The 57011-nt window shown below is 36.7% G+C and overlaps 2 protein-coding genes across 4 annotated transcripts; one reads left to right on the forward strand and one right to left on the reverse strand.

Annotated features, from left to right (window-relative positions):
- Positions 1–14181: 14181 nt before the first annotated feature.
- Positions 14182–17191, forward strand: LOC126698389 (1-aminocyclopropane-1-carboxylate oxidase homolog 1-like). The gene is made up of 3 exons (XM_050395571.1): positions 14182–14923; positions 15013–15334; positions 16827–17191. The coding sequence occupies exons 1-3, from the start codon at positions 14376–14378 to the stop codon at positions 17100–17102; spliced, it is 1146 nt and encodes a 381-aa protein (XP_050251528.1). The 5' UTR covers positions 14182–14375; the 3' UTR covers positions 17103–17191.
- A 122-nt stretch (positions 17192–17313) lies between these two features.
- LOC126698387 (transcription factor bHLH155) lies at positions 17314–24789 on the reverse strand. 3 transcript variants are annotated; one of them, XR_007646447.1, is made up of 11 exons: positions 23857–24789; positions 23114–23287; positions 22703–22787; positions 22509–22550; positions 21696–21755; positions 20259–20378; positions 18950–20179; positions 18748–18849; positions 18202–18342; positions 17847–17952; positions 17314–17756 (listed from the first exon to the last, which is right to left on the reverse strand). XR_007646447.1 is itself a non-coding variant. In XM_050395564.1 (11 exons), exons 1-11 carry the CDS (start codon positions 23946–23948, stop codon positions 17670–17672), a joined length of 2259 nt encoding a protein of 752 aa, XP_050251521.1. In that variant the 5' UTR covers positions 23949–24789; the 3' UTR covers positions 17314–17669. The 3 variants fall into 3 exon arrangements, 2 of the variants coding, with proteins under 2 accessions (XP_050251521.1, XP_050251522.1); XM_050395564.1 differs by having other exon boundaries at positions 17847–17972; XM_050395565.1 differs by lacking the exon at positions 21696–21755 and having other exon boundaries at positions 17847–17972.
- Positions 24790–57011: the final 32222 nt, after the last annotated feature.

Consider the following 57011-nt stretch of genomic DNA (forward strand, 5'->3'; position numbering starts at 1 on the left):
TTCCCAGCCTCTTTTCCAGATTGCTTGCTTCTCCTTTTATATTAGCTTGCATCCCTTATCCTACGTCCACGTGTAGGTTCGACTTTCCAGGACTGATACTTGTCCCATCAGCCCATACCCAAAGTGGTTGAGGGTGGTTGTAAAAACTGAAGAGCATGGCTCTGTTAGGTGCAGAGTATTCAATGGCAGTAATGGCAGCTTTCCCTTTGTCTTTGGTCGTTATACTATCCAGTGTCCCTTTCTCTACTAACATAGATATTTTAGGTTTTTCCCAAAACTGTTCCTATACCATTCTTGCCCTTTCTTTCAGGGGGGCCTCGGATATGCCGAGGACAGAATTATCCTCGGCTATGTCTCAAGACTACTTGGACTTTTATTGCACGTCTTCGGCTATACCCCTCCTCGGCTCGGGCCTTGGGCCCCAATGTAAAAATGGGCCAGGGCCACAAATTCTTGGACCCCACAATAGCCCCTCAAAATCCTGCTGTCCGACCTCTTAATCGGAGAGGAAGGTTTTGGTGATGCCAAACCTTTATTACCGCTCATTTAGCTCTGACCTTCATTAATGTTGGTGTCCCTTCATCTATTTAGGAAATGCGCCGGGTTACGAGACATTCGTCTAGATTTTCACATGGGGCACTCCTGCCATTTCAATGTACGAGGCGCATCTTTAATAGATTTATATTACGAGGCCGATCAAATCTGTCGGTTATAAATGATATTGGGGAGTTGAACAGACGCTACCTCATTTGCAGATCTTCTTGGGAATCTGTACGGATTAAATGCCACTGAACTTACCTTCCATATAAGAAGCCAGACGAGAGGGTATTCCCTTCGCGTAAAGACCCTTTATCCTTTCTAAAGCCTTAAACCTCAACCTATGTTTAAAGTTTTCCTTATCAGCACAGTCAAAGTTTATAGTGTGACACGTTTGAGGTAGAAGCGGGGATGAAAAGATCACATCCTTCTTCGAAGCGTTATGTCCCTCCGAAACTTAAAATGGCTCGGTCAGGACAGGGTTGACAGAGACTCAAGATACTTCCCACCCTCCTTCAACCAAAATCCGAAGCAGGTGCTAGTCGCATCAAGCTCTTGGTGCGATTAAGTTGGGGTTATCCATTATCAGTACCAGATGCTCTCCTATGAGCATAGCTAATATGGCACCCGCGTGTTAGGAGTCAGGGCTGTCGCAAGGATTAAGTATCCCTGCTTCTTCCTCTGTTCCTTCACTGGTGCTTCTTTTTGCCTCCCCTTCTTCTTCTTTCCCATCATCAGATCCATCCTGGTGCTTTTACTTCTTCCTCTTCTTCTCCTCATCCATCAAAAGGGGTCATCCTCTCAATATGGTGGCTACTAGAGCAGAATTTAAAAAGACTTTTTATTGTTGTTTGTTTTGTTGTTTTTTTTTTTTTTTATATTCTTGTTTTTGTAATTTGTTTCCTATATAGGCTTGTTTAAGCCCTTCATTGTACGTTGTACTACTTCTTTACATTAATAAAAGTTGCCATTGTTTTATTCTATGTATTCTTTCTTTCCTGCAATGGTTATGCCGTGAATGGACGTACTACCGTATGAACTTTTTTCATTTTTATACTCTGAACAATGCTTAGGGCCGAAATCCCTGTTAATAAAAAGACCTTACTCTGCGCTTATTGAAACTATCCAGCACAATAATGCCGACTTGAACAAATGATACTTAGGGCAAAAACCCTTACAAAGAAAAAAAAATGTTATTATGAACTTATTAGAGCTGTCCGGCATAATAATGCCGACCTGAGAAAGTGATACTTAGGGCCGAAACCCTTATAAAAGATGTTATTATGAATTTATTAGAGCTGTATGGCATAATAAGGCCGACCTGAAAGGCGATACTTAGGGTCGAAACCCTTATAAAAGATGTTATTATGAATTTATTAAAGTTGTATGGCATAATAAGGCCGACCTAAAAAAGGGTTGTATACCCCAAACTGAACGAGATGGTGGCTAAATGCTCGGTACTGTGCAGGAGGTAATCATTCGAGAATATGTAACCCAAAATGAACAGCCCATGTGGATCGTCGAGTACTAAGGTGTTTCGCCATCTTCCTAATGACCTTCATAGCCTTAGTCTTTTCTGGTATTTGGTCTAAGGACTGAGCGACTTAGAATTCTCCTTAAATGGCTAATTTTTCTATAGGTTTGAGTTGGAGGACCATGCAATACCTTGGTTCTGCCCAAAACTTAGCTTTTTTAAGTAGTTGGTTTCCTCATAGGTTTAAGTCCGAGAACCATGCAATACCTTGGTTCTGTCCAAAACTTGATTTTTAAGTAGTTGGTTTCCCCATAGATTTGAGTCCGAGGACCATGCAATACCTTGGTTCTGTGCAAAACTTAGCTTTTTTAAGTAGTTGGTTTCTCCATCGATTTGAATCTGAGGACCATGCAATACCTTGATTCTGTCCAAAACTTAATTTTTAAGTAGTTGGTTTCCCCATAGGTTTAAGTCCGAGGACCATGCAATACCTTGATTCTGTCCAAAACTTGATTTTTAAGTAGTTGGTTTCCCCATAGGTTTGAGTCCGAGGACCATACAATACATTGGTTCTGTCCAAAACTTGATTTTTAAGTAGTTGGTTTCCCCATAGATTTAAGTCCGAGGACCATGCAATACATTGGCTCTGTCCAAAACTTGATTTTTAAGTAGTTGGTTTCCCCATAGGTTTGAGTCCGAGGACCATGCAATACCTTAGTTTTGTCCAAAACTTGATTTTTAAGTAGTTGGTTTCCCCATAGGTTTAAGTCCGAGGACCATGCAATACCTTAGTTTTGTCCAAAACTTGATTTTTAAGTAGTTGGGGGAATTAACCCCTCGGCTATGGCGTGGGACATTGGTTTAGGGGGATTAGCTCCTCGGCCAAGCCCCTAGAACCATCCGCGCTACTGACGCTTCGAAGCATAGCCCCTATTGAAGAAACGTAGCCCCTAGTGGAACTTTACGCTAGAACACTACAACCGGCTGTTGGAAATGATGGAGGGACTCTCTCAACCCACCGCCTGTGCCAACACACAAGCCTTTCCCACAGACGGCGCCAATTGTAAGGACTCAATTTGTAATGACCCAAAATGATATTGGGTTCGCACGTAAAAAGGCCCAAACAACATCATTTGTAGAGCGTGGATTTGAAAGGTTAGGTCTTAGTCATCGGACGGTGATTAGTTGTGGTATTCATACAGAGTTAAACCGTGTTCGCTCGAGGAGTCTTTCTCCTTGAGGCGGTCTGAGAGGCTCTGGTTCTTGGCCTTTTTTCCCAGCCTCTTTTCCGGATTGCTTGCTTCTCCTTTTATATTAGCCTGTATCCCTTATCCTACGTCCACGTGTAGGTTCGACATTCCAGGACTGATACTTGTCCCATCAGCCCATACCCAAAGTGGTTGGGGATGGTTGTAAAAGCTGAAGAGCATGGCTCTGTCAGGTGCAGAGTATTCAATGGTAGTAATGGCAGCTTTCCCTTTGTTTTTGGTCGTTATACTATCCAGTGTCCCTTTCTCTACTAACATAGATATTTTAGGTTTTTCCCAAAACTGTTCCTATACCGTTCTTGCCCTTTCTTTCAGGGGGACCTCGGATATGCCGAGGACAGAATTATCCTCAGCTATGTCACAAGACTACTTGGACTTTTATTGCACGTCTTCGGCTATACCCCTCCTCGGCTCGGGCCTTGGGCCCCAATGTAAAAATGGGCCAGGGCCACAAATTCTTGGGCCCCACAGATAACAAATTAAAATACAACCAAATCACATCAACCCAAAGTAGATTTCAACACAAAAATTTATCAACCTAAATTAGATGCGCAATAAAGAATTAAAAAACCACCAAAAGAAAGAAGATATATATACATATATATATATATATATATAGAGAGAGAGAGAGAGAGAGAGAGAGAGAGAGAGAGAGAGAGAGAGAGAGAGAGAATTCACATTTTTGGGTGGTCAAAATATGAATTGAATGGAATGGAGAATATCAAATTTTTATAGTAAATCTTTTTCAAATTTTTGTTTTCATAGTAAATGAAATGGGGAGAAGAAGAGACAAAATAAAAGGAAGATGAAGGGATGAAAGAATTGTAAGGTTAAGGTATAGAGTAGTAGGGAGATTAAAAATTAAAAAAAAAAAAAAAAAAAGTGTGGGAAATAGGGGAGGAATTTTAATTGTAAGGTAAGAAATCAATAAGAGAAAAATAATTAAAAATGAGAGAGAAAATGTTATCAATAAGTGGATGATGTGACCCCTAATATAACTCAACAGGAATATAATAACAATAAATAAATAAATATTTTATATATACACACAACCTTTAATTAAAAATAAATAAATAAATAAAACGTCAATATTGGTATCGAAGAGTGGACCTCATAATTCAACTATTCAAGTACTACCTTCCATCAAACAAAAACAACTATGGTATGACAATCTTTGATTCTGTGTTTGACAAATGAGATGTGAAAGCTCAGTTGACCTCCAAAAGATTTGAAGAATCAAAATCAATAAATGTTTACAATATTATGCGTTTCTCATACTCAATACCAGATGTTGGGTATCCACTCTCTTACCCGTCCTAATGTATATATGCTGACTAATTGAGATATGATTCTTTTCACAATAAGACTATTTTATTCACCCCAAAGCAAATGGTCTTATAAAAATAAGACCAAACGAACAATCACATTCCAAAACTTACAAAACAACTATGCCAGCTTTTAGATGCTATATATTAAGCATCCTTTTGATTGCAGAGCTATCAGTATCACAAGTGGGTTGGGATTGTATGTAGTTGGTGAACTAATTGTGTTGCACTTTGAAGTTGGAACCATCCAATCTAAATATATAATCATCGTAATTAGAGAGAAACTAATGTGTTAATGTAACATAATCATAAATAAAGTATTTGTGCTAGTGCATGAGTCTCTAAAAGTCTATCGTTATATTTAGTTCCTTAATGTTCTCTTTCTGTCATCTCACTTGCGTTTGGTTGCTGAAATTGCTAGTTTATTGTTTGCTTTAGTAGGTTCTTGGTATCTCAATAAAGTACCCCCCTGTGAATATAATTGCATAAATGCGTAATTTTTACAGCATCTTGTTAGTCACACTCCACTGAGATTTGAGACTAATTATTTTGTTTGACTTCGTAGGTTAAAAAATAAAAAGGGAAAAGTTAACGGGTTAGACGTAGGAAATATTTTTTAAATATTTTTATAAAAAATTAAAAAAAAAAAAAAAGTAACTTATTTTTTTGATACTTTTTTATATTTCTTATAAAAATAGTATCAAAACTTGTCAAAAATGGTCTATTAAGAAAAACATGAATCTCTGAACTACTTCAACTTGCAGTGGCATGTGTTATATACTCGTATGCATTACATATACATTTTCCGCCCACCAATATAGGGTTAAAATAGATAAAAATTGGGCTGCGGTACTTGAACCACATGTTCTAGCTAAGCATTGAACGGAAAGGATGACCAAAAACAATATAAGGTAGTATGAGCAGATTTTTTCAACAACCAACCAGCAATTTGATTAACGTTTTTGGTAGTTATGAGAAAATTTGACTTTGATGAAAACTGAATTGATTATTTAATTTATTGAATCAATAGCTATACAAATAAATATAAGAAAAGAACCCAACTCTGTTCTATAACTAACTTAACAGATAGATGCACATGTGCACGTGCTTGACTAAACTAACCATATTAACATACAAAGCTACACACTGTTCTTGTACATATATCAGTTAAGCTACATTGTCGTTTAGGTGAATTTATACAATTCTTCAATTTCTTCAACTCTGTAGCATAAGATAAGATCTTTGGATTACTACTTAAAGTTTCAATCTGAGTTTCATTTGCATGCTCCTACATTAGCTAGTAACTGATGTGCTTGTCTTGCTTGATCAAGTGCTTGTCTGGGCAGCTCTGATGCACGAACTACTGCACTGTGTGGCATGCCGGGCTACACTAGTGTAGCAACTGATGCTACATCATGTGGTGCACTAGCTGCTGCATTATGTGGCAAGCTGAGCTGCACTGGTGCAGCAGCTAATGATGCATGATCTTGCCTTTGACACTCCCCCTCAAGATGGACTGAGGAAGAGTAGATATTAAGCAATCCCATCTTGGACACCAATTCAGAAAATTGCTTATAACCCAAAGCCTTAGTTAACAAATCTACTAATTGACAATATGTTCTCAAATGATTCAATTTAATCACCTTAGTCAACACCTTATCCCTTACAGTATGACAATCAATTTCTATGTGCTTGGTCCTTTCATGAAAAACTGGATTGGACCCTATGTGCAAGGTTGATTGGCTGTCACAAAGCAATAATGCCTCTCTATCATGCCTAATCTGCAAGTCTCTTAGCAAATAAAGAATCCACACAATTTCACTAGTTGCCATAACCATGGCCCTATACTCGGCCTCAGCTGAAGACCTTGACTCAATAGCCTGCTTCTTTGATTTCCAAGAAATCAACAAGTCTCCAAGGAAAATGCAACACCTTGTAACAGATCTCCTTGTATCTAGACATGATGCCCAGTCTACATCACTAAATCCTTTGACATCGAGTTCTGATTTTGCAAAAAAGAAGACTCATTTCCCTGGTTCATCTCAAGATAATGAAGTACCTTAAGTGCAGCTACATAATGAGGCTTTCTTGGCTTTCTTGGCTTTGCCATAAACTGACTGAGCTTGTGGACAGCAGATGTAATAGTTAAGTACAACAATCCCCCTACCAACCTTCTATACTAACTTGGGCCATTTAACATTTCCACTTCATGTCTGCTAAGTTTTAATGTAGGATCCATAGGAACTTTAGATGGTTTGCATCCTAGTAGACCAACATCCTCCAAAATCTCTAGAGCATATTTCCTTTGACATAAGGAAATGCCCTTTTCTGTTCTAGCTACCTCCAAACCAAGAAAATATTTCAAGTCCCCTAAATCTTTCAACTTAAAATTTCTGCTCTAATAAGACTTTAAACTCCTCAACTCCCTTTTGATCATTGCTTGCAATCAGAACATCATCAACATAAACCAGCAACACAATAAAGGACTCACCTTGCTGTCTAGTGAATAATGAGTAATCTGCCTTAGACTGAACAAAACCAAGATCAATTAAGACAATTAAGAACTTAGAAAACCACATTCTAGATGCCTATTTAAGGCCATAGAGTGATTTATTTAGCTTGCAAACCACTTGAGGTTGCTCCCCCTTGCTGTGAACCACCTAAGACTACTTCCATTTGCTGTGAAAGCCTAGTGGAAGTGACATATAGACCTCGTTATGCAAATCTCCATGGATAAAGGCATTATTGACATCAAGCTAACTAAGAAACCAGCCTTTCACAGTAGCAATAGCAAGCACAGTTTTAACAGACACCATCTTAGAACAGGTGAAAAAGTATCAATGTAGTCCAGCCCCTCCTTCTAGGTGAAAACCCTTAGCAACCAATCTGTCCTTATACCTTTCAATAGAACTATCTGATTTGTACTTCACTCTATACACCCATTTACAACCTATAGGATTCTTACCAAGTGGCAAGGAAGTAATAGTCAATGTATTATTAGCTTCCAAAGCTAAAAACTAAATTGATTATTTCATTCATTGAATCAATAGCTATACAAATATATATAAGAAAAGAACCCAACTTTGTTCTATAACTACCTTAACAAATAGATGCACATGTGAACAGGACTCAGCAAACTTAACAAACTCTTACACGTGCCTGACTAAACTAACCATACTAACATACAAAGCTACACACCATTCTTGTACATATATCAGTTAAGCTACATTGTCGTTTAAATGAATTTATAAAATTCTTCAATTTCTTCAACTTTATAGCACAAGATAAGATCTCTGGATTACTACTTAAAGCTTCAATCTGAGTTTCACCTGCATGCTCCTACATCAGCTAGTAACTAATGTGCTTGTCTTGCTTGACCAAGTGCTTGTTTAGGCAGCTCTGATGCACGAACTGCTGCACTGTGTAGCATGCTAGGCTGCACTGGTGTGGTAGCTAATGCTCCATCATCTGGTGCACTAACTGCTGCACTATGTGGCAAGCTGAGCTGCACTAGTGTGGCAGCTGATGATGCACAATCTTGCCTTTGACAGTAGTAGAATAACTGACCTTTTACAAAGTCGTTGTTAGAATTATGATTATATGATTAAGCTCATCATTTTCTAATAGTTGTAGAATTTAAGAAGTTTCAATTAATTAGGACTAAAACAGAGTATATAGAATGTAAATCTAGTAAAAGTATAAACATAAATGAAAAGGTGGTAAAACTTGATGGTCAAGAGATATAAATGAGCGACAACTTTCGATATCTTGGATTAATAATCCATAAAGATGGAGAAATTAAAGATGATGTGAATCATAGGATAAAAATAGAGTGGATAAAGTGGAGAAACGCATTAGAAGTGTTATGCGATCGTAAAAGTGAAAATTGTATAAGGCTACTATACAAACAACTATATTATATGGCACCAAAAGTTGGGCTCTTAAGAAATAGCATATTCATGAAATAAGTGTAACTGAGATAAGAATGTTTAGATAAATAAGTGGAAATACACAGAAAGATAGAATTCGAAAGGAGAAAATTTGCTTAAAGATAGGGGTAGCTCCTTCTAATAAAAACTAGTAAGTTACCCGTGCGATGTACAAATAATATTGTAATGTTTTATGTAAGATGGTTTTAGAGAATGTTGTATATGTATTATAGCAAAATTATTATAGAACTTTATTATTAATGAGTTCATCATAAAAAGTAACAATTATAAATTGCACGCACGTATCCATTATAATTATTCAATTGAAGTAATGAGAAACAATAAATAAACAACTTTGGAGGAATATTGTAGAATAAAAGTTGATATAGAATCTGCCTTTGTTTTTGTCTTTCTCCTTAATTCTAAAATAAAATACACATTCCAAACACTCACAGTCAATCATATCATTTACAATACTCACAATTTCACAGCATCTAATCTTAACATCAAAATCCTAATTGCCATTGTCAATATAAAATGCAAACCCCCATTCCTTGGTTGTAGCCAACTCATTCGGGTTAGGACTAGATGAAACAAAAATGTTAAAACTAGATAGGTGTCATTAAAAAATTGAAGGTAAATGACATAATTTTTTGTCTATATGTATTTGACATGGGATGACATGAAGGGCTATGAGTAAGTATATATAAAGGTATAGAAATGCAAGAGGTGAAAATTGTGAATTAAAATGCAAATAGTTTTGTGTGTATGTATGAAGGATGAAAAGTCTTGAAATGCATTGAACCAAAGGATACAAAGAATATCTATTTTTTAATTTAAAAAGTTTTGAAATATTGAACCAAATGAAATAAAAAGTCAATATTTAATTTGTTCTTATTTTTGATGTAGCACTTGAGAATATTTCAATTTTCTTTACATAGAATAGAATCCACCACTTGGCAAAACTTCATGCTTTCCTACTTAAGGTCTCTGCTTATATATATATATATATATATATATGAGGAAAATCTCTTAAGATAGTTTGACTATTTGCAAAGGAGAGCAACTAATGTACCAATAAAAAAGAATGAGTTTATCAAGTTATATAAGGGAACAAAAAAATGTAGATGAAGACCAAAACTAATTAAGAAAGTAACAGAGAATATGACTTTAAATACAGTATACTGAAGATTGGAGACAAATAATACATACAGTCAACCCTAAGTAACATGTTAAAGATCCGTAGCCGACTCCAAAATTTTGGAACTAAGGCTTTGTTTGTTGTTATTGTATTTCCTAACAACTTAAGTTTTTAGGATATTCAGTAATTTATCACATAGTTCGGGCCACCGACAAAAAGATGGAAGCTAGAGAGGACCAACTATCCAAAATATAAGATATGTAACAAATAAGGTGTGGGAAGACTAATTTTGACTAATAATTTCAAGACCAAGTCGTGTTCATTTTGATAAACATACAATTAAAACCACTAGAATCATCATTATAGAGTAGATCCCATTAACGATATATTAGCCCAATAGGGTAGGCCTAGACCCAATCTTATCTTGTGTGCAAGCAAAGTCTCTTGTACTAAAGTCTATTAGCCATAGTTAGTATATGGTTAGTCTAAAAGTTTAGTCTATTATATATACCTATGTTGGGCTCATTGTAACAAAAAATTTATATTATACTCTCGTATAATAAAGAAATAACTTTTAAGGGTTTCCGTCGAAGACGTAAGCCTTCAACCCTCATGTTCTTGAGTTACTCTATTTGATGCATTCACTTTTGTATCTATTTTAGCGTACTTAACGTGTTATTAGTGCTAATATTCAGCAAAAGCCTTGAATTAGTATCTTAACGTGTTCTTGTCTCAACTTATTTGTCTTGTGCATTTTGTAATCAGAAGCATCTTGATCTAGTCTACCATTTACTTGCAATATAAGCATCTAATTGTGATCTTTTTTGCTTGAATGGAAACAAACCAACTACTCAAATTAGACCAGAGTCACTCTCAATAATCACGGACCACCAAAACGACAAACAATAGAAAAGTTATTTCAAAGCTAAGAAGTGGAGTTTGATGATACGAAATTTCTGGAGTTGTACTCAAATTTCTGGAGTTGTAGACTCCGGGGTGGTCAAAATTCTCGGGTTCTTCATCAGTTCTTCTAGAACTTGCAAATGTGTCATCTACTTTTACTCATCTACAGATTCCAGTGACAGATCTTAGAGGCTATGAAAGTTATTTTTGAGTGGACATAGTGAAACCCTTAAGGCATCTGAAACATGGGGTTTCTTTCAAATGCTTAACCATGGAGTTCCAGTTAGTGGCAAGGAAGAAGAAATAATAGCAAGAGATTTGTTTGTGTTAGTTTGCAACTGGCTTAAACATGAGCTAGGAACAATTACCTTAAATATGCAGGTATTGTGCTAGATATATTAGTTTATGTTAACTTGATATAAATGGTTTGTTTCTAAACAAGCCTGTAATTTTTGAAATAATCTGGTAAATTAAAACCATGGTATTAGAGTCTGTCTGTCAGAAATTTTTAGGATTATATTTGTTTCACCCACATGGAAATTGAACCAACACGTGTCTGCAGTGAGCAAACACAGGAAGAGTATTCGACTGAACCAAAGAAATTAACTGTACTATCTTATGAAGATCTAGGTCTTTGCAAGCACCGAATGAATGGAAACCGAAGCTTGGTTGTTCCACAAGTGTTCTGCCTGTCCCCAGCCAGAACTGACTCTAGAAACAACCAGGGATTCAGTCAGATCCATCTTTTTTCACTGTAATCGACAAGACAATATGGGAAGCCTGCAAATTCTGCACAAATCTTGGGTCATGTGCCCCATAAGCAGGGGCCACCAGTGGCAAATGTTGCCGACATCATGCAGGTAAAAATACTTCCTAAAAAATTGTTAAAATTATTTTAAATTTTGCTTATATAATAATGGAAAAATGTTAACAAGTGTTCTTAGACCATTAATTTAAAAACTATTTTTAAAAATATTTTATAGAAAAATTATAAAGTAATTATTTTTTTAACAGCTTTTTATATTTATCATAAAAATAGTGTTAAAATTTTTCTAATATAGTTTATTAACAATTATCTTAATTAAGAGTCCTCGTTAACATGACTTTATAATAAAGTTTATAATATTTTTCAATTTTTCGAATCCCTTCATCACTCTATTCTTTAATTTGTTCAAGTATGTACATGTTAAATCAATTAAATTGGGCCAAGACGTATATAAAAATATAATATTGGTAATAAATGAAATTATTAGGAGCCTTCTAAATCCGAAGAAACCGTGTGCGTGCTGCGTGCATAGGTTGATCGACTAGCATTCACAAATCACAACATAGCTACCTAGCTTTTTTGAATCTTGATGTATGTAGCTTATCACAAATGACAAATTCAAGTCTTAGGGCATAATTGTCAAAAAAAAAAAGTCTTAGGGCATAGGCTACTAGCTCGACAGGTTGGACCCAGCGTATCAGCTACGTGATTCTTCTATACCAAACAATAACACATCTTAAACTAGTTTCTTTACCATTTTAGGTGCACAAAACCAGATGATTATAAGTTATAACCTGAAGTCTAAACCATAATGATGCATGCTAATCAAATTTGAATGACTTGTTGATGATGTCTAGCTAGGCTATCCAACTTGTGATTGTGGTCACATGCAAGATCAACCCCCAACCCCAAGTTTCTCATCTTTCATGCCCTAAAAAACAGGACACAAAAAAGCTAGCTGCATAGGGTAGTGTGCCACTCATTTATTATTATTATTATTATTATTATGGATATTATTGACGTGTGTCCCTTAAAGACACACAATAATATGTTATTTTTAGAAAAAAAAATTTATTAAAAATTGAAAAAAATTTGATAATTTTTTATAAAACTTTTTCTAAAAGGGATTTGTTAAATATGTATGCTCTAAGGGGCATACATTAATTGGACTATTTATTATTATTATTATTATTATTGTCATGAATAGAAATTCTTAAATCTATCCCACATCCTTGCTGACTCAAGTCTCGCACCGAAAACCTTGCTCACCCCTAGGTACTTAGTACCGAGGGAGATGCCATCAGCCATTAAGGTCATTGGTAGTATGCCACTCATTTTACTGAATACAGCACCCTTCTTTTTCTTTTTCCTTTTTTACAATTATTGATATTATCTTTATAAGTTATGCTAATAAGTATTCTTAGAGTATTAGTTAATAATTCAGTTAAAATAAAGTTTTTATGGGAAAAAAAAGTAATTAATGTTTTGATAACTTTTTTCATTTCCTATAAAAGTGATGTCAAAATTTTCATAAAATGAATTGTTAACCAATGCTCTAAAGGCACTCTTTAGCATTTCCTTATCTTTGTTATATTTGATGCATAATGAAAATAGTATAACTAATATATATCGAAACGAAAATTATATATATTACTTTAATCACATCATGCAATATTAATAGTTGTATTTCTAACGATACTCTTATTCCCTAGTAATTATCAGGCTACTAAATTAACTTTGATTTTTGTTACCATTATATTAAGATAAGGAGAGTAATGAATAACCGCAGCATATCCCTATAATACGGAAGTTATTTCCTAAGGCTAATAATGATGAACAATGAGGAAATCCTATATAAAATAGTATCGCATCGCTTCCTACCAAACGTGACCAACATTAATTTCAGCTGGCATGCACCGTGCAATAAGCAGACTTTGACATCATTTTTATTTTTTTATTTTGACTCAAAGGATAGACTATGGTGTCTTTCACATCATTGGGATACTATTTTATTCAACAATTAAGTAAAATGTATCTCTTGCATGCCCCCAATTAACATGCCCAAATTGTGTCCACGTTTACTGTTGGGGATGTGCATTGCTGGAGTTCACGTTTTATTATTATTATTAATGTTTTAAAAACCATCAGATAATATCTATAAAATTTTAAGTTTGAAAATTTTTCCTAGCATTGTAGGGATATTTTTAAGAAACTTCTCCCTATAATGTATAACCCAGTGTGTGATATAAGAGAACTATATATACTTGAGGAAATAGTCACATACTTGAAAAGGTTTAGTAACCCCTCATTTATAAAATAAATAAAAACAATAAAAAAAAAAAAAAAAAAAAAAAAAAAAAAAAACCTATCAATCAGAAAGTTTTACGATTCTGCTCAATTATTGGATAGTTCCGTGATGCAAAAGTCAAGTTAGAAAAATATTTACAAAAGAAAAAGGTTTGGTTAGAAAAGCAGCTAGAAAGTAAAATTTTACAGCTAGAATTGAATACTGCATATTTTATGCCGAAAATCATTTATTTGTTGTTGTAAAAAATATTAAGTTTTCTGGTTTATGGTACTGTTAATTTGAAAAGCTAGACTGATCCAGGTTTTAAGCAATGAACTTACACTACTTGCACAACCGTCCCCTCATTTTGGCAAGTAGTGACTAAATATCACTACAACCTTCTTTTTTTGGTTATTGGTGATATGTGAAGGGCCAAACAATCCAAGGAAAAGACATTTTCAACATATATTATTGTATTGTAAGGTCCAAAGATTGTCCCTTCAAAAAAAAATGGTCCAAAGATTGTGATTGTTAGGCAAAGGTTAAAAGTGGGTATCTCATTATCTCTTGGCCTTTTTGTCTAATATAGGTAGCTTTCACATTTTTATAATCATAGGCATCTGATCTACCAGTTTATTCAACATAGGCATCTTGTACCCTTCTTTAATTTGCTTATATAGCCATTTCCAACCCCTCAAATTGTAAGCAATCTGATATCCATAATCCAAAATTCACCACCTCTAGGATGGATCTCACTTCTAGTGTAGGAAATAAACTTGTTCCAGGAGATGAATTGGGCTATGACAGAGCCCAGGAAGTGAAGGAGTTTGATGAAACAAAAGCTGGAGTTAAAGGACTAGTAGACTCTGGAGTGACCAAGGTCCCAAGGTTCCTCATCCATCCACCAGAGAGCCTTCCAAATCCAATGCTATCTCCAGCCACTACCCACTTCCAAGTTCCAGTGATTGATCTCCAAGGCTTTGAACAAAGTTTCCAGAGGATGGAAATTGCTGATCAAATACGTAAAGCATCAGAAACATGGGGCTTCTTTCAGATGATTAATCATGGAATTCCAGTTTGTGTTATAGACAACATGTTAGAAGCTGTGCGACAATTCCATGAGCAACCAAAGGAAAAGAAGATGGAGTGGTACTCGCGTGATCAAAAGCAACGAGTTAAGTATTACTGCAATGGTGATCTCTTAGTGTCCAGAGCAGCAAATTGGAGGGATTCAATTGCATTTGATTTCCGAGATGGTCCCTTAAACCCTGCAGCACTTCCCCTAGTATGCAGGTACTGTACATGCAATACATATATAAATATACTGTGTCTGTATATGCAAAATTAGCTAACACTTTATTTATTTGTGTCTTATTTTTCAGGGAGGTTGTAAGTGAATATATGAAACACGTGATTGAACTAAGAAAAGCACTATCAGAATTACTATCAGAGGCTTTGGGGCTTAACACTGACCACCTAGAAAACATAGAATGCATGAAAACTGAAACATTGGTATGCCACTATTACCCAGCTTGTCCTGAACCAGACTTGACCCTTGGCACAACAAAGCATTCGGACCCAGCCTCTCTAACTATACTCTTACAAGACAGTATTGGTGGCCTCCAAGTCCTCCATCAAAATCACTGGATTGACGTCCCACCAGTGCACGGAGCACTAGTAGCCAACATTGGTGACTTTATGCAGGTAAAAGTACTAGCTCTTTCCACACTCCACATACTTCTTGTTCAATCATTTATTCAGCTAAGCAAATGGGATGCGTTTGAACTTTGAAAACTGAAAAAGTGATAAGCCTAAAAGCTGTTCTTGTTTTTTATTATCGTTTGATAGCTATAATAATAGTAGATGGGGATTCAAACCTTGTTCAAGTAAGTAGTATTCACTTAACTATAAGGCTTTTGACACTAAATACTATTGAGCTATAAGGTTTTTAACAGTAAATACTAACTTCTATTAAATTCAAAAAAAATTTGTTAACAGATGCCCTAAAGGCCATTTGTTTATAAAATAATTTTAGAAACTTTTTATGGGAGAGGAAAAAAAATGATTATTTTTTTTACAATTTTTTATATTTCACATAAAATGGATAAAAAAAAATTTCTTAGATAGTTCATTAACAAATGTACTAAAGATACTCATTAGCTAGAACCATTGAAAAATACTATATATTGGTAAACCTCAAAACAATTATATCTACTAAATAAACTAATGAATTCTTTTGTTGACATAAAGAAATAAATTAGAATTTGGTTAACAAGTGTAAAACACTATTTTTAGTTTTTTACCTTTATAAGTATAATAAATTTATGTTTTGTAATAATTGTACCAACCCTTAGGGTTTAAATTTTATAAAAAATAAAAAACCTTGATCCGAAGACTATTTTCATTTTTTTTTTTTTTTTTCATTCCTCACTTAGTTTTAGATTTTGGTTTTTTTTTTTTTTATGTTATTAAAATTAAATTTTTAAAAGATAATGAGATATATGTATCATCCTTCTTACAACGTGTGGATTATATTGTCTAATATATGCATCCTTACTTTCATAACATGTGGAATGTGGATTCCATGATTGCAAAGTCCACACGCTATAAGAGAAAATGCGCACACCCTATGTATAAGATGCTCTGCTAGCTTGACTATGACATAATGTAGAACTACTCAACAAACAAACAAAAAATAAAGCGATATAATGTGGAATCTACATGTTGTGGAAGAAATGGTGCATGCATCTGAAGAGATAATTATTACCCCAACCCCCCTCTCCTCTCCCCCTTTCACCTTAAAATGTAAAATGTATCGTGGGGATTTATCACCCCCCTCTCACAAGTATGTGAGCCCCACACTTGTAGAACCTACATGCTTATGAGAGGTACACTCTATATGTTAGACACACAAGATACCAACTCCTCTCACAAAGAGTGATAGGTCCACCCCAAATCCTCCTCCCCCAGAAGGTATTATGTAAGTTGGGGATACATATCTCTCTCTCTCTCTCTCTCTCTCTCTCTCTCTCTCTCTCTCTAACCACCACCAACACAACCACCCCCAAAAAAATTAAAATATAAAGACAATAAAGAGGGCAAATACTCTGCTTGACTACCGCTTTTTTTTCTTTTTTCTTTTTTCTTTTTTTATTAGTATATCTTGCGTCACAATCCGGCCCTCTTTTTTTTGTAGCTAATCACCAACGACAAGTTCAAAAGCGTGGAGCATAGGGTCCTGGCTAGACGTATTGGGCCCAGGGTTTCAGTTGCATGCTTTTTATATCCAAGTGCTACACAAAAATTAAAAGCATATGGGCCAATAAAGGAGTTTCTATCTGACAACAACCCACCCATATACAGGGAAACCCATATTAGTGAATACCTTGCTTACTACAGATCAAAGGGACTTGATGGCAACTCAGCCCTTCCTCATTTTAAACTCACATATAGCAATAAAATGCAAGTTTAAGTAACCGCAACATTTTCAATTTTACTTTGAGGAATTCTCTAAACCAATCTGTATTGAAGTTAATAAATCTTTGCATTATTGTTAACTTCTATCTTTGTTTCATTTTATTATTTTACATTTTGTTTCTTGAAGATGAAGGGAACTTAACTGGAAATCTTTTATTGATAAAGATTTTCAACAATTTAAAGTACTAAAGAATTGGCAACAAACGTAGACATTAAAATACTGCACTTTTTTTATTTGAAGAATCAAGCTTCCAAACAAATCACAACAAAAATTGAAACAAGAAACAGTGGTAAAACAATAAATGGCATCTTTACACACTTTAAAGTAGAGAAACAATAATTATCTTCACATAATCGTTGGGTTTTTTCCCATCTTCCTTCCATTTCATTTTTCCCCTCTCTCTTTGGTTTTTTTTTTTTCTTTTTGGCCCGGGGGGCCCCGGTGGTGGTTTTGGGTTTGCAAACAAAAGCCACAGACTCAAGAAGCCTATTAAAGATCACATATGACTCACAATATTTTACAGAGAAGCCCTCATGAAAATCTCCCAAGTGTCACCAGACATCACTGTTGCATTGCTTGCTTGGGTTGCAATATTTGAACAAGGGACCACAATATATCCATTCTGTGTATGTTTCTGTTGTTCTGGCCCTGTATAATTAACAAGTTTCAAATAGCCGAACATTTGAAATACACATGATCAATAAGAACCAAATATCTCATCCAGAATTCTGAACCTACCTCAACTACAAAACATATCCATGTCTTCTCACCATGGGCTTCTGTTACACCTTTTAAGATTGTCAGACCCAAGCTTCTGATGGCTTCTGCTATCTCAAGAAAATGGCTGCATTCCTCACACAACATCTGCACATATCAGCCATAGTGTAATACTGGAAACATATAGAAAGCAACAAGGATAAGGAAACAAAAAATAGGAAGATGATAAAATAGAGGTGCATCTTCTTTGGAGAAGCAAATTGGACTGGCATACATAACCTATTCAGTGGTTTCTTCTTGTTTTTTTTCTTCTTTGCCTTGTGTTATTCCCAAAATAAAATTAAACCTTTCACAAAATTTTATGAACCATGCATACCTCTACAAGCATCTGTCCATTCTTGTTAAGATTCTCTACTATTATTGAACAAACTTTCAGATGACCTCCCACCTCCACTGCCCAGCTTGAACCATGTTCAGAACTAGAGCATGATACCATACCTGGTTCCTTGTTATGCAACTGCAAATTCAGCAGTAATATGTAAGAAGAAAAGAGAGTAACCTATTAAGTCATCAAACATGCAAGTTCTTTCTGATAGGCAGTAGATGGTTAAAATTTTAAATTGGATAATATCACTTTGAAGTCTGGCAGTTTGCTACATAGCAGAGGGTAGGGAAATGTATATGTAACACTCAAAGATTCCATGTACAACAGTGATTATTTTACCGGCACTTGATTATAATTCCACAAGAGTGCTAGGAGGGAGTCCACTCCAATCATAAGTAATTATCTAAAAGCACTGCCTCATAATTGAAAATTAAAAATTCAATTTTTGCTTTTAATTTATGATGAGAGCCTGGTTAAGTTCTTTATCCACCAAGCCCAGGTTAAAAGATACGTGACACATGAAGGCCAAAGCCTTACCTTCAAATTGGCACATTTATTTAGCTTGTCAGCATGCTTAGTTATGCTTTGCAGAAAGAGCATGTGCTTGATTGTGCGTTCCAGCAGTGAATCAATACTGCACTGTGCAACAATCATGAAAATTTCAGCATATTATACATAAAGAACTGCAAATATCGCCAGACCAAAGCCCAGCAGGCAGAATGGATTGCAAGAAAGTTACCTTTGATCCGTTGGGCACCAAATCCCGCAGCTCCTTAATACGATCTTGGATCAATTGTCTGTCCCTGGGCCTAGGCCTACAATTTTCACCAGGCCTGGCTCTTTTTTTGTTGTTCTTAGCTGGTTCTGATGATCTCTCCAGCTGCTCGCTACATGAACTTGGACAATTTGATGAAAAACCTGTTGGAGATATCGCACCACAAACCCCCGATGAGCTCAAGCAGTGCTGTTTGTCATCCCCTACAAGAGAGGACTTCTCAAATGAATAAGCTGCTGACGTGATAGTATGCACAGTATGGCTAGAAGGCTCTGGACTGACTTCAGTTGTCAACAGAGATTGCACTGGTTTACAGAATGGTTTCTCACTTTTAATATCACTACCACTTTGGCAAACATTGGCCACTACAGCTTCTAGAAGATGATCAGGGTGAGAGTCAGATGTCAACTGGCTACTGCTCATCCCCTCTGGCATCGCAAGAGCTGTTCTGTCTTCAGTCTTCTCAGCTTGCCAATCAAAATAATCACTCTTTTTCAGAAAAGCTGGTCCAAGCACTTCTTGGAGCTCACATCCAGCAGGGAAATTCAAAGATGTGTTCAATATATCCATATGGCTTGACTCAGTTTGAAAGTCCAATTTGTCCAAATCTTTATGGACTTTCATGTCTAAGGATTCAGGTTTCTGCAACAGACCATTTTCATAAAAACCTATACCATCCAACTTAAATCTGTCACAAACAGCTGAGTCAAGGAGGTCTGAAGATAAGTACGTGAAATCAACTCCAACCTTATCAGCTGGAACTATAACATCATATAAGTTAACACTATCAGTAGCAGAATTGTGTGAGAATGAATTGGCATTGGATTCTGAACACACCCCCACATCTTTGCAGCCACTATTCTCCCCTGCACATTTCCTGTCATCAACCACTCTCACCCCTACTAGTTTCTGATGCCCCAAATTGACAATTTTAGACTTTGACGAATGAAATTTTGCACTTTCATCACCTCCTGAAGTGGATAACTCAAGCCCCCCATGATTATTGATCACTTCAACTGCTTTTTCCTGATAAAAATCATGTGGTGGAAAAGCATAGGAACTATCACTGTCTTTCCCAAAATATGGAAACATGGAAACCCAAACATCTGGCCTTTCTCTGTCTATGGCTTTATCTAAATTCTGTAAGCCATCAGGAATCATCTCTGAAGCCAAACTATTTGTTGACATATGTTGCTGAGAAAAACAAGAATATTAATGTGTCGCACAGTGACAAATTATGATGTTGCTTCATTTATGTGCATGAGAGAGTTACCAGACGTAATAAATTCTTCATACTACATTGTATTGGACTAGGAATAGGCTCTATAGAAGAATCTTGAAGGGTCAAAAAGACATCTCTAATATGATTCACCAGCTTCATATCTTCATTGACCTGCTTTTCGCAAAGAGGAAATAAATATAAAAGAAAATCCAGCTTTAAATGACATGTAGGTCATGAGTTTAAAAAATTCAGCATGCATTAATTTTGCAGATCCTTATAACCAAGCTAATACATTACTCCCATGATGGTCAAAATAGAATTGAAAGTTCATTACTGAGAGATATTGCATACATTAGTACAGAATGTATCCTAAAACAACAAGAAACTAACAGTAAAAAGATGCAGGATAATAAGAATTGTGGGGAGCATACTGTGAAGAATCCAAGCATGTGAATCATAAATTAGGGGACAAACAAACTGGATAAACTGTGACATGTTAATAGCAATTCACATGACGCTTTAACAGATCAACTTGGGGCAGAATACATTATAAATTTGTTAACTAGAAGCAGACACAAGAAAATCATTGCCCCAGTGGTTTAGTGGCATCAACACTGCCCCTTATTGGCAATAACTGCTCCACTCCAAATAGCTTTTTCATCCACTATAATGACCTGGTCTTAAGGTAGACATCAGCTAGGGTTTTGTATCTTACCACTTATATTAAAAGGAGGAAGAGAAGATATATAAGTTCACTGTAGCAAAATAATAAAATTAATTACACCAATTGCCTTACAGCCTAATGGCATGCAGCTCCCTAATTGTCTGGTGTTCAATCCCTCTTACTTACATTTAGCATAAAAGACAACACTAATAAAGATAAGTACTCAACCCAATGCTTAAATGTTGTAAATTTTGACTCTCAAATCCTCAAATAGTCAAATCCATAAACTTAGTATGGTAAAATGTGGACTTGACCAAGCATTGAGCTTGACATTATTAAGATATCCTGAGGTGCTCCATTGAATCTATGTTATGGTGTGAATGACTTAGCAGAATTTTCACCCAATTATTATAAAATCCACGTTTTATATTATTGATCCTGCCAAAACAGGGCCCTGAGAGAGGTGACTAGGTGATATCTCAGTCCTCTCAACATTACAATGGTCACTATTTTTTTTAGTGTAAAAGCACCAATAATCATCAATAAAGCATACAAACATGAGAAATTTGATCAGTTCATCGATCACTATTCACTGCAGAAGCAAGTATGGCAACAGAAGTGAATTAACATCTGAATAGCTATAATACCAAACACAGCAATGTTGAAAATTAAAAATAAATAAATAAATAAACAAAGAAAAAGCTAAGTTCAATATCTATCCTGTAGCCCCATAGGAAACTGCACAAACATCAACTTGGAGTAAAAGTTTCAGTAATCATGCATGATTGTGACAATGCACCAAAAAAATTTTGAACTTATCGTACTTTATTTAAAGAGCCAAGCTGTACAACTCCATGTGGGGCAACAGAAACAACAACGATAGTCTACAGGACAAAACAAGAAAAATATTGTTAAAAGGATATCAAAGTGGATTAGTGAAAACCAGAAACCATTAAAACAGAGAAAAACAAGATACATAAATGGAAATGTTGGACCACCTAAAACCATATCTCCTACCATGTAGCCATCAACTTATCACAATACAACTAGTAATAAGTTATCTGTTTATTCATCTCTGTTGTCCAAATGTTAATAAATTGCACCTCAGGTTATGATAAGTCAGTAACACACGTAGCAAATTAGGAGTTGAATGAATACCTTACTCTAATTGATATTCTACAAGGTAAGGTTAGTTTAATCTGAATAGCCTATCAGAGTGGCATGCACCACTACTGTTAGTCCCAGCAGAATAAAAGCATGCATTGGTCCAATGGTTGGAACACATTCAGACACTTAGGTGTGGCACATGGACAAACAAATAGTATCTTGTGATTCACAGTAATATATAAATATATATATATATATATCAACATGCTTTAAGTAAACAAACTTCAGTAAATTAACTGGTTGTTCCATTATCAATCTCACAAGCCAATTAAATACTAACACAACAAATGAACATCAGGTCCATTGTATTTCTCATAGATATTATTATGACCTATAACCATAAAAAGATAAAAATACAATGGGGAAAAAAATCAATGGCATTTAATTGTATCACAGAAACAAAGTCCTTTGCTATCCCTAGCAATCATCAGTCATCACAAAGTTAAAACATCAAAAGAAAGTAGGCATACCCTGATCCCTGCTGAAAATTGTGTTTGCCACCCATCGCAGTACTGAACATAACAAGAGAGGGAAAAACAGATTAACAACAATAAGAATGAATGGTGAATCAATTGGATAGGTGCTGAGCTATTCTTAAAACAGAATTAAACATCATACATGCAAATAAGCATGTTATTTAGTTTCATTGAAGGAAGTTCGGCACCTCGTAAGATAAGCAGGAATTTGTAACATGCTTATCTGCAAAGATCCACTGATGCTTTCCAGTAACTGCCACCTGTCCAACAATCCTGGGAAAAGAAAGGATTAAAACGTAAAGTTAACCGGTGATACTCTAGAATCTAGATTAGTCATCAAGTTCCTATTCTTCATATGCAATTTTTTACAGTTATGTTGCAAACCGAAAAGATTGACCAGGAGCATAAGCTTATTTTAAAGTGATAAACTAACGTTTTCTCAACTTAAAATCGCCTGTTTTATGAAATCGTATATGGGATTTGAAAAGGAAAAATATAAAATATGCAAGATGTTCAGAAAAATGTCCTTGTATCACAGTAGCAAGACAAGAGCACCCCATATAGCATATCAAATTGTGAATAAGTGAGAAGAGTCCTACCCTTCTCCCAGAGAATATACATGATACGACATCTTTGCCACAGCTAACCCTAGGGGATCATGCGAATAATGGCCATCAGGCAACTTCTCCTGTGTCTTACTGCTGTAATTATTCGCCAAAGAGTCATGTTGCTCATGATGGCTGTCATAGTAAGCATCCTCCCACGTCAACACCCTGCGTAAAACAAAAAATAAAATAAAATAAAACACCATACCCCAGGCCAGAATGAAAATCACCCTAACATACCATGATGTTCATAAATTCAGAAGAATTGACCAAATCCCACTTAACACAATATCAATAATTTTGATAGAAACAATAGGATTTGAACCCACAACACATCCGCTCCATAATGATTACACTCTCTTAATCGTCAAACCAACACACCAATCGATTTTTGTCTTATTTGATGACAAAGACAAGAGACTTTCCAATTTGAGATAACTGAACAACCCACAACCCAATATTATTATTATTATTAATATTTTCACACCTTCTTACATACATATATCCAAAGAAAAATTGTTCATATTTAGATGCATAATAAGTTCCATTTCCCTTAATATAAGTTCAAAACAACCATGACAAACTCCTGTCAACTTAGAAAACATTAAAAGCAAGTAATTAAGCATACAGAAATTTTAGCTTAAACTCATCCAAACAAACAACATATACTTATTATATATGAAGGAAAAAAAAAAAAAAAAAAAAAGAAGAGTAAGAAAAAGAAAGAAAGAACTGACATCCTGGCGCGATATTTGAACTTCCAAAAGACTGCATATTTCCAGCCAGTATTCAAACAGAGGGTCCTCAACTTCTCACTATAACTACCCATCTTTCTCTCTCTCTCTAAAACACTACCCCTCCAAAAATCAAAACAACTAAAAACTCACTCACAAAACTCTCTCTTTTTTTCTCTCTCTCTCTCTCTCTAAGCGTGCTTGTTTTTCAGAGTTTCTCTCTTTCTCTCTCTCTCTCTCTCTAACTCCCTCTATAAGAGCCTCTACCAGCCTGCTTTCTCCGCAACCCAGCTCGCCGCTTTATCGGCGGTCCTACTGTCGGCAATAGCAGACTATCCCTTCTCATTCCTCTCCTTTCCATCAACTCCAAACACTTCCGATCCAGATTTCTCTAACCCTTCTTCAACTTCCACAAACTCTCCCTTTAGCTTATATCAGACGACATCGTTTCGTTTCGTTTAGCTTCACTTTTTGCTTCCACAATCAACAAACAACAAGCTATACGTTTTCGTTGAATTCAATTGAATTCAATTTCAACCTTCAAGCTTTCGCTTTCACTTTCAGCAGGTTTTTCTTTCTTTCTTTTTTGGGGAGGGGGGATTTGGTTTTCTAGAGAGAGAAACAAAGAGTGGATTTGATTTTCCTTTTCTTTTGTTTTGTGTGTTTGGTGCAAAGAATAGAAAAATAGTTTCTCTTTGATTTTTTTTTTTTTTTTTTTTTGGTGTATGCGCTGTGCGCACACGGCTCAGTTTAGCTTTTAATGACAAGATGTGAAGTCACTAATACTCCTACACATTTTATATGGTGCGCATGATGCGCAGTACGCACCACTTCTTCATTTTTCTCACTTTCTTTAATAATGCGCACTTTAGCTGTTGTTGTTGTTGTTGTTTGAGGTGTGAAAATGTGTAGTAAAGGAAATTTAGGCATAGATTGAGAGAGAGAGAACAAGAAAAGAAGACAAGACAAGGGGCTATTGAGAAAGAGGAGAGGCTATATCTATATTTAAGGAAAATTGGGTTATTGAGTACACTTTCTAGGTAGTGTTTTTAGATGGCCAACAACATCATGCCTAAGTGAGGAAAATGCTCCTTATCTTCCCCAACATTTTTCAATCCCTTTTTTGAAACCTTAATGAAAACTTACCCTCCTATCTCTCTCTCTCTCTCTCTCTCTCTCTCCATAAGTCCTTTTCAACAATCATTTTATTGCCCAAAAGTTGTGACACCCACACCCTCATTTTCCTTTGTCCCCATTCTTCCCCCCTTATAAGATTTAATCAAAACTAAAATCGAAATCGAAATTGAAAATTTTAAGAAAGATGTTACAGTTGTTATATAAACTATTTGCAAACTTATATGATAACAAATGTAATTAGTGGACTTCAATAACATAATAAATGATTTTTAGAATTATTTCTAAAAAAATCGGTGACATATCAATTAGTAAAGCTTATATGACAAAAATTGAGTCTTGTTAATACATGCCCTAATGGACAACTTTTGAAAAGTTTTGATATCACTTTTATGTGAAATATAAAAAATTGTTAAAATAATCAATTGTTTTTTTCTTTTCCCATAAAAATTTCTAAATTAATACCTTTAAGACATCTATTAACTTTTCTCTTAAAAATTTGTAGTATCCTCTACATCAGTGATTGATATTTTAATCCTCGGTACAGTTGGACCAATCGATGCTCATCAAGTGGCATTTGAGCACAATGATCGTGCATTGGTTTTATCTGAATGGCTAAGTGTTTATCTTGATCTTTATTTTGCAATTATGTCTTGCTACATTGTCTAGGAGCTGTTTGTATGTGGTCATGACATATTCATGAAGTAATGTTTCATGCACCACACCAACTCAACATCATTTTTCGAATCCCATGATTTTTGTTTTAACAGTGGGATCTTCAGTGATTATTGTCATTGATTTCTAATCATTTTTTCACTATTTTTATTCAATTTGCTACAATTAATTGTGGAACTGTGGTAAATTTACTGGTCATGAAGGACAAAATTACAAAAATAAGCGAAATGATCACATTATATTCATCATCAAAAACAATCACCTACCAAACGTTGCTTTTGTTTTAAAGATTCAATTTGTCGGAAAATAATTTAAGAGATAGTTTACCTTGTTCACTGGTAATATTTAGGCATAATCATGATTTATTTCTTATTGTATGTTGTATCTTTATTTTAGTGTTAGATCTCTTAATTATTTTGTTTGAGCTAGGAATTAAAAAATAACAAAAGAACTATAGGTTTCCTTTATTATTCATCATAATAATAGTCTATGAACAACTAGGCTTAAAAATTGACTGCAAGAGAGAGAGAGAGAGAGAGAGAGGCCTGCTGTCCCATGGGTCTACTAGTTATCATCTTTACAAATTTTATAGGTCAAAACTTTTCGACTTATTTAAATCGTACAATTATTATACAAATGCAATTTTTACCATTGGCTTTTTTTCATTTTTTTTTTTTTTTTTTTACTTTTTTATGGTCCTCTCTAATGATGAAAAGATTGAAATGCTCTGGACGGCTGTTAATTTTTTTCCGATAAATTAATACCCAGAAAAGGAAATAAATGTACCTATTGAGTATTGACCCCTTGTTGAATGTCATTAAAATAAAGTCAACCGGCTTGTACAATGTGCATGAATAAGCTGAGTTAGTGAACCAAATGATAGGTCATTTTCTCATGTATAAAGAAAACAGTGAGGGAAATGAGTAGGATCATGAATGCAAAGAGACAAAGCACAATGATATCTTTCTCTTTCAAAGTTTCTCTCCCATAATTTTTTTTTTTTTAATTTGGTTTCTAATAAAATGATAAACCTCAATTTCTTATTAAGTAAATCAATTACATGGGCTCCTTCACATATGAGGTAAGAAATATACAATGCTGCAAAATCATAAAGAAAGAAAAGAGATGGGTTTGACAATTTTTTTCAATTTGCAACCAGATTCCAAAGGCCACACCTATTATCATTTCCATCACCTTCTACTTTTTCCAAGCTTTCTCTTTCTCTCTATATAAAAAATAGAGTTTTGGAACCAAAATCATCCTAAGTAGATTTTGTTCTTAGCTTTTTACAAACATGCGATCTAGAGAGGTGACTTGGTCTATAGGGTCATGAGTAAATGTTTGATCTCTCTCTCTCTCTCTCTGTCGCTCTCTAAGTCAATATTGTCCTGCTTGAAAATGGAAGATCCATTTTGAAAATCCAATGTTTACATATGATATCTAAGTGACACTAGTGGCCATTACCTGAATAAAATTTTCGTACTTAGTGATTTGGGATTGGCACTTTTTATATTATTTTCTTCGGGAACTTTTTCCTAGAATCTAACTGAAAATAAAAGCAAGAGCAGCAATTAATGAAACTTATTCAAAATTTTATTTTCTTTCTGGCTAGTCATCTTACCAAATCGGACAAATCTGGTGATAGGGAATCCAATGGAGATTATAGTTTAAACTATTTAGCGATTAGATAACTTTCCATATTACCATAGTTTAAGTTATGGAAGATTCATGATTACGTTGATTGAAGTGATCTTCACAAGCAAACTCACCCAGTAATCTACAAATTTTCAAATTAAATTAATAGTATCAATTATGAAGACATAGCTGGACAAAATTTTTTTTTTTTTTTTTTAAGAAATGAGTGGATGAAACTTATTATAATTAAGAATTAAATCAATCATAGAATGTTTTTCTAAAAGTAAGTAAACTTTAAAAACAGATTTTTTTTTTTTTTTAGCTTTCCCAAAAATATAAATGGTCTTATGCTATTTCTTTATTTCTTCTTCTTTCTTTTTTCTTCTTTTCAAATGGTCTTATTCTATTTCTTTATTTCTTCTTCTTTCTTTCTTTTCTTTTTTTTTTCTTTTTTTTTGGGTGGGGGGGTGGTGTGGTCTAAACTTTGTTCCAACGAAACTACATTAAGAGCTACCTCTGGAATCAGCATCCATAAAACCTTTCCAAATCCATGCAAAGGATGGGTATGACAGAAGTAGATGACTAATTGTTACTAATATTAAGTCAATGTCTATTTGTATTAGTGATCGGTGAACTTACAAAATTGATTCAAGAGATAGACCCTTGGATTTTTTTTTCAAATAATATAGTTTTAAAGGATAAAATTAAAAGTAGAATTAATGTCAAGTAAAAAATTTGATGATATGCTCTAAAATCTAAATGATTTCAATTAAGACAGACTAAAATAGAGTATATATAATGTAAGTTTAGTAAAAGTAGAAATAAAAATAAAGGGATTGTAAGACTTGACGGTCAAGAAACACTAAAGGGCGAGATCTTTTAATATCTTGGATCAATAATTTATAAATATTGTGATACTGTGGAGGATGTAGATCATAAAATAAGAGTAGAGTGGATGAAGTAGAAAAAGCGCATCAAGAGTTTTTGTGGTCGTAGAATATCTATTAAGTTAAATGGAAAATTTTACGACAACTATAAGACTAGATATACTCTATAGCATTGAATGTTGGGATTTTAAAAAGTAACATATTTATAAAATGAGAATAGGTTAATTAAGAATGTTAAAATGAATAAGTGGAAATACAAATAGAGATAGGATTTAAAATGAGTAAAGCCACTTAAAGATAGGGATGATCTCTAATGATGAAAAGGTGAGGGAAAGTTGCCTTAAATGGTTTGGTCATATATTCAGAGGAAACTGATTAATTCATAGGTAAGAAGTAGTGAGTTCATTCAAGTTGAGGGAACAAACAAAGGTAGAGTAAGACCAAAAATAACATTAGCAAAAGTAGTAAAAAAAAGACATGTCAATTAAAGAAGTAACAAAGACTATAACTTAATAAATAATAGAATTGAGGAAAAGATGGATGTGGCCAACTCTAACTAATCTTTTAAGGATTCATAGCAGATCCCAAAATTTTAGGACTAAAACTTCATTGTTAGTATTCTTGTAAGAATTTTTATTGTTTCCCTCATCTAGGCTTTTTAAAATCCACCACTTCTAATTATAATATATATTTTTTAAATAAAAATATATAAAATTTAACTAAAAGCCCTTTTTCAAGATAAAAATAAATAAATTTGTACTACACATGTAAATAAGTAATGCATTTTTTTTTTTTTCTCTTATTACAATTATAAAATAAATATTCCATTAAACCAAAATCTGTTCACGGTATATATTTCTAAAGATAGGTAAGTTTATGTAAATGAGTAATACAATAATTTTTGGATAAAGTTTAGTTACAAAATTGGTTATAACTTTAGACTACAACCTTACTTAATATCTTTTTATTGGAGATGAATTTTGACAAATACACCATTAGATTATATCTTCTTCTTATATTCTTCATACTTATAAAATTTCTAGGAAATTAAAGATCAATAGCTATATCATCAATAAATTATTTAAATTGCAAACTTTTGTAGTTTAAAATTATGCATAAAATATAAGTTTATAGATCATAGAGTAAATAATATCTGATTGATACAAAATTTGACATGTGCATTAAGAATGTAAAGAATATGCAATTCAACGATTAGATTTTCAAAACATGTAGTAATTTTTATTTTATTGAGTAAGATTGTAATCTTAAGCTACAACCAATTTTGTAATTAAATTTTGTCCATAATTCTTCCTCTAATTACTATTTTTTTAGACTCTTATTACTCTTGTGCCATATGTAACTCATTAAGCTAAATCATATTCAAATATAGAGTCCAAATTTGGTAAGGACAGGGGTGTGAAACCCACGTATTACACCATCTAATAAGAGATTGTCACATTAGCATTTTACTTGAAATTCAATACATCCTACCACATCTAAGGACAAAGTTTAGTTACAAAATTGATTGTAGTCTAAGGTTATAACCTTACTCAATATCATTCACATTACTATATATTTTGAAAATCTAATTGTTGAATTGCATGTTTTTTATGTTCTTAATACATGTATCAAATTTTGTACCAATTAGATATTAATTATTTGCTATATGATCTACAATCTTATATTTTATGCACAATTTTAAACTACAAAAACTTACAATTTAAACAATTTATTGATGACATAGTTATTGATATTTAATTTTATAGAAATTTTGCAAGTATAAAAGATATAAGAAGAAAATGTAATCCAATGGTGGATTTGTCAAAATTCACCTCTAATAAAAAAGATATTAAGTAAAGTTGTAACCTTAGGTTACAACCAATTTTGTAGCTAAACTTTATCCCACACCTATTAAGATCTCAATAAACTCTCAATTTGGTTGGATTTATATATAAATAATAGAATTGATTGGGTGTGGTTGTACTTATTCTTAAATATGTGATAAGATTATGTGACATATTGAGATTGGAGGGGTAAAACATAGGTTTTACACCACATCCTTATCTCTCAAATATATGCTCCTAAAAATAGATAAATAAATCTTTTTTTATCTTGCACTTGAAAAATTAGAGATAGAGACACTATATTTTCATTTTTCATTTTTAGAAGAAATGAAAATTATAGTTTTTGTGGGTAGAAGTTAGAGATCCTTATTGCATTTGTCATATATGTAAAATAACTAAATGAGTATCCCATTTATTTCTTTTTTATATATTTATTATAATGACTTGTATATGTTTAAGCATGTAAAGTGATATTTATTATTTTATTATGATTCATATGATTTAAAATGTACTTCACAGTTTGCAAATTGACTTGATAAAAATTTCTTTTTTTGAATTTTGTAAAAGCTAACTTGGTATAAATATTTTTCTTACATATATATATGTATTTATAATAGGTTATTCTATGAATTTAAATTTCTTTATTTTTATAACTTGAGTCCTCTAAAAACAAAAATTCTAACTCTGTCATTGCCCTCTCTCTCCCCTCCCAAAGAGACAAAGAGACAAAGGATACTAAATTTCTTTGCTAAAATAGAGTAATTACTGCTTACAAACCCCACATAATCCTATATTTTATGAATTTTTATTCAAGTAATGGCACATTTGAATTTATTAGTTTGACAAAGACTTTGTTTAAGCAGATAATCATAAACGTGTAAGATCTTGTGGTCTTTTCCTCAACCATTAATCATATTGATACTATAATTACAACGGTTAATATGGTGCAAACCCCAAGGCGTTATCTTCACAAAAGCAACTTTCGGAGATTACAATGAAATTACTATTGTCAATTTCTATTAAGTTCAATTCAAAAAAGGCATTGACCATATCAACATCGTGCAAATCCTAAACGATACAGTTTGTAGGAAAAGTCAGGCATGATGGGTTTAAAAAATAAATTTGTACTGAGAAAGTGATCCCTACCCACCATGTAAAGGCACAAAATGCTTTCTAACCTCATGTAATTAATTTTGTTAAGATTAGGTGCTTAATCTAATTTGAGCACTTGGAAGATAAGGTGGGTTTAGTGCTATTTCTCATTCAATAGACTACTCAAAGTTGACGATCCACTATAATTCAATGAATTTTCTTCTTTCTAATAATTCTTATGTTGATTTTAATACTCAACTTGACTTAGTTCGTTTATTATCCTAATTTCATTCCACGCTTTATAAAAACCAGTATTAATAAGTTTTTTTCCCCAGATCGATGCTTCATAGTACATAGTAGTGTGTTATACCATATAGGTTGTCGGCACTATAGCACTATCTTTGTACTTATTTTTATTCTATTTTCCATTTTTTCTCCATACTCAAAGTGGTAAGATGGTTAATATTCACAAATCAAAGTCATGCTACGGATTCAACAGGTACGTTAGAGGACAATGCACTATCCTTTTGAAGTTGTCATTGGATTTGATCACAACTCTTCATTCTATACTATTGTTTAATGGTTGGTGACTGCTGACTACACATGAGATTTATTACCAAACATTTGGAGCAACCCAGTATGTTAGAGTATTATTATTATTATTTTCCATTGGAAATTTGGACTCTTAAGTTTTGTGTTAAAATATTATAATATGAGTGATTTGATTGGTCAAGAGATAGATCATCCTGCATTGGATATTAGTAAAAAAGTAAGTGGATAATAAACATTAATATACCTAAACTGATTGATTTAAACTTTTGAGTTAAGAGGGTCTACTCATAAGCTTCAAAAAAAGGAAAATGGCCCATATATTGTATTAAGCCCTTATTATAAAAATAATAGGTGTTATGGTTTGTTTTTGCTTTCTGATGGAAGACAATTCGAACGTAATAGTACTGTGAAGTGTGAACATACTAAACTGAGAATTTGATTCTGAGGGGCAATATATATATATATATATATATATATATATATTGATAAGTCGATAATTATAAGAGGGAAGGAAGATTTGAACTTTGAATGTTATTTTTTTGAGAAATAATTATAACATGTTACTAACCCCACAGTTCAAACTCTTTCCCCCCTAGACCCCCAAGCACTTTGTGCATAGGAATGTGCCAATTCAGCTACAAGGCATTTGGCGAACTGTGAATGTTATAGACATATTAGAGCATTCTCATCAACTCTCTTATAAAAAATGTCATTTTAACACATCAAAAACCTATTTTATCATTTTAGCACATCATTTTACAACATCTCATTTATCAGATGTTTTATTCTTCCCTTCTATACATTAAAATAATATTTACACAACATTAAAATAATATATTAAACTCCAACAACAACAACAACTCCTCCACCATTGCCACAACAACAGCAACCAACAACCACTGCCACAACAACACCGACAGCCACCACCGGCACAAACCCACATCCACCAACGGCACCTTAAAAAAAAATCCACAACAACCCAAAAAATAACCACCACAACTACCCAATAATCACCACCACAACCACCAAATTGCCGCCACAACCACAATACCACTGCCACAACTAACCCACAACCCACCACATTCACAAACCTCAAAACCCATACCAAATCAAACAAACCCACAGCTCAGGCAACGAGATCGGTTTCAGCAGCTTGAGGTGGCTTTAGGCGAGATTGGCTTCAGGTGGCTTAAGTATGAGAGAGGAAGAGAATGAGAGTGAAGGGGGGAGCTATGGAGGACGAAAATGGCTCTGGCGAGATCGGGGGCTTCGGCGAGATCAGTGGCGAGATTGGCGGTGAGATTGGCAGCTTCGGCGAGATTGGCAAGAGAGAAGAACTCGGATGTAGAGAGAAAAGATGAGATAAAAGAGAGAGAGAGAGAGAGTCGGACTGAATATATGAGAGAGAGTCGGACTAAATATGAGAGAAAGATGGCACCGTGAAGCAGAAAAGAGAAAAAGGGAGAAGAAAGAGTATGGGAAAGTGGAGAATCTAGAGATGGTGAAGCATAAAAGGAGTGGCTGAACGTGAAGATGAAGTAATATTTTAATCAGATGAGAGAGAAAGGTGAATAAAATAATAATAAACGTAAATGGCATTCTGCTCAGTACGCTCTCATATTTGAGAGTGTACTGTAGCATGTCTCAAAATTTTGAGACATTTAGCGCACCTCAAGAGGGGCTGTTTTTGGTGTTTAGTGTGCCAAATGCCAAATATTTGGCATTTGGCATACCTGATGAGAATGCTCTTAAGAGATGTCAACTAATTGAATTACAAATTCTTCACTTAAAGGGAAAAAATTTATATGCACGTGTAATTAAACACACACGTATAAAGTACTTGAGGTCAATATGAAACATATAAGTCTATTAAGTAATGTTTTAATCCTTTAACCTAAGAAAAGTCAGGAAATGATAACATATTTATTATATTTTGTTTATTTGTTAATAATTTCTTTGTAAGAATAAGCCAATTTTTTAAAAATAAAAATTCAAAGTCAAAATTTGACTTATGAATGAAAAGATTTTTAATAGTTAGATAAACATCAAATGCAACTTGCAAAAATTTATATTAATTAAATAATTATCTCAAAATTTATTGAATTATACAAATAATTTGAGATCCTATTAGCTCTCTCTCAGTCTTTCTCTCTATTATTTTTTTTTTAATTTTTTTTTTTTTGGAGAAGATCTCATTACTTTTTAAAGATAACAATAATTTTCTTATCTTGTCCTTACTTTCCTTTTCTATTAAAGGTTTTGAACCTTAGAAACATACATAAAATAATGTAAGATCCTCTTTCTTTTTTAAAATAAATTTTGACATATTTAATAGTATATAGAAGTGTACTGATTATTTATCTTGCCCTTACTTTCCTTTTCTATTAAAGGTTTTGAACCTTAGAAACATAGATAAAATAATGTAAGATTCTCTTTCTTTTTTAAAATAAATTTTGACATATTTAATAGTATATAGAAGTGTATTGATTATAAGTCTCTCTCTCTCTCTCTCTCTCTCTCTCTCTCTCTCTCTCTCTCTCTCTCTCTCTCTCTCTCTCTCTATATATATATATATATATATAAAATTCACACCAAAAAAAATCAATATAGGTGTGGAAAAGTTGTGAACTACCTGTCAACTTTTCTTTTGGGGGTGGGGAGGGAGGATTTGGCCCCCTTTGACCCTCTAGCTCCGCCTTGCTCACAACCTACAATTATTTCTGTGCGCGCCAAGGATGAAGCTAGTTGGGCTCACAACTTATTTGTGAAGTGGGCTTAGGATTTCCTATTTTGGGTCATTCACAGAAACACAGCTTAATTGCCTCTCCCTCTGAACTATTTTACTCTCTCTATCCTATTGCTATACTAACTTAACGCTTTCCCTCTCTCTATATTCTCAGTTTTTTTTGTACCCTTTCAACGACCCTTCTTCTTCCCTAGCTTCTCTTATTTATAGCATTATAATTAGTGGAGAGTTATGATTACTCTTATGGTTAGTAGTATAGGAGGTCCAATGTTATTAATGCTAAGTGGATGTTTAGTTAGGAGTGGGGGTGTGGTGAGAGTGGCATTGAAACCGGTTCCTTACTTCAGGAAATATTCCCAACAGCGTTAATTCCCAAGGCAATACCGAGCATCTACAAGCCCACCTTCCCGGGAGATTTGTGCTTCCCGGCCGGGTTAGAGTTAACCGGCAAGGAATTACACTTGCAGCTCGTGTCACGATGGTATCATTGTGGTCTTTGAGTTTTAGAAGGGTATCAAGGTTAATTTGGACTAAGGCTGCAAGCCCAATAGAACACACAAGTGCACTCAAGGTCCTGAGGTCCAAGGCTCAATGCCCAACAAGGTTGAAGCCTCGTATACGTGGCACCAATACATTGGATCATACAAATGTAGGAGCCCTAGGGGGAACCATACCTCGTACATTAGCCCACTTTTGATTCATGCCTGGTAACCGAGAACGAATCAAGGATACCAAATGCCAGACGCTCCCAATGAGGGTCAGTGGTCAGTCATTGAGTGGACAAGCTAACCATTAATACGCCCTAGAAAGAGGCATTACGCCAGACTGTTAGGATGGAACCGTCATCATGATTTGATGGTTCGTGTCCTGATGCCATGCGTGTGGGGGTTACAAAAGGGTTTCCCGCATCTCATCCATTAACTCCACCCCATTAAATGCATTGGCTCTATAAATACCTCCCCCTTCTTTCTCAGATTACTCTTTGTGAGGGTCCTTTTTGGACAGTACCCAGGCCCAAGTAGAAGCAAGGATCCTAGATCCTTTACTTGTTGTTTTAGTGGACTGGGCTTGGTTCACTGTAGCTTAATGGGGCTGATTACAAACCAAGTTGTGCGCAAGTCACATAAAGCTCCTCAAGACTAAAATGTGATTCCTCCTAAGTAATAAAAAATACCATTATAAGTGTTTTAGTGTCATAAAATGACCCTTTACTCTTATAAAGTAAGTAAAATAAATATTCATAATATTCACAATGAGAAAGAGATTGAAATAGAATATTTAAAACTTATCTTTTATTGTATAAACATTTAAAAGAGTTCTTTCACTTGGTACCCCAGTCATATTGTCGTGGGATCCCGAGGCATACTAGGCCTGTAAGAATCCAAAATTCTGGACTATATGATCTTTCTCCATGCTTATTATGCAATAGAGTTTTGTCATTTTCCTTTACCTCTATAGGTCCTGCATAAAAAACACACTATGCAATACACATGTCTTTAAATAATTGTTAGTTTCTTAGATTAGGATATAGATTTTAATACATATACAAATAAATTTCATGAGAATGATTCAGCCCCAAGGATCTTGACCCCAATTCTCACAGACTTAGTGCCTTTGCACAAGACTTGTGGGATTTGGAACTCAAGTCCAAGTGTCTTTTCTTAGGCATTGCCTTCCAAGATAGTTAGGTGAGAAGGATTTTTGTGGGAGAGAGTGATATCTGACGTGTGCATGTTTTAGCATATGTTTCTTTCGAGGCTAAGTGTGTCCAAGGCCCAAGTTGAAGTGAGTTCCCCGGTAAAAAGACTCAGCTTTTGGCTGAGTAAAAGGAAAACTAGCAAGTTAGAATATATGTATTGAATAGTAAGAAAGCAGCAAAAGAAAACAATGTAATAAAGAAACACACAAAATAACTCTTAAGGATCCTCCAATCACTATGAAATATTTCATTATTTTTCTTAATTGTGGATTACAATGTGCTCACTAAGACGTGTTACAAAGTCCAAATAAGTTAAAAAAATTACAGACTTCGATGGCTATCTAAGCCTTTAAGACTTGTAAAGTTTGAATCCCTTTGAATTCAAGTATGTTCTATAGTGGCTGTTTCTGGGATACCGAGCGCTATTTTCTACTTTCTTTTAGTTTTTGACAGAGTTTTCTCAACAATTCTTGTTCTGATTCCCTATTACTGAATCCCCTTTCAATGTTGGCTGTCTTCCCCTTTTATAATGTCATTTTAGGGTTCATGGTACCACTGATTCTCCCCCCTTAGCTCCCTAGGTACTTGAGCCCCTGTTATGTCAGCCACTTTAATAGCTAGGTCTTTCCCTGTTTCTCATAGTTTTCATCTTTTAGTGCTGTTTTCCTAAAAGCCACTTGCTGACTTTCCATTCCAAGGTGTCCTTGGAGAGCTAAACTTCACCCTCTCTTCTTTCAAGGCTTTTGACCTTTTAGACTCAGCTTTTTAGCTATCCTTCCTGCTGTCATTTTTCCCAAGTGAGTAGAATCCATTCCTGTTGGGTTGAAGGTTTTCCCAGCCACTTCCCCTTATAGTTCTTCATTCTGAGTTTCCCGAGGTACCAGCCTTTTGTTCATGAATTGTCACTCTCCAAGCTTTCTAGTTCTTTGTTGCACCACTGGGTGCTTGAGAAGGACATATCTGTTCTTCGTTTCTTGTATTTCGTGGTACCCTTTTTGAGCTGTCTCAATCCCACGTTAGCTATGTTGCACATCCCGAGGATCCCAAGCCTCTAGTAGCCTCTGGATATCCCGGCCTAGTTCTTTCAGTGGATTTTGCTGGATTTTTTAATGGCCTTTTTGCTAGAAATCTAAACATACATAGGGCCTTGATGTTGATTCTTCTTGCAGCACTAATTAGGCCTTCTTTACTTTTCATGGAATGGGCTTTCTTATAAAATTTTGGACCTCAACACTATTTTGCTTTCCTTTGCTTTGAAATTTTTCTCTTTGCCGTGCATTCTTCTGTGTGCTCATCCTTCAGCCCATAATTCCCCTTTTTTCCTAGAGCCCAAAGTAAGTTCTCTACCTCTTTCTTTTGTTTAAGTTTCTTCCTTCAAGTTTCTAGAGTTTAGAATGGGTTATGCTCACCTTCTAAATATTGAGGCATCCTTAGCCATCTTTAGGTGAACATTCAACATCCTTGAGGATGTAAATGTGGCGTACTGCCACAAGAGCGAAATTGCTCTCCATAGAGGGTCTAATACTATTTTTTTTCCCTTTGATGGCAATCTTGGAGGGTAGGGTTAGGTTTCCTGTGGATTCCCTCTTACTCAACACCCTTAGGTTTTACGGTTTGTGTCCAGACCAACTTCCTCCCAATTTTTACCGGGTAGTTAGTTGTGTCAGTAGGTTGAGTCAGATATACGGTTTGTAATTGAACCATCACAATATAAACTACATGTACAGTCTGTGTGGGAATAAGAAAACCAATTATTACTTGAAAGTCAGAGATATGTGGGTACGGCTAATTTCATGCCTACATGACTCTAATAGGTATTCCACTGAGGAGTTCGTCCAGGTGCGTGGCAACTGGTTTGCCAATGAAACCCCTTGCCCCATCTCGTGGCACGAAGTTGGTTCATACCGATAACTAACTTGTTTTTCTTTTCCCTTATGATTATTTTGGTTATCTAAATGCTAGCTCATTGTATTCCATGGTTGCAGACGGTAGAGTATTTACCCCGGATCTTAGAGTAATGCATGTGAGGGACCTGAATTTTTTGCTCAAGTCCAAAATATTTGTTCATACGAACGGGCAGCTCCGAGCATCGTACCTCATATTGGGCTGCACCCCTGTGTATAAGACTCGATAACCCTTCAGCCAGGCTCTTTCAGTAGACAACCCGCTGCTGTCCTATATTGACGTCCGGCACGCCAACTTCCTCCCCCCCCCCCCCTCATTGACTACCAATGAAGCCCGAGATTTCAATCCTCGCTACATTATTGCCAAAGACCTTGCTCTAGTCAGGGAGAGTTAGCTAAACGAGTTTCTCAGGCTCTCAGGGAATGGGAACACATTCCCGTAGAAGGGAACGAAGGCCAAGCCCAAGCAACCCTAGCCTAAGCAGCTGAGCCAAGAGAAGCCGAGGCCAATCAGGATGAAGCAATGGTGACCAGAAGGAAGATGACTGTTGATCGGTTCATACCCAATGCACAACTCTCGGCCCAACCTCAAGGCGGTGATCGTGCTCCCCCTCCCTTTGCTACCAGCCGTCCTAAGAAAAAATAGAAGGTTGGTGACCATCCCCCTAAGGTCCCCGGTGACATTCCCACAAAGACCCCTCCCCAAGGAAGGATTACTATCCGAGAACCAGTGGGTAGTTCTCAACCACCTGCCAAGGGCAGTAAGGACGTAGCATCCTTATCCCGGCTCAAGAATATCTAGCAGCCCAACTTCAAATTCGGTGACGGGCCTCTACCATCCACTAAGAGCATATAAGGACATGGGATAAGGGCCATTGGGGGAGGGTGGCCCAGAGTCTAGTGCACGGCCTTCTTCTGCCCGAGAAGGTTCGATTCTTCATAGAAGGGGACGAGGACTCATTGGTACGACAATTACAATGGCACACCATGGCTGTAATTTTCCTCTCCTCCCTTTTTCTGTTTGCTTTGATGTGTGGGTGACCCCCCAACCTTTATACTTATTGTTTTCGTGTTACCAGTCCACGCAGATGACACATGTACTCGGCGAGAGATTGAAGGAGCTCGTCGAGGATGTTGATCGGGAGAAGACGTTGAAGGACGTCACCAATGCTGTGGCAAAAGAGAAGGGCAAGGTTGCCGAGGCTGCCGAGAAGAAGGCTCAAGCCTCGGAGAAGGCCCGACAATTGGCGGAAGGGAAGTTGGCCAAGGCAGAGGACTGGTTGGGGGGTATTGAGCTTAAACTGGCAGAGGCTGCCAGCTTGAACTTGGCCTAGGCCGATCAAATAGCTGAAAAGCAGCCCTTGAAGTCTGCGAAAACAAATGGTACGATGAGGGCTTCGTGGACGCCAAGAAATCAACAAAGGTTGTTGTCCATCAAGCGTGGTTTCATGGGTTTGAGGAGGGATGGCTGGCGGCCCTCCAGGCGATGGGAGTACCCGAGGACTCTCCTTTGAGAAATCCAGCTCAAATCCCTTATCCAACTCCTCCACCACCCACCTAGAGTTAGGTTGATGTTGTAGATGAGGAGGAGACTACCAGCATGAGGGACTGGTCCAAGCAATCAACACCCATGGGGATACTGTCGATCTCAAGGTCACCAGCAACCTGAACATTGTCGATTATGCTCAACTCCCGCCCACTGATCCGACCGTTTAGTACTTATGTTTTTAACTAGCTTTTTTGCCTGTGTTTGCTTTTACTTTTTGACATACCCAGGGTCACCGGGTTGTGGTGACCGAACACTGTTATACTTCTTCTTTTACTAAGTTTCATTCACCTATATTCACTAGGCTGTGGTGACAAAACATTGGTTTAACCTTCATCTGCTTTAATTATAACTTTTTGCTATTAGGTTATCCTTTCTGTCATGCTCCTTGATTGTTTTTCTGCTTTATACATGTATTCCCAATGATAGGGTGGTTTAATCCCAGCTTGCTATAGGATGGTTGTTGGGACCACATTACTTACATATAAAAGGCTGGGCAATTATCGAGCAAAATTTGAAATCCGGTTGTTACTTGAACCGAGACACAATTTTCTGCCCTTAGAAAATTCGAGAATAGTTAAGTGCAAGGTTTCCACCTGCCCGGTGTTAAGAAACAATCCGAGGTCAAGTTTTCATCCTTAGAATAGTTAAGTGCAAGGTCTCCACCTGCTCAGTGTTAAGGAACGACCCGAGGATAGGTTTCTGTCCTTAGAAAAATTTAGAACAAGGTTTCCACTTGCCCAATGTTAAGAAACGACTCGAGGATAGGTTTTCGTCCTTAGGAAAATTTAGAGTAAGGTTTCCACCTGCCCGATGTTAAGAAACGACCCGAGGATAGGTTTCCGTCCTTAGAATAGTTGAGTGCAAGGTTTCCACCTACCCGGTGTTAAGAAACGACCTGAGGACAGGTTTCTGTCCTTAATTGAAATTTGATAGTTCTTCGCACATTTGCCGATCATAATGAATTAATAATGACAGGATTATACTTAAGAATATATCTGCATGAATAGGTTTCACAACTTTATTAAGTTAAAAATACGCACATAATATATTACATTCAACCCGCGCCCTCTTGTATTGGTTATCAGTGGTAGAATTTCTTCAGATTATAGGCATTCCATGGCCGGGGAAGTGGTCTTTTGTCTAAATCCTCCAAGTAGCATGCTCCTACACCTGCGATGGCAGTTACCCTATAAGGCCCTTCCCAAGACAGGGCTAATTTCCCGACATTCGTATCCCGCATATTCCCTACAGCCGTTCGTAACACCAGGTCCCTAGCACTAAATTCCCTGGTCTTTACATCCTTGTTATAGCGTCGGGCAAGTTTTTGTTGGTACTCGGCCAGTCATATAGTCGCTGCTTCTTGGTACTCTTCCAGCAAATCTAAACACATTACCAACAGTCCGTCATTCTAGGTAGGGGTGAACTCCACAACCCGCACACTACATAAGTTTACCTCAGCCGGTATTACAGCTTCTGCCCTGTACGTGACAGAGAATGGAGTCTCCCCTGTAAACCTTCTAGGAGTCATCCGGTATGCCCATAAAACGTTGGGCAGCTCCTTGGCCCACCTACCTTTTGCACCATCTAATCTTTTCTTTAATCCGTTCACGATTGCCTTATTAGTGGCTTCTGCTTGGTTGTTGCTTTGAGGATACGCGGGGGTGGAATACCTGTTTTTGATGCCAAGATTACTGCAAAACTAACAAAAAGCCCTACTATCAAATTGCAATCCATTATCAGATATAAGTGAGTCCGACACCCCAAATCTTGTGACTATGTTTCTCCACACAAACTTTTTAACATACACATCCCGAATATTAGCTAAAGCTTTCGCCTCCACCCACTTGGTGAAGTAATCAACTGCAACTAACACGAACCTTCGATTGCCCGTTGCCCGAGGAAATGGGCTGAGAATGTCCAACCCCCATTGTGCGAAAGGCCAGCGGCTATTGATTGGATTCAGATGGCCTACTAGCTGATGAATCAAAGGGGCATGCTTTTGGCACTGCTCATACTTGCGCGCATACTCAGTGGCATCCTTCTGCATCTATGGCCACCAAAATCCTTAGGTCATTGCTCGGTGTGCCAATGAGTGTCCCCCGACATGATTGCCACACACCCCATCATGCAATTCGGCCAAGATTTCGCTTACTTTCTCGGGGTGCAAGCATAATAGGTATGGCCCCCCCCACAAGACCTCCGGTATAACTTGCGAACCGCCGACAACTAGTACCGAGGAGTCATTCGGCGAATCCTATTAGCCTTATTTTCATCATCTGGAACTCGATCCTCAACTAAGTAGTCAATGATCGGGTCCATCCAACATGGCCTGGATGCCGAAATCATGGCAATATGAACTCCAGCAGCACCAACACCAATTACCGCATTAGTGCTCGACTCCTCTATGAGCTCCGCCTTGATTGACCGAGGCACCTCCTTCGTCATTGACGACGCCAACGTTGTTAGGGAATCAGCATGTCTTTTCTACGCTCGGGCCACTTGGGCCATCTTTGCCATACGAAATTTATTCATGATTTACCCTACCACCTGCAAGTATGCTCTCATCCGAGAATCTCGGGCTTCGAAACTGCCCTGCACCTAGCTTACCACTAGCCGAGAATCTAAATAGATTTCTATGTCCCGGGCATCCATACCCAAAACGACTCTTAATCTGGCGAGTAGGGCCTCGTACTCAGCCTTGTTATTAGAGGCTCTGAACCCCAGCCTAAAAGAATACTCTAACCATATTCTTTCAAGAGTAATAATGACAATCCCAGCTCTAGCCCCTGAGGCACTTGATGCGCTGTCCACGAATACCTTCCACGAGCGACTCTCTACCTGACAAACCATTTCCCTTTCGTTCTTTGGAGAGAATTCTGCAACAAAATCAACAAGGACTTGGCCCTTCACCGAATTTCGTGGCTTGTATTGTATGTCAAAGGAACCTAGCCGGGTCCCCCACTTAGCTATCCAACCCATAAAGTTGGATCTCTTCAACAACGACTGTAAAGGGTACTAATTCAGGACATAGACAGTGTGAGCCTGGAAGTAATGCAACAACTTTCTCATAGCGTGCATGAGTGCAAGCATCAACTTCTTCAGGGGTAAATATCTTGTCTCAGCATCTACCAAGATCTTACTGATGTAATACACAGGCTGTTGTACTCCTTGATCCCTTAGTAGCACGGCACTCACAGCATGATCGGACACTAAGAGATATATGAACAAATCCTCCCTGGGTTCTAAGGCCGTCAACATGGGTGCTTGCATCAAATACTCCTTCAAATCTTGAAAAGCTCTATCACATTCCTCCTTCCACTTCTTTAGAAGTTGGTAGAATGGTCGGCAGCGATCAGCAAACTTAGAGATGAATCAGTTAAGGGCAACTAACATTCCGCTCAATACTTGCACTTCTTTTGGATTGCTTGGCAGCTTGAGGTGTTTCACTGCCTCAATCTGGTCAGGGTTGACTTCTATTCCCCGGTTAGTGATAAGATATCCTAGGAATTTACCAATCCCTACCCCGAAAGCACATTTCTCCGCATTAAGGCCCAACTTATGTTGCCGAAGCACTTCAAACACCCCCTGAAGATCCTCTATATGTCGTACTTCTTGCTTGTTTTTTACTACCATGTCGTCAATGTACACCTCAACCGTGCACCCTATTTTATCTCAGAACATTCTCGTCATCATCCGTTGATATGTAGCCCTGGCGTTTTTCAACCCAAAAGGCATCACAATATAATGATAATTGGCTTCCAGGGAGATGAATGATGTCTTTTCTTGGTCCTTAGCTACTAGGGCAATCTAATGATACCCTTGAAAGGCGTCTAGGAAACTCATCCTTGGGTGTCCATATGTGGCGTCTACCAATTGATCGATCTTCGGCATAGGAAACGAGTCTTTTGGGCATGCTCGGTTCAAATCCGTGAAATCTACACAAACTCTCCACTTGCCGTTCTTCTTCTTCACCACCACGGTATTTGCTAACCACTCCGAGAAGAAGATTTCTCTTATCGCCCCAGCCTCCCTTAACCTCTTAACCTCCAACTTAACTGCCTCAACATGCTCCTTGGCTGACCTTCTTAGCTTCTACTTCTCGGGAGGAAATAATGGATCTACATTAAGCCTGTGGACTATGAATTCGGGATCCATCCCGGGCACCTCATATGAACTCCAAGCGAAGACATCCACATTTTGAATGAGGAACAACAATATTCCTACCCTATCATCATCCTTTATACTTGCTCCTATTTGGAAATACCTATCAACATCCGATAATATCTTAACTTTGAGCAGTTTCTCGGCACAACCGGCCTTCACTCCCTCTCGAGGCTCCTGTAATTGCTATAAAGGGGCCTCTTTGGAATTTCCTTCTCTTTAGCCCGCTCATTCTTCCAATTAACTGCGGCAACCAGGCATTGCCTCAGCACTTGCTGGCTTCCCCTCACTACAACTATGCCCTGCTCGGTAGGAAACTTAACCTTCACATGCAAGGTGGATAGACCAGCCCCCATTGCTTGAATCCACGGCCTTCCCAGAATCGCCGTGTATGGGGAAAACGCATTGACCACTATGAATGTCACCACCAACTCTTTACCTTCCATATTTATGGGAAGGGAGATTTGACCCTCGAGAATCACCACCTTGCCATCAAACTTGACCATTGGTGCATCATACTTTGATAAGTCCTGATTCTTTAACCCAAGCCCTCTGAATAGGTCCAGATACATCCCGTTGGCCTCGTATCCCTGGTCTACCATCACCCTTTTTACTAAGAAACCGCCTATCCGGGCTGCGACTACCAACGTGTCGTCATGCAGTTGAATTGTTCCTTCTAAATCATTGTCGTTAAAGGTGATGGGCTCCTGACCAATCCTCATTTTCTTCTTGGGCGGTTGGTCGCCAGGGCAATTCCCCACAGGCACTACGGTTAACACCCCTCTTCTAGTTATAGTAGTACCCCTTGGGGTAGCGTGGATGACTTCAATCACCCCAAATGGCGGTGGGAGAGGATTTCCCCTTTGTTGAGCACCTTGCCCAGTACCCCGATTTCCGGAATCCACTACAAACTCCTTCAAATATCCTGCCTTCACCAGCTACCCTAAATGATCTTTTAACACCTGGCATTGTTCGGTGGTATGCCCCTTGTCCCTGTGATACGTACAATACAAGTTCTAGTTCCTCCGAGTCGGGTCACCCCCCATCTTGTTCGGCCACTTGAAATATGGTTCATTCTTAATCCAATCTATGATCTTGTGCACCAGCTCCTTGAACGTTACGTTCACTTCCCCCATCTGTGTTTCTGGCTCTTGAGTTCTCAAATCCTTTTAGGGCCTTGGCTGGAAACTGGCCTGTCGGGACGATTCACTAATGGTGCCTCACCCTTACTCTATAGCCAATCATCTTCGAGACGTTTATACTCTTTAATACGCCATATGAATTTGCTTATATCCTCGAGAGGTTTCCTTGTCAATGACTCCCATAGTTTAGAGTCCTCGGGCAGCCCCATCCTAAAGGTACTTGCCGCAATCTTCTTGTTGCCCCCACTTATCTCATTGCAAAGCTCCTAATACCGACTGGCGTAACTGCGAAGGGTTTCCCCAACCCTCATCTTTATAGACAACAATGCGTCCACCGGTTGCGGTACCTAGCTACAAGTTACGAACCGGACATCGAATTCATGGATCAGCTTGGCAAAACTGTGGATAGAGCCCTTCCGTAACCCATTAAACCATCTCAAAGCAGTGGGCCCGAGGTTTAAGGGAAATACCTTGCACACCAGCACGTCATTATATGCATGCAAAGACATCATCTGAATATAATGGTTGATGTGCTCCACCGAGTCCGTTTTCCCATCATAGGAATTGAATGGTAGGCACGTAAATCTACTCGGCATTGGGGCCCGCTCAATGTCATCGACGAATGGCAACTGAGCAACTTTGCTTAAAGCGCGGCTCATGGCATCCATTGCGGCATTGCGGGGCCATCACTATTCCGGGGAATCCGAACCCCGGTCAGCATACTCCCGTGAACGTGAACAGTCCTGACGTCATGACTCCCTTGAATACGAATAGTACCGGCATCGACGGGACTCCCGCAAATGTGAACAGTCCTGATGTCATGACTCCCTTGAATGCGAACGGTCCCGGCATCGACGGAACTCCCACAAACTTGAATAGTCCCAGTGTCAATGGGACTCCCATAAAGGTGAACGATCTCGACGTCAATGGGAGCCAGAATTATTGGACTCCACCTCATAGGGATTTCCCCCACTATCAGACCTCTTTTCTCAGTTGACTCGATCCCCTCTCCAATAACTGCCCCTTGCTTCCACCTCCAAATCTCTCACCAGTCTATGTAACCGCTCTAGCTCCTTATCTCTTTTGTCAAATTGCCCTTGCCCTAAAGCACCCGACATTGCTCAGTGGGTTTGGTACAACCCCTTTCCAAGGCTAGAACCCTCCTTCTCTTGTCCATGATCCCTATCTTCACGCCTCTTGTGCCTTTGTTCTCGATAGGTGGATCCCCGAAAGGATCCCACTAAACCACTCTCGGTGTAGCTCCTTGAACATCTTTCAGACATTTTCCAAAGTGTGAGTCTCAGTTGAACCACAGTTTTGTAGGAGATTCCCACAGACGGCGCCAATTGTGTGCGCCAATGATGAAGCTAGTGGGCCGAACCTCTATTGGGCTCACAACTTATTTGTGAAGTGGGCTAAGGATTTCCTACTTTGGTTCATTTACAAAAACCCAACTTAATTTCCTCTCCCTCTGAACTATTTTACTCTCTCTATCCTTTTACTATACTAACTTAACGCTTTCCTTCTCTCTATATTCTCAGTTTTTTTTGTACCCTTTCAACAACCCTTCTTCTTCCCTAACTTCTTTTATTTATAGCATTATAATTAGTGGAGAGTTATGATTACTCTCATAGTTAGTGGTATAGGAGGTCCAATGTTATTATTGCTAAGTGGATGTTTAGTTGGGAGTGGGGTGTGGTGAGAGTGGCAATAGAACTGGTTCCCTAGTTCAGGAGATATTCCCAGTATCGTTAATTCCCAAGGCAATACCGAGCATCTACAAGCCCACTTTCTTGAGAGATTTGTGCTTTTCGGCCGGGTTAGAGTTATACTGGCAGCTTGTGTCACGATGGTATCATTGTGGTCTTTGAGTTTTAGAAGGGTATCAAGGTTAATCTGGACTAAGGCTGTGAGCCCAATAGAACACACAAGTGCACTCAAGGTCCTAAGGTCCAAGGCTCACTGCCCAACAAGGTTGAAGCCTCGTATACATGGCACCAATACATTGGATCATACAAACGTAGGAGCCCTAGAGGGAACCATGCCTCGTACAACTTCTATTAGAAAATGCCTCTTCGATGAACTTATAGTAGTTGCAATTTTTTTTTTTTCTTTTAAGGAGATTAGATTCAATATAATTTAAGATTGAAAGTTCACTTAGTGTGTAAAATACTAATAAATGTTTAGACCCTCAATTTCAAATATAACTAACACAAGCTTATACTCAAACAATAAATGTGCGGAATAAAAAGTACAAGCAAAAACCCAAAAAAATAAACAACTCTACACCATAATTAATCACAACACAACAAAAATTAAAAGGCAAGAGTAAGGGTTAGAGATATGCAAACACAAACATAACACCAGCATGTGTTATCGAAGAGGAAACCAAAGAACTCAGCGAAAAACCTCTCCGCCGCCTTCCAAGCGATGAAATGATCCACTAAAGAATAAAGTTAGGATACACGAATAGTAATAGACCCTCCAAGCCTAATCTACCCAATGCACCTAAGCCCTCAAAGTTCCTTGCTTCAACAAGGTTAAGCCTAACCGTGTCATCTTTAGTTTTCTGGATCCCGCAAAAAGCCCATTGCATCAACCAAGTGAATTGGTCATCTCCGAGCTACTTCCCAAGCACCAAAATACCTCCTCACTGATTTGGGAATGGTGAGATAACGATTTGGCTAATGAACCTTTCAAAGGTATGTCAATGGAAAGAGCGAGAGTAGAGGAATTTGGAGAATTAAAAGTCTGAGATTGTGGATGAGTCAATCTTGATTTTCTTTAGGGTTTCTCTCTCAAAATTCTCTCTAGAAGTTCTCTACATTTCGTGGGTATAAGGGTATATATAGTAGGATACGTGAGGAATGTGAAAAGTCATTTTTTTTTGCAAAACAGGGCATTTTGGCAACTCACTCATGAGTGGGATGAGTAACAAGATTGAGTTGCGAGTTAATTGCCAGGCCAGACTATCAATTTTTGTCCTGTAGTACTCTAATTGTTGTGACCCTTCTATTTCCTGCATGCTTCACACGTGTGGCATTTTGGCGAGTTGCCAGTCATGAGAATCCTCTTAATGTTCACACACTTGAATTCTTCACACTCCTCTCACATACAAACCTTACATTATTCCCACCTAAATACAGAGTATCTAATTGTTGAAATACAAGCAAATTTGGTATAGAATAAAGCCAACACATGACTAAATAAATTCAACCTAACAATCTCCTTTTTTGGCTATTCTATGACAAAACCCCAAAATAGACTCTAGACTTAAAATATGAGTTGGGAACAGTTTCCAAAACTCACTCACATCTAACTCTAGATTTTGTGAAGATCTTAAACCATACAAAGAAGTTTTCCTGAAAACAATAACACAGGACGATCATTATAAGCAGAAATCTTGAAATGCATATGGAGTAAGCATAATGCGATCAAACAATAAAGAATATAACAATAAGGCATGGCTTGACCAAATAAGAACAATCACTATAAATAGTGACCACAATGATCATTCACACAATGAATGAACATCTGGATATGCAAGCTAATAAGTACAATGCAAAGTATCATTTGCATGTCCAACACTCAATCGATGCAAAACACTAAGGTAGTTGCATCAAGGTTACAAGATCCAACATGGGCACAAGTGTACTAAAGACAATGCAAACATAATCTAAAAGTACTTAATAACTACAAAGCAAAAGGTACATATTTAAAGCATAGTTTAAATAGCTATAACATTCAAGCATTCATAACACACCATATCCAAGTATTTTAAAAACCAAATACTAGAGTCATAGAGTACTTAAAAACCAAACCAAAGTACTAAAATAAGTGCTATGAAAACCTATAATAGAAACTAAAACCATAAAGCCATAAAAACTATAAAAACTCGTAATAAGTTTTCCCCCTCAAGATAAGGCTCCCTCTCAAGAGCTACTCCATACTACTCCCCCTTTTTTACCGAAATGGCCAAAGGGCTAAGTTTGGTTAGCGAAGCTATCAAACTTGGCTATGAGCAAGTTGATTTGGTCTTCAATAGTGGTCAGCCCATTGGAGTGCTTAGTTTGGATTTCTTTCAAGCTATCAATCCTCTCAAGAATGATCTGAAAAGCATCTAGAGGCACTGTTGAAGATGATGAGGCTCTGCTTCTTCCTCTACCACCACCTTTTCATGAAGAAGATGGTGATCCTTCTACTTCAGTCTCGGTGTCCATAGGCTGTTCTTGTTCAAGATTAACCTCCTCCTCATCACCCGGAAGACAAACTTTGCTCCTTGTAATTGTTATAACATTGATAGCAAGAGGTATAGGCATGAGGCTTATGTCTTAGGGAGTCTTCACACCTTTTTCATGAAGGATTCTCATGATTTGAAAAGGGAGAATAAGCTTTGGCCTTGAGGCTATCCTTGTTGCATCAGCAATGATGGAGAATACATGAGCACTAATGTCAATGTAGATATTCTCCCGAAGCTCCATGAGGAAGATGGCTCTAGCATTAGTGATGGTGGTCATCTTCCTTACCGGGAATAGGTTGAACTCCATGATGTAGGTAAGGGATCGCAAATCCGGAGGGAAGGCATTTGTGTTGAGACATCTTCCTTCTCTAACACCACCAATATGGGATTGAACCGTCTCTATGGAGAGCATTCTGTCCTTGAAAGGAGTGAAGTCATGATCTATGTCTCCATGTCTAAGAACATTATCAATGTCCTCCACTTCAATGTTGAATTCATGGCCTCTAACCCAACAGTCTAGGTAATCGTCTCGTAAGATGACATTAGCGTAGAATTCCTGAATCAGTGGTTCACAAACTCGGGGAGATCACTGAAAAGCTTTTCCCAACCTCTTTCTACAAAACAACTTGGGATGAAGTAGTCCTTCAGATCAACAAGATCCACAAACTGCTCTTGAATGATTGGAGCTTTTGCAAAAAATTGATTGTATCGCTCAAAATGTTGGGTGGAGCGAAAACGGGTCTCATCCATTCATTTCCTTTTGCCTCCACGCTGAGCAATGGTTTTCCTTGGAGCCATCAATAAAAAACAGAGCAGCAAATACCACAAAAACAGAGCACAAAGTACGGTAACAAACTTAATTAGTAACAAGTTAGTACCAACATAATGGACATTGAATTAAAACCCTAAAAACTGAAATTTAAAGAGTAATTCAAAAAAATAATAAGTGAAGACATAAAACATCAAAACATGATGAAATCATGACATTAAGCACTCAACATGTCAAAGTGTGTGTGTGTGCATCAAATGCAAAAGTGTGCAAACTAAGGCAAAGTAATAACACATAATCATATGATGTTTCAAAATCAAAGAAACATAATTATCCCTACAAATTTGTATTCCATGGAATTCAAAGAGACACACAAAAACATCTAAGAAACATTTTATCAAGAACATGGTATGCACAACACAACACAAAAACATAGTACAATGCATAAAAATGAAACACAAACATGAAAAACATGTAGAATAAGCATTATACCAACAAAACCAACAAAAATCATATATCAAACTCATCAAAACATCAACAAAACCATATTCAACAACCATATTTCCATATCTCAACATATACACAAAATCCAAGAAAATTAGGGCTAGAAACTTGAAATACATTGAAAATAAGAGAAACTCATACATTTTCTTGAAGATTGATGAAGGATTGATGAAGAAAATGGAGGTTTTGTGAGTGAAAATGGAGATTTTGGGAAAGAGAGAGGCAGACAAGACAATGTGGGTGCACGTGATGCAAGGGAAATCTAAAAATTTTTTGTGAAAACTTTCTTTGATTTAACCCTATTTGTGCGAAACACGCGATTTTCGTGACTGGACTACCCGCGAGCAAGTCACCAAAAACCCTTGAATAAAATTTTTAAAATTTTGTCTTAGTGTTTTTCGTGACTAGAAAGTCCACTCGTGAATAAGTCGAGAAGGGAGTCGCGAATCCTTTTGTGTAAGCTCGTGATTGGAGCTTCCACTTGCAACCAAGTCTGGAAATTGAGTCGAAAAAATGCTAAAAACCCAGAAATTTCGAAAAATTTTCTAAGTATTTTTGGCGACTGGGGGACTCACTTGCCAGAGAGTCGCAAGAGCTTTTGAGTAAGCTCACGACTGGCTTGACCCATCAGAAAGTTGCCAAAACAAAGTTGCAAAATTTTTTGGTTTTTCTGAAAATTTTCAAAACAGAACACTTTCCAAAAACAACTCAAAATACTCAAAAATATTTTTTTTTAATCAACATATGATTGAGTATATACACCACATTTAATCAAGTACAATCATACAAATGAATAAGGCATTTATTGAACATAGACATGTGTGATATGTGTGGGTACCAAATGTGGGATAGTCCTTAGTCTAATCTGAAGTTTCAATGATCAATTCAACCAAAACATACACGATTAGCACTAGAAAGAGTAACCAATCTCAATTATATAAATATGCATATATGACTGAAAGCTCAAAAATGTGTTAAAAACACAAGAGTTGTTTAGACCTCCAAATTAAAGTTATGGCTAGATTGCTTTTACTCTAACTTATCTAAGTGCGGAAATAAGAGTAAATGAAACGCAATAAATCGATACTACTCTAATGCATAAACATGAACAACAAACATTAAAAGTAAAGCATAAAAGTAAGGGAAGAGAGAATGCAAACACAAGATAACACGCCGATGTGTTATCGAAGAGGAAATCGAAGAACTCGGTGAAAAACCTCTCCGCCGCCCTCCAAGCGGTAATCGATCCACTAAACAATAGTTGGGATACATGGGTTAGCAAGAGACCCTCCAAGCCTAATCTACCCAATGTACCTAAGCCTTCCAAGCTCCTACTCCAACAAGGCTTTTTGAAACCGTGTCTTGTCTAGCTCTCCAGATCCTGCAATCCACTCGATTGCATCTGCCAAGCCTCACCAGCTTCTTTTGGCAATTCCCCAAAACTTCTCGAGCTCCAAAACACTCTTTACACTCTGAATAGGTGTGGGTTGTGTTTGGGTACAAATCTCCTTTCAAGGTATGACAATGGGAGAGGGATGGAGAAGAGGTTACAACGATTTCTCACTAAGTATGAGTAGCTCTCTCTCTAAAAGATGGGTGTGTGTGTTGTAGAAAACCTGTTTAAGGTTTTTCTCTCTAAATGGCCTCATTTGCATTTGTGGGTAATGAGGGTATATATAGTATGGGTGAAGGGTAAGAAAGTCACTCATAAAAATCCTCCAAGCAGAATGTTTCGGGACTACCTTGTGGAAAGGTTTTACTCGCGAGACACTCACGAAAACGACAGCCTAACACGACTTTTCAGCTTCCAGTCATGTGCTCCTCATGTGGCTCTTTCGCATGTTAGCTTCTTGTGAGCTTCTTGCAAAATCCACTAATTCTTCATTTAATCTTGATTCTTTACTAACTTAATACTAAACTCAATACAATAAAATCCCACAAAATACAAGAAATAAAATTAAAGCAATTATAACACTTTTTGTCATGGAATAAGCCAACACTAAAACATAGTTGTAAATCATAACTTTACAATGACCTCCCACATAACTTGATTACATAACATTGAAGCATTTCATTTGGCTTCTTACATTTCATAACATTTGATCATTTTGGAACAATACATCTTATTTTGAGATCGATGCCTGAAATTTTTTATATTTCAATTTGATGATTAAGCCTTTGGCTTTTGGGCACCATACATTCTTATTACAAGTTGCTTTCCCTTTTTCCTAGCCAAATACTAGTATGTACGACGGCTTTTGCAGCTTATTATCTCTTTTCAAGATTTGACTTTGATTGAGCTATAAAGCGTAAACATAAAAGAGTGGGAAAATATATAGATACAAGTCTATGCATGTCTCAAGATAAACAAAACCATTGGCTAATCATTCATAACAAGTTTGAAAATCTATTTACAACAATCATATAGATGACAAGATTTTTCCCACAATAATATGAGTGCATAAAGAACAAGTTAAGCTCGTAAATGCACAAAACCATTTGTACGAAGGTACATGGCAAAACATGCGTGTGACAAAACACAATAATGCCAATCAAACTTTTTGGATTTTCTACTTTTTATGTGTTTTTGGATTTTTGACACAAAAACAAGTAAAGATTGATAAAAAAGGAACAAACATTCAAAACTTTCAAAAGCAACAAACAAAACTAGTAAAAACATGCTAGAATGAAAACATAAGCAAGCAACCAAACAATGTCACAACATATTAAAAGAATTGATGCATGGACATGTTATAATGCTTATGCATGTGTATCCTTCTTCACCCATATGGCTAAGCTCGTAAATGCATAAAGCCATTCGTACAAAGGTACATGGCAAAACATGCATGTGACAAAACACAATAATGCTGATCAAACTTTTTGGATTTTCTACTTTTTATGTGTTTTTGGATTTTTGACACAAAAACAAGTAAAGATTGATAAAAAAGGAACAAGCATTCAAAGCTTTCAAAAACAACAATCTTGGAATAGGCATCGGTTAGTTCTTCATTCAACTTTTCAACTTCACACTTCGTTTCTTTGTACCACACTAGAAGGCTTTTGTAATCTTGCTCAGCTCTTTTCATTTTTCTTATGGCTGCTTCAACCACTCTAGCATACTCTTAGGTCTTCTCAAGAAGAGAATTATAGGATTCTTGCAATCCTTTTGCTTCTTCATCTTCATCATCGGATTCCTCCCTAATCCCCATAGACTCCATTTCGGTGTGCTCACCGAGCTTTTCCACTAGTGTTCAAATCTTATGAAGAGTCCACGGGTGCAATGGCCATAAATGTGGAGTAGTTTCCTTCTCCGCCACAACTTTCTTCAGAGTTTGAATTGGAGCTGTCCAAGTCACTAAGGGTAGTGGGAAAGACTTTACCCTTTGCCTTCAAATATGTGGGGCATTCTTTCTTCACATGTCCATGCCCTTTGCACTCATAGCATGTGACCACTTGGGATGGAGAAAAATCTTTGGAATCCTTCTTCTTGAAATCTTTCTCATCCTTTTTGAAATTTGAGAATTTCCCCTTCTCAAAAGACTACCCATCCTTCTTAAATTTTAAGAACTTACGAAAGTTTTTAGCAAGATATGCCACTTCCTTTTCAACCTCATCCTCATCTGAGGAGTCTTGAGCTTCCACTCTCTCATTGATTGTCTTGAGAGTGAGAGATTTTCTCTTCCTTTGTGATGGTAGAAATAGCTCATAAGTTTAAAGAGAATTGATGAGTTCTTGAATTTTAATCTCATAAAGGTCTTTGCCCTCTTCAATGGTAGTAACCTTAGCACGGAAGCTCTCTGGCAACGATCGTAGGATCTTCCTTACAACCATGGAGTCCTTCGTCTTTTCACCCAAGTTGAATTTTCCAATCACCACTTCATTTAGCTTCCCATAAAAGGTGTCGAATGACTCATCTTCGCTCATCTCTAGTTCCTCAAAACGAGTTGTAAGCATTTGTAACTTGGTGTCCTTCACCTTTTTGGTTCCTTCATATGTGGTCTCCAAAATTTTCCACACCTCCTTGACAATTGTAACATGTGAAATCCTATGAAATTCATCGAGTGAGACACCACAAAAATAGCATTTAAAGCTTTACTATTAGCATTGGCCGCTGCAAGGGTTGCCTTTTCCCAAGTAGATTTGGCAGCCTCCGGCCTAGTCCATCCATCTTCAACTGCATCCCATACACTATCATCAATAGAGCACAAGAATGCACGCATACGCACTTTCCAAAAGGCGTAATTGCTCTCATCAAAGAAAGGAGGTGCATTTAGGGATTGAGACTTATCCATTGTAGGGTCAAGGATCACACTTAGGATATAGAAATCCAACAAAGTGTACCTGCTCTGATATCAATTGAAAGTTCACTTAGTGTGTAAAACACTAATGAATGTTTAAACCTCCAATTTCAAATATAACCAACACAAGCTTATACTCAAACAATAAATAAAAAGTATAAAAAGTATAAGCAAAAACCCAAACAAATAAATAACTCTACACCATAATTAATCACAACGCAGTAGCAATTAAAAGGCAAGAGTAAAGGTTAGAGAGATGCAAACACAAACATAACATCGGCATGTGTTATCGAAGAGGAAATCGAAAAACCTCTTCGCCGCCCTCTAAGCGGTGAAATGATCCGCTAAAGAATAAAGTTGGGATACACGAATAGTAATAGACCCTCCAAGTCTAATCTACTCAATGCACCTAAGCCCTCCAAACTTCTTGCTTCAACAAGGTTAAGTCTAATCGTGTCTTCTTTAGCTTTTCGGATCCCGCAATAAACCCATTGCATCAACTAAGTGAATTGGTCATCTCCGAACTGCTTCCTAAGCACCAAAATACTTCCTCAGTGATTTAGGTATGGTGAGATAAGGATTTGCCTAATGAACCTCTCAAGGGTATGTCAATGGAGAGAACGAGAGTAGAGGAATTTGGAGAATCAAAAGTCTAAGATTGTGAATGAGTCAATCTTGGTTTTCTTTAGGGTTTCTCTCTCAAAATTCTCTCTAAAAGCTCTCTACATTTCATGGGTATAAGGATATTTATAGTAGGGTACATGAGGAATGTGAAAAGTCATTTTTTCTGCAAAACAGGGCATTCTGGTGACTCACTCGCGAGTGGGATGAGTCACAAGATTGAGTCGTGAGTTAATTGCCAAGCCAGACTGTCAATTTTTGTCCTGTAGTGCTCCAACTGTCGTGACCCTTCAACTTTTTGCATGCTTCACATGTGTGGCATTTTGGCAAGTTGCCAGTTGCGAGAATCCTCTGAATGTTCACATACTTGAATTCTTCACACTCTTCTCACACACAACCCTTACATTATTCCCACCTAAATACAGGGTATCTAATTGTTGAAATACAAACAAATTTGACACAGAATAAAGCTGACACATGATTGAATAAATTCAACCTTACAAAGAACTTTCACGTCTGTTCGATATCAATTGTATCAATTGGTTTGGTTTTTCCTGTTCTATGTTAGTATAATATATAAGAGATATGGCAAGTTAGTTGGTGTTGGATTTCTATTCTGTTTGTAGGGGTTCTAGGTTTTTTTTCCGCCAATAATTGTGTTTTGATTAATGAAATTTATAATTCATCCAAAAAAGTCAAACAAAAAAAAAAAAAGAGAGATATGGTAAGATCACACCAATTATTCTCCAAACAACTTGCTCTTTAATAAATGTACGTAATAAATTAACATACTTTAATCTTGGATCTTATATGCTTCAAGAGGTGGAACTCTGTTATGAGTGTCTGCTATATAGGTTCTATGAAAATCTTTGTACACAAAATCTCTGTACAGTGGACTGTTACTTAGAAGCACTTTCGCAGGTTCAATGCGGCAATTGTTGGAAGGATGGATGAAGCTGGTAACTGTTGTCCGTGCAACTTTTTTGTTCGTCACAACTGTGTGGTCAGCACTGCTTAGCTTCCCATTTGCTAATAACCTACACTCATAATCACAAATTTGTGATCAGAAATCAATCAAGGAATATATGGTGTTAGAGATATATTAGTCTAATAATATAAGTCTAAGCCTTAGTCTACTAGAATCTAAATTAATTATTCACTAACTATAATTAATAGATCTACGGTAAAAGTAGTAAACTTGACTCGCACTTTTTATAAATTTTGGAAGGCTTAGATCTATATTATTGGGCTATTATATCTCTAATGCTATCGCATCAAAGAAATTATAAATTTTTGTCAGAGACTCACAAGTACCCAGAAGAAACAGAGGCCGAACTTTTCAAATAAACTAGAAACATAATGTTGATGGTAAATTAAAGAGAGAGTAGCATTGATCTTAATTTCATTTTTATCGTCTTCTCAAAATAACAATCTAGGACTAGGACAAAGACGTCACATAGCATAGGCCACTCAAAGCACACTTTATTTGGAAAAGCTGACTTTGCATTGCACCAATAACTTTCAAACCTGAAAATTGAATAAGTTTTTCTTAACTTCTTTTCATTTTTTTTTTCTGTCTTTTTCGTCAATTTTTCTCCTTCTCTCTTATGCTATATGGAGGCATGTGGTAGATTGAACACTTAACAGGGCGAATGAAAACCATGATCTTAATTTCATTATATCCTCTTTCAAAATCAACCTACTAA

The sequence above is a fragment of the Quercus robur genome, chromosome 9 (assembly GCF_932294415.1).
Source record: "Quercus robur chromosome 9, dhQueRobu3.1, whole genome shotgun sequence".
In the NCBI taxonomy this organism is placed as follows: Eukaryota; Viridiplantae; Streptophyta; class Magnoliopsida; order Fagales; family Fagaceae; genus Quercus; species Quercus robur.

What these genes read in the sequence shown, in the direction of transcription:
- LOC126698389 (XM_050395571.1), top strand. Translation starts at nt 14,376, where the DNA reads ATGGATCTCACTTCTAGTGTAGGAAATAAACTTGTTCCAGGAGATGAA. An exon ending in GCACTTCCCCTAGTATGCAG is followed by an intron (nt 14,924 to 15,012) that starts GTACTGTACATG and finishes CTTATTTTTCAG; the next exon opens with GGAGGTTGTAAGTGAATATA. An exon ending in ACATTGGTGACTTTATGCAG is followed by an intron (nt 15,335 to 16,826) that starts GTAAAAGTACTA and finishes TTTTTTTTGTAG; the next exon opens with CTAATCACCAACGACAAGTT.
- LOC126698387 (XM_050395564.1), bottom strand. Translation starts at nt 23,948, where the DNA reads ATGGGTAGTTATAGTGAGAAGTTGAGGACCCTCTGTTTGAATACTGGC. An exon ending in ATTCCTGCTTATCTTACGAG is followed by an intron (nt 22,551 to 22,702) that starts GTGCCGAACTTC and finishes TGTTATGTTCAG; the next exon opens with TACTGCGATGGGTGGCAAAC. An exon ending in TGAAGAATTTATTACGTCTG is followed by an intron (nt 20,180 to 20,258) that starts GTAACTCTCTCA and finishes TGTTTTTCTCAG; the next exon opens with CAACATATGTCAACAAATAG.